The 72,089-nt window shown below is 37.9% G+C and overlaps 1 protein-coding gene and 1 long non-coding RNA gene across 3 annotated transcripts; one reads left to right on the top strand and one right to left on the bottom strand.

The window, feature by feature from the left end:
• Positions 1 to 8,425: 8,425 nt before the first annotated feature.
• LOC141572206 (uncharacterized) lies at positions 8,426 to 13,469 on the bottom strand. Its single transcript, XR_012497447.1, has 2 exons — positions 13,394 to 13,469; positions 8,426 to 8,642 (listed from the first exon to the last, which is right to left on the bottom strand). It is a non-coding gene; the product is annotated as an uncharacterized LOC141572206 (long non-coding RNA).
• Positions 13,470 to 13,496: 27 nt separating this feature from the next.
• CTSC (cathepsin C) lies at positions 13,497 to 48,330 on the top strand. 2 transcript variants are annotated; one of them, XM_019739624.2, is made up of 7 exons: positions 13,539 to 13,803; positions 15,785 to 15,930; positions 32,929 to 33,089; positions 36,023 to 36,178; positions 40,446 to 40,561; positions 46,127 to 46,258; positions 47,484 to 48,330. In XM_019739624.2, exons 1-7 carry the CDS (start codon positions 13,632 to 13,634, stop codon positions 47,981 to 47,983), a joined length of 1,383 nt encoding a protein of 460 aa, XP_019595183.2. In that variant the 5' UTR covers positions 13,539 to 13,631; the 3' UTR covers positions 47,984 to 48,330. The 2 variants fall into 2 exon arrangements, with proteins under 2 accessions (XP_019595184.1, XP_019595183.2); XM_019739625.2 differs by lacking the exons at positions 32,929 to 33,089; positions 36,023 to 36,178; positions 40,446 to 40,561; positions 46,127 to 46,258; positions 47,484 to 48,330 and adding exons at positions 20,581 to 20,665; positions 22,338 to 24,781 and having other exon boundaries at positions 13,497 to 13,803.
• Positions 48,331 to 72,089: the final 23,759 nt, after the last annotated feature.

Here is a 72,089-nt window from a genome sequence, read left to right on the forward strand (position 1 = left end):
AAGACCTGAGAAAAAAATGTAGGGAGCACAGTTGTTTTAGAAGTCAATCAGTAAAACAAAACAAAGCAAAGAATTCCAATATTCATGGGAATTGAATATATTCAAATTTGGTGTTTAAATTTAGAGGGAAAATAAGATGTTTTAAATAAATGGTGCTGGTAGCCTTGCGTAAATGAAAGGACAATTGAACGTCTGTATCATACCATATACAAAAATTGTCCTTATGTGCTTCAGAGACACAAAGTTAAAATTTAAAAAATTATTTAAAACATTTCAATCAATTGTAAACAATCTACAATATTTAAATTTAAAATATTCAAAGCAACTCAGTGAAGAAAGGAGGTCTGTAGGGAGGAGGGACAGCAGGAGTGGGAAAGGACTCTCTTTGACATTGCTGTTAGAAGTGTGATTTGCTAGGTCTGTTCAAGACACTTAATTTTTCTATGTCTACTTGACACAGCTATTAGTGCCTGTCACTTTCCTATAGAAATAAAAGCAGCCGTGGGAAGGGTAGATGTTCAAAAATTCTTACTGCAACATCGTTTGCTGTGGCAAAAAATAATGCTGAAATGCCTGGAAACAAACCAAGACCCATTTAATAATAACAACAGTGAAATAGATGTTTGTCCATACTTTAAGGACTGTGCATCTATTTTCCTCTAAATGAATTCAATTTCTCGATGTGAGGAGATCTCTGTAATTTATTTTTAACAATGAAGAGTTTAGTTAAGAATGAGGAGAATGAAAGAAAGAATGAAAATAAGGTTGAAGAGAAATATATTGAGTATGTTCCCATTTCATAAAATAAACCCTCAAATCCATATGCAGATGCATCAAAATAACAATGATAGCACGTCTGCAATGCTTAGTCTGTGACACTATTATTCTAAGCAGTTCACATATTCATTCATTCATTCTAAACCTCACTACAACCCTATGAGGTAGTTACTATTATTATCCCAGTTTTGCTGACGAGGATACTGAGTGAAAGAAGATAAATAACTAAGGTCATATAGTTATTAAGAGGTGGTGTCAGGATCAAACCATGGCGTATTTGATCTAGAATCTGTTCCCGTAAACATTATGTGCCCTGCTTGTAAATGGTTGGGTAAGTTAAGTAAAAATTTGGAACTGTGCACACCAGGGAGTGAACATAGATTACCTTGCTTGACAGGATGTAGGTGGGAAGGAAAAGGGGAGATAGGAAGTAATAATAATAGTAATAATAATAATAATAATAATAAACAACTATGTAGCACAATGGCAAAACATATTTGGTATGATGCTAAGCAAAATTTATTGAGTTTTATATCTCATCATATAATAAAAATGTAACTAAGTTTCAGTTAGGAGAAAGAAAAACAACAAAGGGAATAGGAACAACTGAAAATGATGGTAAAATTTAGGGTTTTTTTCCCTCAAGGTTGTTACCTTAATTGTACCTGCACTAAAGTTATTTATTTATGCATTTAACTATCTTTATTTATTTATTTTTAAATTCTAAGGGTACTAAGCATTGTTTAAAAAACAAGAGAAATGCATAAATCAGCTTGATCTTGGTAACTTATGTAATAAGTAATAATAAATAATAAGTCAACTTACTTGTAACTTATTAAATGAAATATGTTTAATGTTCCTGTATCATTACCCAGGTAAGTTATCTGATTCTTGGAAAAGGAACACACTTTCTCAATTTAGAGAAACTGATAATCTTGACCTTTAAACCAGTCACTATGGTCTGGTTTTGCTCTCTTCATGCCAAGACTCCCTACAAGTTCTGCTATTTGGAGTTCACCTTGTTTGACATCATGTTTCCCTCTCAGCAATAATCTATATAGAAAGAAGGGAAGACGAATTGAGGCAGGTTAGTTAGTACAAAATCAGGCAGTTAGATTCCTTGGTAGATTGAGCAAAAGCAGAACAAAAACAGAACTTACCCGTACCAGGGCAACCGTAACAGGGCAAAAATATTATCAGTGATGCTCTGGGGCAACTGAGTTGTTTCAATGGTCTCCCCCAAGCTGAGCAGTAGAGTGAGTCTGGGAAACATTGTATCCGTAGGCACCCATATCCCAACATCCCCCTCCCAGGTAGAAATAAAGGTATATAAACACAAGCTTTTTGCTTTAGCTAGTGAGCATCCCAGTTTCGGGTACCCCCTCTCGCTCAGGAGCTGTAACTCTTTGCTTGCTATAATAAATTATTTTCCTGTGCAACACTTTGCCTCTCCTTTGTCCATGTATGCATTCTGTGGCTCCACAAGACTACGAACCCAGCATACACTAACGAACATCCCACTTCAGAATCAAACTACAGAGCTTTGAAAAGCAAATAAGGCGTGGTTTAGCCTTCCTATTGATCGACATGTGTTTATAACTTGACTTCAGGATAGCAAGCCAAACAATATATAAAACAGTCCAGGGTCAACTTCACAACTTTCAAATTAATCCACACAGGTATATTAACTTAAAATTCCAGATGTTGCTGGGGCTCGCAAGCTGGTTCCTGTGCGAGTTGAATATCTCTGAAAAAGAACAGTATGAGGTGAGAAATAGAACACTTACCATGTAATGACACAAATGTTTTCCCAAGGCAAATTTGCTTCCGGTAAACCTGATTCTTAAAAGCTGCAGAGTAAGGAGTTTTAATCAACATTTAACACACATTTATTAGGTACCTACTGTGTCCTGGAGATACAGTGGTGAACAAGATAGACAACACTCAACCTGCATGGAGTTTATGTTCCAGTGGGGCAAATACATAAGAAACAAGAAAATGCAATAATTATAGGAAGTTTAGTAGAAATAAACAGAGTAAGAAAATCGAATCGCTGAAGCAGGCTACTTCAGATAACATGGGTAGAGGAGGCCTTCCTTAGGAGGTAAATGTTTATCAGTGAGAAGGAGCAGTCATGTGAAAAACGGGGTGAATTATTTCAGGTAGAGAAGGTAGCAAACTACAAAGGTAACGAAGAGAGTAGGAATCTAGAGAGTTGGAGGATCAACAGAAGGCAAGAGTTTCTGAGACAGTGAGCAATGAAGGGAGAGGTGGGGCAGATTATGTAGGGTCTTGTAGAATTTAATCAAAGATGCTCAAAAGGTAACCTATTGGGAAGTATTTAGCTTTCTACTACTGGGAGCAACTTGATATGATTTACATTTAAATAAAAAATCACAGTGGAGAGGGTAGACTCAGTATGATATATGGCTGATCAGATTGAAGAAGTCAAGGATGACACTTAGGTTCTTGGCTTGCATTAAATTCAAGAAAAAGTGGATGAAATTAGAAGGTAATTGTGGTCATCCAGCAAGAAATGATGGCATACTGGATCAGAGTGGTACTGGTGGAAAGGGAGCACAGTGGACACATTTATTACATTTGTCTACTCTTTAGGGTTGCTCTTGCTTTGTATGACCTATAGGATAATCCTGGTCTGCCGGTGAAAAATAAAGCTCCTCAAAAATTTCACCTCAAAAACTTGGTGTATTTAACTGAAGGGAGAATGAGATCAAATACTAGAGCCTATCTCAGTAATTGACAGTTCCATAGCTGCCTCAACCTGCATCTGCTGTCCAGTTCACTTGTAGAACCTTTCTTCCTCTTAATTTTATATCTGACTGCATTGATAAGTAGACAAATCTTCACCTTCTTAATTCCATCCTAACATTCTAACTTAAGACATCTTTTGTTGGTTATCAGATCTATAGTTATTAGCAGTGTGACCGTGGAAATGTCACTTCTTTCTGAGCCCCAATTTCCTTATCTGTAAAATAGGAGCAGTGATAACTGGGAGATTACTATGAGATTGACATAATAATGTGAACGGATTGTGCAAATGATAAGCATCTATTCAAAAAGAAAGCATAAATAGTACTTTTGTCTTTATCAGCTTGTATTCCATCAAAATCAAGGGTATCCTCCTCCAATTTTTATATCTCACTGAGCAAACCTAGAATATTCCCACCCCTGATATATAAAAATGACACCAGAGACTCACAATTGCTATGGAATTTGCCTTGAGTGGTTTCTCCATTGCTGGAATTTTGTTTGTGGACATACAACCACACATTCTGCTCATTCCTATTCACCTTGTGACCAAGGACACACATCTTTCAGAGCTGAGAGTGAGAGAATCTTACGGTATAAAATTATTCTAGTGAAGTTCTCAGATTGTGGTCCAAGGACCCGTGGAGATCCATGAGACTCTTTCAGGAGCTCATAGGGTTCTTCCTTTTTCGACTACCTAGCTGTATACTCCTGAGTTTTCTTCATATTCTTCAACCAAAACAACATACTGCAACAGGTAGAATGTGGAAGGAAAGATAGCACCCTTCCAGTAAACCAAGAATTAGAGAGTTTGCAAAACTGTAAAACAATGTTTATTCTAACCTTTCTTTCTCAGAAATATAGCTATATATTTTTAAAGTATGTTACTTTATTGTTATTATTAAATAAGTCAATACTTCAATTTTTTACTTTTAATTTCTAATAGGGTAAATACCGCCAGATATGATCCATATAAACAAAAGCTCTTCGGAGTCTTCATAACCTTTGGAACGCAAAGAGCTTCTGAGGACAAAAAGAAACTTTGGAATACTGAAATTAACCAACCTGGGCAGCATTACTAAGCAGGCCTGTGATTTCAGTCACGGTAAGCTCTACAAATCAACTGGGTGTGCACAGTAAGCTAATTATTTATTCCTTCTGCTTATCTTCCTGCCTTCCTTTCAAAAATTTTATTGAGAGGATCAATGAGTAGATATTGGCCAGGCTCTGTCAAAAAAGTGGTGGTACAAAAATAATACAGTCCTGCTGTCAAGGAGCATGGATCCTGGTGAATAAAGCAGTCAATCAGATAATTACAAGAACATGCGGTCATAGAAGAGAGAGTTTTGACATCTGCCTAGTAGATCAGAAGGATAGAAACAGAGTATATTTCTTGGGACAACCTATGACCTGAATAAACGGTCCAGCACTCCTTTTATGCTTGTGGATCTTTTTGTACAAGTGCAGTTTGCAGACAGCTTCCGTCAATCATGACTTCAGGATCCCCCTCAGCTTTCAAGTCAAGGCCAATGACTTAGGACAACACAAATACTAGGGCCTGGCCATTTCTTCCCAAGTCAAGCTCATCTATGTGTATATTGCACCAGAATTCCCTGCTGGCTGAGACTATCTCAGAGTTACATTCCTGAGTCTCTTTCTACCCAGTCCTTTTTCCTTCCTTCTTCTCACAGGTCTCAGAACTACACCGCAGTATTTAAGGACAGATACTGCAGGCAGCTGACCTTTAAGGGGATTGGTTGGGGCCAGCAGTGACACTGCAAGTTTGTGCAAACAGGATAGAGATTGGTTGGGGCTATGGGGCATTTCCGCATCAGGTAATCTTAGATTCAGTGGGTGGTGAAGGTAGGATGAATGTAATGTTCTTTGTTCCTTTGTAAGCTTGTCAGGCAAGCGTGGCCAGTTCCTGGCTTTTCTAGGAACTCAGCATTTAGAGAGCACTTCCGAACAGATAAAATAGCTGCTAATTTGACATTGTTCTTTTAGGAGCACAAAGTCCCTAATGTAATAAAAGTCCACATTTCCCTCCTTTTAATCAAACCATGCCAAATGTATTGGTGCCGATGAATTCCTTCTTCTTGAGTCCCTTAGTTGTTGCCGAAGTGGCATAGCTCTCTGCTCTGGGTTCATCTGGTCCCTCGGGGAAGGGGAAATGTGTCTAGAATTCAATAAGGGTATGGATTTGGTTCGAATAGATGGTCGTTGATCTTGGCTGGGGCTTAGTTCTGATAAAATCTGTAGATGCTGACTGAGCATAATCTGGGAAGGAGTTTTCTGGAGGCATTTATTAAACCATTGAAGAATGATTCTAAAAAGGAACCACAGGTTGAAACTTAAGTCATAGGATAAACTGTAGTGCTGATCTGAGCCAAGCCTATAAGCCAGAAGATAGCCAGAAAAATAAGTCAACAAAGTTTAAAAAGACAGGTTTAGAGAAAATTAAGAGTGTCCTTTCAGAGAGAGCCAATTCAAGTATCTTGGTCATTTCAAGTTCTCCCTGGTATGTTATGTTAATCCAAGGACCACAGGAGGTGTTAGCAACAGAAAAAACTCCTCCTTGGGCTGTGAGATAATAGTCTAGAGCTGTGCAGTTGCTTGAAACAACTCGGGCCGTGGAATCTAAGGATTTCCTTTGTGCCCGAATGGCTCTGGCAGTGGACATGGCTATTTGACTGATAGTGTGGGTGAGATTTTGTTTCATCATATCAGGTTGGTAAGTAACAAGACCTACAGATGAACAGATGTCCCACAATAGGTAATGCCCTGTGCGTATGTGTCCCGAATACCCTGTGGTTAAATCTCAGCCAGCCCAAGTGCAGCAACTGTTATCTTCACAGGCATCAGGATTTTCATCAGGATAAGGGAAAGGATCCTTTATTCCCTTGAGGATGAGAGGGGATTATTAGCATTTTGAAGGATAAACAAAGAGGTGACCAGTTTCTCTACAGCAGATTCCCTGTGTTCTCTAGGAGTCTACACAGTCAGAGGCACAAGATCATGTGTAGTATGGCAGATGAAAACAACCAGAGGGACACAAGTATGCCGAAGAGATTTTGAAGACTAAGGGGATTATTTGCGGGGAGGTTTTGAGGGATTTGGTCAAGCCAGGGGTCGATGGACGGAAGGGAACAAGGCTGAGTAGTTTGATTCAAATTGCAGGCTGGTAAGACAGAGGGGATCGCAGAAATGTATACTACCTAAGGGGGTTGTTAACAGCAGCTGGGTGGAGGTGATTTTTAATCGAAGGACTTGGTTAGAAGTAAGACGCTGGGGCAGACAGGCATAGAGAAAGCAAGTTAGTGACCTTTTATTGTTTGAGAAGGTCACATTTTTGTGCTCATAAGTGCCTTTTCATTGGCAGTGGTGGTCAGAAAGCATGACTTGGCTGTGAGTGGAGAGTGTTAGGAAGAAACAAGGAATAAGGAATAGTCTTTCGGTAAAATAGGCACATGAGTGTTCCAATTGGTGACCGGGGAGTATGACATAGAGCAGTTAGGAACAGATGGGTAATTGTAAATGCAGACTGCAGTAGGATCAAGGAAGCTATGGAAGGTATGGGGAGGAAGGAGACAGATCTAGTAGTACCATTTTATCACAGGGAATAGGTTGGGATCTGAAGACAGTTATAGGTTGGTTAGTGACCCCCAACCATTTGAACAGTTTTGGAACTCCAGGGAGGGGACATATAAAGGATGTTGCTGTCGAGGACTAACAGTATCCATGAGCAATTACCAAATTATCCCTGATTTAAACATCTAGTTTCCCTAAGTGGTTATCTGTTAAAAGGGGGAAAGTCCCCATTGAATCCCTGGAACATTCCTCATCTTGTTTAGTCACGTTGGGTTAGGTGTTTTACCTGGATTCAATTGGAGCCATCGCAAAACCACAATGAGATATCACCTCACCCCAGTCAGAATGGCTATCCTCAACAAGACAAATAGTAACAAGTGTTGGAGAGGCTGTGGAGAAAAAGGAACCCTCAATACACTGTTGGTGGGAATGCAGATTGGTGCAGCCATTATGGAAGGCAGTGTGGAGGTTCCTCAAAAAATTACGAATAGAATTACCATATGACCCAGCAATCCCTCTCCTGGGTATCTACCCAAAAAATCTGAAAACATTTATTATACATAAAGACATGTGTGCTCCAATGTTCACTGCAGCTTTGTTTACAGTGGCCAAGACATGGAAACAACCAAAATGTCCTTCGATAGATGAATGGATAAAGAAGTTGTGGTATATATACCCAATGGAATACTATTCGGCGGTAAGAAAAGATGATATAGGAACATTTGTGACAACATGGATGGATCTTGAGAGTATAATGCTAAGCGAAATAAGTCAGACAGAAAAAGCAGAGAACAATATGATTTCACTGATATGTGGTATATAAACAAAAAACAACAAAAGAACAAGACAAACAAATGAGAAACAAAAACTCATAGACACAGACAATAGTTTAGTGGTTACCAGAGGGTAAGGGGGGTGGGGGGTGGGAGATGAGGGTAAGGGGGATCAAATATATGGTGATGGAAGGAGAACTGACTCTGGGTGGTGAACTCACAATGGGATTTATAGATGATGTAATACAGAATTGTACACCTGAAATCTATGTAATTTTACTAACAATTGTCACCCCAATAAATTAAAAAACAAAACAAAAAACAAGTCAGTGGGGGAAAGATTCAGTACTCAGTAAAAGTTGTCCATGTAGAAAAAGATAAAATTAAATCCAATGTCATACCATGAAAAAAAAAAAAAAAAATTGGAGCCATCGCTTATACTTGAGGCAATCCCTTTAAAAATGTCTAGGGTTTTTGCAAAACAAGCGGCAGGGTCTTGATCTGGTGTCCAGGGAGAATTGGGGATAAGGGTTTTATTTAATTATTGAAGTTGCCATTAGTTTAGCTGTTTGTTTGCTTTTTCTCTGGAAGTCTAAGGTCCAAGTAATTGGGTTTCTTTGTCTTTTTCTATAGTCTTTGCTACTTGGTTGGCTAGTGAGGCAATTTAATCGGGTCTTTTTGCCATCCAATTGTGGTTATGTTGTTGTAATATGGTATCAAGGGCCTCATGAAGACCTGCAACAAAGATGGAATTGAATAAGTTAGTGGTTTCATCATTAAGGTCTTTGATTCCAGAATTTTATGGGAAAATTTGCTCAAAATGATTGAACTAATCTAGGATGGATTCATCCTTTCCTTGCATGCATGGGTAAACAGCTTTCCGATGTATTTGCCTAGGGAAAATTTGGGGACTGGCTTTTAATAATTGTGCCTGTTTCTGTGAGGCACTTAAGTCTGCGGCACCCAGGAATTTAAAGTCTTACAGAGGGTGGCTGCAGTCTGCAGAGTTTGTTCATGCAATCTCTAGCTAGGACATTGCCAACCAACATGTGGATGAGTTAGTACAGAACAGAAACACCTGGCTGGTAAGAACTGATGATCAGACTAAATGGCGTTCAATTCAGAGGGATTCATTTTTGGGTTTGGAAAATCTTTAACGGTGGCTAAAAGTTTTGCTTTAGTCCCAGGAATCAAAGAGGCAGTTTGACTCCTTAAGAATTATTTAAAACTTTAAAAGGAGCCATGGAGGGAGAAAATTCAGGAACTGGGATTTATGAAGACTAAAGAGGGGGTTCAGATAGAGAGGGAGAGATGGGGGGAACCAAAGGAGGAACTGAGGGACTTTGAGAAGACAGTTTAGGGGATTCTGAAAGTAAGGGAGGTGGAGTGCTTGCTTAAGTCTTTCTTCTAATTTCTGGAGGTGTTTATTAAGTTTTAAAATGATTTTCTTGGCAGGAGGCAACAGGTGCCTCCTGGTTTCATTTGAGGCTTCGAAACAGCAATTAAAGAAAGCCTCCCGTTGTCTTTGGTGGGTTCGAAAATCTCAGCATTGGAGTTGAGATCTCAGATAAGCTAATTGGGAAATTTCAAAGGTGCCCCCTTTTGGCTAAGAAAGTTTTAAGCCATCCCGTGTAATTTTTAACCAGAAATTAAACCAATTGCAACTATCCAGTCCATAAGTTTTAACCAAGAATTGTCTGGCATTAGTAATGGAGGTATTGTGGTTAAATGACCATTTGATATGGTATTTGAGGTATAACTCACTGAAATCATTTCTGTTCTCAGAGAAAAGGTACCTGTCACTTTTATCAAGATTTTACTATTTTACATGGAGACATAAAGAGCAAATATCCTAATGTCTCATTGTGTTTTCCAGCACATTCATACATGAGCATTTTATATGATAGAATGTATGTTTTTGTATGGAGACAGAGTCCCAGAGAGCGGTTTCCAGGCTCTCAGCCTCACGTGGCAAGGTGCTGGCGCGGTTATTAGTTGGCTATCAGCTGTAACCAGTTAGCCATTAGCCACTAATATAACTGCCGTTGGCTAAGCTAGCAAGCGCGGATTGTGGCTAGCAAGTGGGTTTGGTTGGTTGGCAGAGAAGCAGATGGCAGATTGTGGCTCCTGCTTCCTGTGTCTCCAACCCAGCCACCAGCAAGAATATAGTGGTATGACTCTCCTATCTATGCCTCAGTTGATGTTCTTTTTTGGCCTCACCATATCCTGCATTCTTGTGCAGGGAGCAGGAGCTGAGTCCGTGCGTTACACGTTGTATTAGAAATTTATTTGAAATATCTTTTTATTTGTCCTTTATATGACAGTATTTTTTTCTTTTTTATTAAGTGTGTAAGTAGCTTATTATATTTGAATTTCATTTCAGAATAGTAAAAGGTAACTGAAAAGTGTTCTGAGACTCAATTTCCATTGTGGATTGGGGTTCCCGCCAACCACAAGTAATTCTTAGACACCCTATTAGTGTCCGAGAATTTAACTCAATTTTGAAACTATCCAGATATAGTCAAATTCTACAGGTAAAGGGTTCAATCCTATAAAACTGCCCTCCACTTCAGAAGCCGGTCTCAAGCCTAGGTTGTTACTTGTGCTTCTGACTAACTGGCTATAAATCAGAGATTCTCATGATCCCCTCCTTGGGTTTGATTAATTTGCTAGAACAGCTCACAGAACTCAAGAAAACCCATTTACTCACTATATCATAGGTTTATTACAAAGGATATTGAAGAATACAGACTACCAGCCAGATGAACAGATATATACAGCAAAATCCACACAAAGGGTCTTCTGTCCCTGTGGAACTTGGGGCCTGGCATGGTAGCATGTGGAAGCATTCTGGTTCCCTATCCTGGAAGCTCTCCAAACCCCCTCCTTTTGGGTTTTTATGGAGGTTTCATTACATAGGCACGATTGATGAACTCATTGGCCACTGGTGATTGATTCAACCTCTAGCCCCTCTCTCCTCCCTGGAAATCAGGGAATGGGATAAAAGTTTCTATTCACCTTTGGTTCCCCTGGCAACCAGACCACTTACTTAGACACTTTGCAAAGGTCATGTTCATTAACATAAACCCAGTTGTGGTGGAAGGGCTTGTTATGAATAACCCCATTTCACCTTTAATGGCCTGAAGTATTTTCAGGAATTAAGAAGATACCAAATATTGTAACAAATCATGCTCCCATTGTTGTTATTGCTTAGGAAATTCCAAGAGTTTAGGGAGCTGTGAGCCAGGGACTGTGGATGGAAACCAAATATATCTGAGAAATATATTAGCTTATCTGAATATTTTGTGTGTATTATAAATCACAATATTGCAACAGTCTATCACATATTTTATAATTTCCTCCTCTGCTAATGGAGAGAGGGCTAGTGTTTTATTTTGAGGAAAATTACTTTGGGAATTAAAAGATAATTGGAAATAAACTCAGTTGAAAATCACGGTACCTGAAGTTTATTCTTGAATCTCAGTAACTGGCAATGTGACATTCGCCAAGTTACTATCTCTGGATCTCCATTGCCAAACATTAAATTAATCCATTAGACTAAGAGGCTTCCAAGATCTCTTTTATACTTATTCTTTGAATAAAGACTTTTATACTTTCTTCACAGTGAAGTGCTACTTTGATTACACCCATAAAGAAATTTCCAACTTCACTGTTTAACTCTTCAATATGGATGACCTAGTAAAAATTGTAATGTTTCAACAATCAATGACACACTTTCCCAGGCACTCAGGAAGGTGATGCTACTGTCAGTGTATCTCTAAACAGTAAGTATGCTAGCTTAATTATATGATGCCAGCTTTTACTCCTAAGGGCTATAAAACCTACAGGTAGAGAGTGTTGTGTCCCCCTCCCCCTTTCCTTTGCAGTGTGTGCCTACATTAGAAAGCACTTTCACTTCTGAGCTTTCAAGGGTAACTCCTCTTGCCCAATTGAATTTTGGCTTTCAGGCCTAGAAACCAAGATAAGGTTATTAAGTACATTTATTTTAACACCTCACGCTCAAGCCAGAATCTAAGGAGACAAAGGTGAGTAATGCGGACTTGCTCCCTTTGAACACTTATCATCTGATGGAAAGGGTGGACATAAAATAAAATACTTATTTTAACCAGTGTGATGAGGGCAAAATGCATTGCTCTAGAGAGCAGTGACACAGGAAAGTCTGTCTTGTTCATTACTTGTCCTTGATGCTGGCCCAGGGCCTGACACCTAAAAAGTGTCAGGTGTCTGTAAAGGAAAAGAGCGCCAACTTCCAACAACACCCTATAAAGCCGGAGGAGCTCTCACAGAAAAGGGTAATATTTACACTGAACAAGGAAGCACCTGGAAATAATGTGTGGCGGAGGAAGAAAATTTCCTCTGCTCTCAAAGTTCTTTCTGCTGGTTCAATAATCAGACAGACATGACACAGATGAACAAGAGAAAATAACCAAATCTAATTACATTCATATGCATGGGGAACCCCACATAAATGAGTCAGAGACCCCACATGCCTGAAACGTTAAAGGACAGAAAGGTAAAATGTGACATTCTGAACTAAGAATGAGGTGACTTGGGGACTTGAGAGGGTCATCCCAAAATAAGAGCAGATTTTTAGTAATTAGACATTTACCCAGCCCTATAGATGTGTCAAAAGAGGTAATGTCTGATAATCTCTTATGAGCAAGACCCCCAATTCAAATTCTTCTAGGTAGGTAGGGGAGGGGCAGACAGGTCTCCTGAGCCCACAGCTAAAGTTGCCTTTAGCTCAAAACAATCCCCATACCACTGAGGCACATCTGAGGTGGCTCTTTCTGAACCTTCACAAATGCCACCTAATAATTATTGGAGATCAGACTGGTCACTGAAACATTATTCATGAGATCAGCTTTCTCCCACCAGCCCTTCCTCATCTTGGGCAAGTTACTTCCTCTCTCTGGGTTTCAAGCTTTTCCGTGGTAAAAGGGGAGGCGGAGGAGTTGTGCAACAGATTCTGAGGGAGGGAGGGAGGGAGGGCGAAAGAGAGAAAGAGAGAAAACTAAATCCTATACAGGTTGAGGGGGGGAGGGGGGAACAGCTAGTACATAAAACTGTAAGTTTGCACTATAACTGAATTCTCCTGTGGATAACAGGCAAACAACATTAACAGGAAACCAAATGAAAACCAAGCCAAAAAAAAAAAGGTAGTGAAAGTTTTGGAAAACGGAAGAAGAGCAGTTCTGAAAGAGCTGGGGTGTCTGGGGGTAGCAAGTAAAATTTTCGGAGGAAAAAAAAAAGAGATGGTAAGGACAAAGCGAAGAAAAGCAAATAAAAGAAAACTCCGCTTACTAATCAGATCTTTCCCTCTCCGGGCCTTTTTCTCACCTCGGTCTCCCCTGGCAGCCTCCCCCACCTCCCTTCACTCTGTCTCTCTTTGACCTTTGTCCTCCCACCCCATTCTTTCTCTCTCCCGTCCTCTCTCACTTTGAGTCGTCCCCTGGCGATAGTACCTGTCCCTGGGCTCTCCCCGGGATCAAGGTCCTGGTGAGCAGCGGTGCGCGCTCCCGAGACCCACGCTGAGCGCTCAGCACCCCCTCCCCCTTCCCGCCTCCCAGAGCCCGAGACCCCGCCCCCGCCAGGCTGCGGGTTTCCGGCCCTCTGGTTATTTTAAGACGCGCGGTCGGGGTTGCTTGCCACTGTACCGTCTCCCTCCGCGTCTCCCCGAGCTGTCCTTTGATCCCCAGCAGCATGGGTCCCTGGTCCCGCTCCGTGCTCGCTGCCCTGCTGCTGCTCCTCTGCACAGTCGGCACCTCGCACTGCGATACACCTGCCAACTGCACCTACCCTGAACTCCTGGGCACTTGGGTCTTCCAGGTGGGCCCCGGAGGTTCCCGGCAGGACGTCAACTGCTCGGTGATGGGTAAGCAGCCTGCGTCCCAGGACTTCCTTTCCTGTGCCAGCCCGGGATTCCTTCCTTACTGTCCCTGAAGTCCTTTCCCCACAGCGCGACCACACGGAGTGCCCCTGCACGGAGTGCCCCTGCACGAGGCCACGATATCTTGGCTGGACTTGGGGCCCCTTGGGATGCCTTCTCATGCTCCAGGACCTCCAAGTTCACAGTTTCTTGATCATTCCTGGGGCCTCAACACTTTTTTTCCCCCTTAATTTTTGTTTTCTGGTTTTTCTCATGTGTTTGGTTTGGAAGAGAGTTCAGATTGTGCTATCTGTTATCTCCCTGTCCAATCTGCAGGGTTTTTTGGTTGTTGTTTGTTGTATATTTATTTGTTTGTTTTTCTTGTGCTGGGAAACTAGTCTCAAAGACTCAAGAATATAGCTAGAAAATGTTTCTCCTTTTGTTAGACTGTGGGAAAGATCCCTTATGCCCAGCGATTTTGATTTGAAGGTGTGTTGATGCTAATAGCTAGAGAAAATTTACAGGACCACTCTGAACCGTTTATGAATTGCAGGGAGGTATATAAAAGTTTGATTTTTTGTTCTTTTAATAATTCTTTAGCCAGTAATTATATTTGAAAATATACAATGCCTGGCTTATGGAGGGCTTTAATAAATACCATATTTCCCCGAAAATAAGACCTAACCAGACAAACAGCTCTAATGTGTCTTTTGGAACAAAAATTAATATAAGACCCGGTATTATATATATATTTGCATTATATCCTATCCTATCATATTATATTATATTATACCCGGTCTTGCAGTAAAATAAGACTGAGTCTTATATTAATTTTTGCTCCAAAAGACGCATTAGAGATGATTGTCTGGCTAGGTTTATTTTCCGGGAAACACGGTATCTACTGTTTGAACACACTGGGATATTCCACATACCCTCGGATACGAAAAACAAAAAATTTAGTAATGGGAGTAGGAAAAACACGCAGTCTCAGTCAGAAGAGGCACTTTTGTTCTGCCCAAACCCTTACCACCCTGTGGCTTGTGCAGAATGAGTGAAGCTCTCAGCTGCAATTTCCTTGTCATCAAAAGAAAGATTGCCAGGTCATTTGTTACTTAAACAGACCAATTTACCTGTCCAACTCCAGATGACTGTATAGCATTGCATAATCCTGGGCATTATAACTATCTGTTTTAAAAGTTGAAGTTATAGTTCTGGAGCAGAAGGGAGATCACGATTTACACTCCTCTGTCACATGCAGTCTCCTAGTTCAGAACATTAATCTGAAACATGGAAAAACTGCCAAAGTGTGCAAACCTCCAGATGGACACAGCAGAATCTTTTTCAGGCAGCCTCTGCCTATACACTATAACTTTGACCTTAATATAATAGTTAAAGACACAGATCTGAGCCCCCATCTTCTCAAGGTTAAAAATGTAGTTCCTATGAGCACAAATTAGCTTTATAGGACAGAAACCTGAGTACTTTGGAAGGATTCAGATTCTGAAGTTCTGAACTGTAGTGCCATTATAGAGAAAGGTAGCCCATTTCTTCTCTGAAGCGATCATGTCATTTGTCCTTCTGATCTGATAGCAAGTTATTTTATATTTTTATATTTTCCACTTTTTGACTACCATTTTGTATTCTCCCCATTTCTGCCTGTCATTTTCAACATCCCCCATTTCTCCTTTTCTTCAGTGGAAAAAATGTCTTCAGTCTGGGACAGTAGTGGCTGTACTTTTTGGAGTCTCTCTCTGCCTGCTGGCATATCTCTATCTTTTGAGCCCTCAATTCACAGGCTGGCCTGAAACTCCTCTGGGACTATACAGAGGAGGCAACAAGATGGAATCTGATATCTTCAAGCCAAACTGGCCCAAATTGGGTAGCATGACAAGAAAGCAGCTTAAAAGTAATGGAAATTATAGAGGAAATTTTTCCTCCTGTTGAAGTCAAAATAATTTTCCATTGTTGTGTATTTTCTTTTCTTTAGGAACACCAGAAAAAAAAGTAGTGGTACACCTTAAGAAGTTGGATACAGCGTATGATGACTTTGGCAATTCTGGCCATTTCACCATCATTTACAATCAAGGCTTTGAAATTGTGTTGAATGACTACAAGTGGTTTGCCTTTTTTAAGGTTAGTTTTGTTGGAAAATGCATTCATATTTTCATTGATATCTGAAGCCTCTTCTAATCAGGAGACCCTCAGAATTTTAAAATAAAAATAAAAATTGACACTGCTCTTCCCAAGAGAAATTAGATGGTATAATTTTAACAAAAATTATGATTTCAGTAGATTAAAATACTGATCTATATTTAAATATGTACGTTCCACCTCTATATAAATTTACATTGTGGTATGACTAAATTCTTAGTTTATTTTCTTTATTACTATAACTTTGTTTCTAAATATTGCCTTAGTCACTTGGCTTTGTACCGAATCTATAGGAAAGACATGGATGTCCTAAAATAGTTTTGGAGTTATTATGCTATTATGCTCTCCTTCTTATCATTGCTTGTTGGTTCTGAGAAATTGACCTATGTGGACCATTGAAGTAATATGATGTACTAAATATATTAATGTGACTAACATAACTAAACTAAGACAAAGAGAACATAGGAGTAACTCCTTGGACTAATTAAAGTAACAGGTAGTCCAGCCAAGCCAGCGTGTTTTCTTCTTTCACTAGGAAAGAACTATTAACCATTCTTATATGCTAACACATTGCCTCCAATTGCAGGCATACTCTACGATGAAATAGTTTAGCACAGATTGTACCCTATTCCAGATATCCTTCTGAAGTTGGATTTTTTTTCTGTTGGCAGCGTATTAAATAGTTTAAGTAAATTGAATCCACAAGACTGAGACAACTGTTTCTTATTATAAATCGAGTATAAATAAAGACAGACTTTTTCATGGGATAGCGTTTACAGCCTTTTGAACATCAAGAGTTGGTCAATTCTAGGGGCTCATGGGAAAGTAGGGAAATGACTGTTACAGATGATGAAAGAGAAAGCGCCAACAAAACACTAACTTATAAATTTATTATGATTTCTCTCATGGGTTGTGATTTAGTCACTAGGATATGGTGTTACATCTGAGCCAACCTTATTTCTTACATAATAATTCCCAGTACTTTTTTGTTTTGAGGACCTCTCTTTAATATGAAAAAGAAAACAGAGACAGAGAAGAAAAAGTTGTCTCCCGTTACCTGGATTGGCTGGTCTGCTACTCAGCCACTAGGAACAGTCTATCCAGGCTTTCTGTTGAACGTTAGCAGTCCATTTTATTAGCTGAAGCCCATGCTTGACCACTTATTAAATGTTTTTAATATCACCCCTGGATATTATGCATTTTTAAAAATCACAACAGTATCTATATGAATGTTTAAAAGTAGTGCAAATGTGGTAAATGTAATTCAATCTCCTTATAATTCTTGGTTTGCATATTGATGAGCCTAGGGCTTTGGAGACCTCTTATAGTTACTGTTACAGCCCTTCAGTATTTTTGCCTTCAGGTTGAGAATTCCTGTGGAATTGATGCACAGGGAAAGAGATATTCAAGACAGCTGTTACTATATGTCCCCTCCTGTCCTTACTCTCTTCCCTTTCACCTTCCTCCCTTTTTACTCCCCTCTGCCTTCCCCTCACACTTCTATCCTTTCTTGCTTTACTCATCATAGGCACCTAGTCCATATGTGTTTAAAAAACTGAAAATGAATTGATGAAGTGGAATTCAGTTGAGAAATAGGAGGTTAAATAAATTATATACGTGCAAGGTGAGGAATAGTATATAAATAGATGAGTAAATAGTTTTACTCATTTGACTTAGAAAACTTTTCATTCTTTCCTTCTGTAGAATTGGAGAAACTGGTGGGGGAACTTCTAAAGTTGCCATTTAATTACTCGAGTCATAATCAGAAACAGACAAGGGCAATTTCCCTTCATTAGTATTTTTCAGTCCGTTTGCGCTCAGCTTAAATAGGAGTCGAGCTGGTGGGGACAGAGGGAACAGCTGGTGACTGAAGGATGAGTCAGTACCCTTTGTGTTTCTTTTTACATCACAGTTTAAGCAGATTTGCTATTTTTCCATAGCCTCAGAACATTAGTAGCAGGTCAGTAAGAAACTACTTTTTAACATCAAATAAGGTATAAGGGTCTCAAGCATAAGTGGGAAATGTCAGTATATATGTTGTTGTATGACAGACCCTACTTAATCATCTGCTTCTGGACGGTATTCTCTCATTAGGAATAAAAATAGGAAGAGTATTCTGCCGATGTCAATATACTTTTTTAAAGTGTGCATTTGACCTGCTGAAAAATCAACCACTCTGACTGGTCAGTAGTTAGGCCTTGTGATAAAGATCGTAATTTCAATAAGTAGAGTAGAATATACATAAGACACTTGGTTTTAAGATTTCTCTTAACGTAATCAACTAGTTCCAGATAAACATAGCTTACAGAGTGATAAAATCCATGTCGTTTTAACAAATCCAACTGAAAAATAGGAGCAGAGTTTTTAAAAATTTAAGAAAAATGGTAGAGTGGAGTTCACTTTAGAAAACAGGAAAATCAAGCACTTTTGGTGACACTTATTACCACACAAAGCTTGCTGGATTTTACCCTAAGCATCAGGGTATTTCCTACAATGGTGCCGGGGAAACTATGCTGGATATGGTTTCAAGAAAAACAAACCTATTTAATTGAGTGAAGCACATGAGACCTTTCCCTTCAGACGTAGAAAGTATATTTTAAATGAAAATTGATTTATTTTTTTAAATGAAGAATTATTAAAACAGTATTTGTCGTTCAGGGTTGTGCTCTATGTAAATTATGGCCTAGTCCACTCTACCTACTTCCATTACAGAAATAACTGGCAAATAAGTGCTATGTAAATGTGCTATCAATATTCTCTGCATTGTCATTCTACAAGTCAGTTGGACGTCCAGATCTCTCCATTGACTCATACCAGACCCTACCACTTGTTTCCGTTTGCTCTCTTCAGATGTGCTTTCATCAGATTGTTTCTTATTGTTGTTGCTGCTAGACTTTGCTGAGCAGGTGATACTCTCAGGTTATCCTACTAGGCCCCTGCTGCACATTCTGCTCCCCCGGAGCGAGCTCAATGGAGCAGACAGCTTCCACATCCTTCTCCCTGCATTCCAGCTCTGAAGCAATTGTGATACCACTTCTATTGATAGGAACTTCTTGTATTAAGTTCTCTTTATTTAGGCCTCATTTGGAAGATGAACGTTTTTCATGACTTGAGGTTTCTCTGCTTTTTTTCCCCCCTTAGTTTTTTTCTGCTTTCGAATTTGGAAGTGGAGTGGGGATAATCTGTCTTTTTATTGCATATGACTTTAAGCTCCATAAAAGCTTGGAAGGAAGTGAATCTTGACACTGAAAGTTTTTGCATAGTTTGTATTGGGCAGGAAGCAGTAGGTGAATGTTCTTAAAATATTTTTTTCCTTCTCAACTCCCTGCAAACATTCAGTTATCTGTATACTTTACGGGGTGATAAATTAAAATGCATTTAGGGCCCACCCAGGTAGGTATCTAAACTTTTGAAACAACCTTATGTAAAACAATAAAGAGTCATTACACCAATGGCAAAATAGAAACTTTCCTAGAGGCCTTCATTTCATTTTTCTTTTAAAACAATATGTTCCCCAAAATAAACTACAATACTGTCTGCAGGCCAGTTTCTAATACTATCAAATTTTAATAGCATTTGCCATTTGGTTATAGTTGGCACACTGTAATAAATTTGTACCCTGAAAAGTACCTGCAGATTAAAAGCAGCCAGCTTCTTACAAAGCACACAATGTAACAAAACAAAACAACATAAAGAACACTTAGTTATGGCTGACTTTATGTGATGGGTGGATAATTGATCGTTTTTTCTTCTTTATGCTTTTATTTACTTTGTTCATTTTTTTATGATGAGTATGTGTATATATAAAGATTCTCTGTATGCCATCCTGTATACCAAATTGCCCAAAGGAAGGAAGTCATATGAAACAAACTAAGCTCCAAAGAATACCCTCAAGCTGAATAGGCTTTCTAACCTTTTAATGTTTCTCATGTCACTTTCTCTAAGGCTGTAAAAGGGGACAGTAGAGAAGGAACTCAGATTTTATTTTGAAGGTTAAGCCACTCAAGGACTGAAGAACATGTGTGGAAGGGATACTAGACTCATGGTGGCTGAACACTTTATTTGGTGATAGTCAAGCAAACTTCATTGATTTCTAATTGAGATTTTTGTTTGGGGCCCAACCATCTTAGTAGAACTGTAAGCTAAAAAATACTACCATAGTGTTTCTAAAACGGGTTGCTACTCAAAACAGGAAAATTTGGGCATCTTGGGATGTTTGGTAAATGGTTGTAAAATCCATACCAGAGGACTTATTTGCCCAATTTTTGTGCCTGTGAAGTTTCAAGTTTGCCACAACAGCCAGAAATTACAATTGTGTGTTTCTACAGTAAGGGATTTGGAAAACTTGTACAATGTTTTCACTGTGTCTTCTGGATTCATTTTTAAGATGTAAGAATTCAGCTTTTAAAATACTTGTTACTGGAATAAATTTACTTGTTTTAACGTATGTTCAGTACACCAAGATTAGGGTTTTTCTTTAAACACCTCCAGGTTTACTTTTAAGAGTGTTTCAATTGAGGGAAAGAATTAGAAGTTTACCACTTAATGCATGCGTAACTATGGCTTTTGTTTTCTTTCATAATGTTTAATCTCAGCATAATGACTTAGTTTACCATTGTAAACTCTTCATAGGATGTCACTGATTTTATCAGTCAGTTGTTCATGCAACTGGGAACTGTGGGAATGTATGATTTGCCACATCACAGGAACAAACTGGGTGAGCGCCATTAAAATATTTTTAACTTTCTTATTAAAACCAAGCTTTTCTCCTCCTGGTGTTTATTTATTCAATAACGAAATGGAGACCAGATTGGAGAGATTATGATTTTCTTGGAGATTTCTTGCTTGAGCCTGCTTATTTGCTACCTCTTACATGCTTGCACTATTTTGTGTGATTGTTTTACTTTAGCATGTTTTGTATGAACACATCAGATTAACTCTCTCAGGTATAATTTTCACAATATAAATATACATGACCCCAGAAAGGTAAAGACCCAGTTAAGAAAAGGTTGGCCCAAATTCAATTTGCATCCTTGATGTAGCTATGCTGCCTCATGTTATTATTTATTTTTTTTCCTAAAAAGACTTGTGAGGGAACCACTGAGGTCACAGTATTTTAAGTCTGTCTTCTAGTAGAGAAGGTGGCTCTCCAGAGAAATTGACATACCTGTCACCCATTCCTGTGAGATATTACCCATCTTTGTTTTTTTTTCTCTTTTTTTTTTAAATGACTCCTCAGCACATAAAATATTGACTGGAAGCAGAAGTTTTTTGGTTTTTTTTTTACTCTTTACATGTGCCTCATTGCTTTCAGAATAGATCTTTAAATTATTGCTCTCATTGGATCCATAAATTTAGATGTCCAGAATTTTGATGGAAAAATGGGTGGTTAGAGAGTAAAGTTGATAGGGATTTAACCTTCCTTGCATTTTAACACAGCATTTTCCCCCCTTTGCTCTTTTACTTAGCTCTTACGTAAGAATGAGATATGAAAAATGGAACTGGCTATATAGCCTTTTCCTATATCAGCATTTGCCAGCTGTTTAATGGGTCAACAGTGGTCCACACATCTGCCTGGTAGGATTGCTCACCAGGTATACCATTTCATCTTGTTAAGTTTTAAAGATCGTTCCAGGCAGCCACTAGTAAAACGTCAAAGTGAAAATTAGAGCTGAAATTAATAAGCTGTTTTTTCTGAATTCTTTGCTGGTATTTGAGTAAGTGTAGATTGCGTTGAATAATTTTGTTTACTTCAGAACCTCTCAGAATCTTTAATATATTATATGGTGATAGCTTAGGAGGAAGGTATAATAGGAAACTTTCCCAAAATAAAGTTACCATTTTTTCATTACAAAAAAATAAGATATTCTCAGAATGCAGGTTATGCAATTCTGGCTTAAAGCTCTCTCTCTTCCTCCTAATTATGGAGACACCTCCCCCAGTAGAAAAGATAGTCCCTAATATTTGCTCTTAAATGGGACAAAATAGCTTCGTACCTAGAAATGGGATCCAAGCAGCACTAAGCCTGCAGTTAGAATTTGTAAGATACACATGTTAAGGTATCTAGGTTGCTAGATTAGCCTGTTTCTTAAATACGTTTCATAATTCGATTAGGTTTATATAGTGGCAGTTAATTTCAAATGCATCTGCATGTGCTTCTCAAACTTGTTGGCTGCATGCGCGATACATGTTGCTTAAGCATTTTACTATTGAGAATGGTGGCTTTTTGTGAATGTCTTAAATCGCATTACAAAAAAGAAATACCAGCATCTCAACTACTGGTACTGATATTTTTATTTTTACTTACAAGACATTAATATGATTAAACATTTTTAAGAGACAGTATGATCCTTGTTGGCTTATTAACTCCAGTTTTTATTGTCTTGTAGTTATTAAATAGAGCATCTGTTGAAGGGCTCTTTTAAAACCACAGCCCAAAACAGGCTTTGGGGCTAAGAGGCAGAGCAGCGTGCAGCCCTGGATCTACCTACCTCTAACAGCTAGCAGGCTCGTAGCAGCTTCAGGCCCTTCTGGAGTCTGTATGTGCATATAAAATGCAGAGGCATCCTGGTGACCTACCTCCAAGGCAGCTGCCCTCCTGAACATTTCCATGGAAAGCAGCCACCACCATTTTGGAATGTGAACAACCAGAGGCTACGCAGGAGAAAGAAAAAATAACCTGGACGGTTTAGGTGGCTTCACCATTCAGCCTTTGAATGAAAGGAACAACACGCAACACAAGTTTTGTTTTTTTTTTTTGTTTTTGTTTTTTTTCTCTTTTGAATACTCGTCTATTGAAATAATTTTTCCAGTCTCGCTAGGATTGGAATTTTGTGTTTCATTTTATTGATGGTGCAAATTTTGTTCACAGTTAAATTATCTTCCTGAATGCCTTCTCTTTCTAATGACCTTGAGGAACCCCAGCACCTATCATAAGGAGGAAATAAGGCTTCAGGATATCCTGAGATGCACAGATATGTTATTGGTGGAAAGATGGACCTGTGGAGGACATGTTGGGGGTGAAGAGGTTTTCTGTGATTGGCCAAACTGCTGAAGGATATCTTTTTGTAGATTATAGGCCTGCAGTATCCCTGGCCAGAAAGAGGGTATGATGAATACATTTGTTTTTTTGTTTGTTTTAGATTAGATGCCAGCCTTCTGCTAAGAACTTGAGGTACTTTACCGTACAAAACCCCTATAAAGTAAATATCACTAGCTTCATTTTAGACATACGGATAATTAGTCTCATACAATGCTTAAGCTCATACAGCTTGTTCAATGAGAAGGGCTAATCTTTCAAGCTTACGGATTTCCTTGTGGCTAAAGAATGAAAGAAAAGCCATTGCACAAAGCAGTACAGGTAGTTGGAGTCGCATTTGGGTAGATTTTTTGCAGAATCCCAGGCTGTAAGCATCACAAATGTTAGTTTTATGGAATAGAATATGTACTGCATTGGCTTCTGTGGAAAATGAGAAGAATCATCTTGAAGCCTAGGCTTCCTTATGAAATGAGGCAACTCATTTTATTTCCTCAGCCAGGGGCCTGTCATTCAAGACAAAAAAATTACCTCCTCCTTCCCTTTGTAGTCCCCAAGATTGGAAACAGAGCTTTGTAAACTTCAAATGAAGTACAACTTAAATACCTTTGCCAAGTTCATGTCTCTTAATAACACCATTGTTCACACTGATTACTATCATTTAGCTCTTTCCTGCTACACAATGGACTAGTTTCCTCCTCAGTTTTTCCGAGCTGATTGATATCAGCCTTGGTAAACTGAAAATGTGGGACTACACCTAATTCATACTGTCCAAGAGGACTCCCCTCCTGCATCCCCGCTTCAATGGAGGAATCTTTCTCTAACCAGCAGGCTGCCATCTTGACTTGCTTGGTTCAGATAACTTTTTATACCACCTGAAAGGTACTGGTCTGCGATTCTGGGAAGGCTCTATCCTATAAAGATGAAGTAACAGTACAGCTGACTACTTCTGCCTGGATACTTTGTCCTTCCTACCTCTGGACCTGGTAATTCTTCATCACTCAGGACCTTGATGTCACCTTCTCCAAGTCCATTAGTAGGAGTAACGCCGTAATTTTGCTTCCCATTATGCTTTGCAGACACCTCTGCTGTGGTAGTACTAACTTCCTGTAATGGACTGATTTCATAGCATGTCTTCATTTTCTTCCAGACTGAAAATGTTTGTTTACCTATATATCTTTAGCACCTAATGAACATGGAACTTGACAGGTGCTTGGAAAATTAACCACGTTCTCTTGTCTTTTGAAAGAGTTTCTACAAGTAATATCAGCTTACAAATAATTAATTCATAGGGTTCTAGAAGCACAAATCAGGACTGGTGCTATGTTTATATTTTTGCTTTCACTCTAAAATATGGCAGGTTACCTGCCTCCAGAGTTCTAAGAGAGTTGTATATTTTCATACTGATTTTCAGGATGTAAATACTGACAAAGTACCCAGTATGTATAAAAATGTATTATGAAATTTTAAATCACTTCTACTAAACTGATTTTGTTGTTGTTTCTCTGAGTAACTTTGCATCTAAGTGTTTATTTTGATTATGGAAGAAGAGAAGACTGGTGGGTACAAATTGCAGATACATGTGTTAGAAGTCCTCACAATGCAATACTGCTTAGCATTCTCTGTTGTAATTGCCTATTCGTCCTCTCCTCTGGTCTTCAGACTCCGTGAGCAAGGATCGACTCTGTGTTACTGACCATTTTATTCCCTATGTATATCATAGTATGATAAATAGAGCACAATGTGAAAAATAATAGGGTTTCAATAAATATTTGTAAAAGAAAGAAAATTTAATAATATATTATTGTATTGTCCTATTTTATTGACATGTTTCTGGAAGTATTGTTACCTTTGTGAGCCTATGGTAGACCCTCAGGCCATATTTATAGAATAATTTTATAGAAAACAGAGGACGCTTTTAAATTTTATTCTGTTTATTTGTGTTCTAATTTTTGTGTGAGGCTGTAGTGGCCAAGATAGGGCTCAAAATTAAAAAGAGTCAACTTTCTGAATTACTGAAAACTAAGTGAGCTGTCAGGCAATGGTGAGCTTCATGATTACAGTGGTTCCCCAAAGCCTGGAGCATCAACAAGCCTGGAATGCTGTAGGTTATGCCCCATTCCTATTAACTACAGCGAGAAACACCAGCCAACAGATAGATGAGATGAACTCTGAGATTTCTTCCAACCTCACAGTTTTAACAGTTGATGAGCCAGGGATGTAAAGCACATCATAGGGAATACAGTCAGTATTGTATTAACTACATGGTGTCAGATGGGTACTAAACTTCTTGAGATGGTCATTTGGTAAGTTCTAGAAATGTCTAATCACTAAGTTGTACACCTAAAAGTAATGTAATATTGTACGTCAACCCTAATTGAAAATTAAGTTAAAAAGTTTGTGAGGGAGTAAGTGATGAATGAGCCAAGGGACTTGGGCTACTTTGCTGAGTAGTAAATGGCTATATTCTTAACTAGTTCTGCAACATATATTTTAGTTCGAACTGTCCTTTCAACACTGGAAATAAATAAATTTATTACCTTCCATTATTACATTTAAATCTAGCTGCCAATTTCTTCAGTAAAATGCTGGAAGTTATTTGGTTGCAACCACTGTGACAGTTTCCTGGTAGTTTCACAATTCATTAAAATTCAACTTTTAAAATAAATGCTTAAGTCTAGTTAGTAGGCAGAAAAACTAGGCAAAATCCTTGAAACTGACGTAGGGAAGTTTGTTTCTTCCTGAAGAAAGATGTGATGCTCTTGGATGGGTTTGGCAAAATACCAACTTGGTAAAATGTGCCTTGTTCTCTTTTGTTGCCATCTAATGGCTTTACTCACACTCCAGACCTGACTGTAATATAGATATAGTAAACCAAGGCCATCGTTCCTGCCACTTTCTGAAGCAGTTCTGGAAGTCCCCTTTCCTTAGTGTCTTTACTTCATCCTCCATCATGACAACGCTCTGTGTCACACATTGCTTCTGGTATGACAATTTCTGTCAAACAAAAACATTACAGTGTGTCCTTACCCACCTTAGTCATCGGATCTGGCACCATGCAACTTCTGGCTTTTGCCCAAAGTTGAAATGATCATGAAAGAAAAACGTTTTGAATTGATTTAGAACATTGAGGCAGCCACAACAGCACAACTGAAGACATTTATGAAAGACGACTTCCAGAACTGCTTCAGAAAGTGGCAAGAACGATGGGATAAGTGGGTTTGGAGCGAAGGGGAGTATTTTGAGGGGGATTAATGGCAATGTGTCTTCTACTGTAATAAATTTTTTATTTAAATATTCACTGTATTTTGTGATCATACCATGTATATTAAAAATGAAACTAGAAATTATGATATTTGCTTCTCAATATTCCAGTGAGTTATTTTTTCATTTCATTTTGGAAGTCACCTTTTGACAGCATAGGACCCACATCAACTGCTCAGTTGACAGTTTGGGTTAGAGTATGAATTCTTTGATGACATGGATAAAGTTTTGTATCCCGCATGGTAACAGATGGTAGTGTTTATATTGGTACTTGTTTAGTGTTTTATAAAATTTTAAACTCTTTAAACTTGAATGTTATTTTTAACCTTCATGATAAATCCAGTGAAGTAACTATCATTGCCATTATCTGATGAAGAAATTGAGGCTCCTTAGTTGTGACTTGCTCAAGGTTACATGGTTAAGTGGCAGAACAAAGATTTTTTAAAGATTTTATTGGGGAAGGGGAACAGGACTTTATTGGGGAACAGTGTGTATTTCCAGGGCTTTTTCCAAGTCAAGTTGTTGTCCTTTCAATCTTAGTTGTGTTGGGCACAGCTCAGCTCCAGGTCCAGTTGCCGTTGCTAGTTGCAGGGGGCACAGCCCACCATCCCTTGCAGGAGTCAAAACCGGCAACCTTGTGGTTAAGAGGACGCCATCCAACGAACTGAGCCATCCGGGAGCTCAGCGGTAGCTCAGCTCAAGGTGCTGTGTTCAATTTTAGTTGCAGGGGGCACTGCCTACCATCCCTTGCGGGAGTCGAGGAATTGAACTGGCAACCTTGTGGTTGAGAGCACATGGGCCCTTGTGGGAATCAAACCGGCAGCCTTTAGCATTAGGAGCACGGAGCTCCAACTGCCTGAGCCACCGGGCCGGCCCCAGAACAAAGACTTAAAGGGCAAAGTCCTTTTTTACTAAACTGCATTTGTCTCATAGCCAGTATATTACATAAAGTAAGTAATCTTCCAAATTTTTGTAAGTATATTATTAATCAAGGAAACAGTCAAATAAAGTTTGAGTGATTTTTCTCCCCTCTCTGTGTCAAAAAGCAGTTGAAAAAGAGATCTGTGATAACTTAAGTTCTAAAATATCCCAACCTGTTCTTTTTCGATTGGTTAATTACTAGGTAGAGCTAATTAAATAGTTGATAACATGAGTGGGAAATTGCAGAAGGGCAGTTTTGTGAGTGATTGGCAACCCAATAGTAATTTTGAAGAAGCAATTGGATAGTTACTGAAGCCTAGTAGTTTTCTAAACGTAAGTGCTATGGTTTGGAGGTTCTTCAGATTTTTTTCAAATTGTTTGCTGCAGTAGAAATTGGCATAAATGATAGAAACTTAAATTACCCCATTGGTGCAAGGAAGTATTCAGAAACTGATGTTTATATAAAAGAAAACCCTTGGAGCACGGCGGGGGGGCGGGGGGGATTGGCAACATTTCAAGCTGGATAGTGTAGCCAAGACTTCAACTTCTTAATTGGTAATAATGTCAAAAATCACATAAGGAATATTTCACAAAAGCAGGAAAAATGACATACCCTGAGAACATTCAAATCAAGAAGATAACGGGCACAGTGTGTGGTCCTCTCAAGTTAAGGTACTGAGTACTTGGCTTCTGGAGTGGCAGATGCCTCTTTTTGCCTAAGTTGAAGCTGTCCTGCCCAGTGGTGTTACAGCCCTGTCCTTCCTTTTATAAGGTAATTTCAGGTTCTACTAAAGACCGAATTACTTTTGATCGGGAAAACTACAGAATGATATAAAACAAAAATTTTAAACAGAAAATAATTCTATCAATTTACTATATCAGAAATGGTACCCAAATGGATAACTTCTTTTGTACCTTTGCTTGAGTTAAAACAACAGAAGCAGTTGTAATGTTTTAGGATTATTTACGATGACTTAGGTATATAAGTACTCTAAATATATAAAATAAGGAGTGTGTCTAAATTAAGAATTATTTACCTGGCTTTATAAATATTGAATAGAAAATCCGCAGATGTAAGCACTGCAGTTAGGAAACTTGAAGGGATATTTTGGAACTTCTATGTCAACATTAATTTACTGAGAGAGAACCTGAGGTTTGGAGAGGAAAATTGACATTTCTAAAGTAACACTGTAACTCAGAATTTGGTCTCTGACATCGTGACAGCACCACACTACCGTGAATTTTAAATTTTGTATCTCTTCTGAGTTTCTGTGTTATTGTTGAAATAAGACTTGACATTTGTTGTTCTTTTCTATTACTCATTATCCATTCACTCATTCAATAACTAACTGCTTCCTAATGCCGCATAGTTTCCTAGTTACTGAATAAACAAAAATCCTGTTCCCACAGTGCTTATTCTTTGGTGTGGAAAAATTAACCCCATAGGCTGCTGTGAAAATTAAATGGGTTAGTATATATAAAACAGACCCTGTAAGGTGGAGTCTGTTATCATCATTCTGATTTTATAGATGAGGAAACAGAAAGTACAAAGAGGATAAGTAACTTGCTGGGGATCACACGGCCAGGAAGTGGCAAAGCTGGATCTAGTCTAGGCAGTCAAGCCTGAAGACGATGTCCTTTATCTCTGCATCAAAAACCTTTGGCAAAAATGGCAAAAAGACTGAACTTGCCAAGGCAACATGGATACCTGAACAGTGGGAAGTGACCAGTGTACTGCTAGAGAATTTAGGCTGCTGTTAACGGGCCTTGGCAACAATTTGGACCTCACTTACAAGAGTCAATTCGTTAATCTTGTCCAACTTTTTTTGGGGGGGAAAGAATGATAAAGCAGTGATCCTGGTCACCTATGAATCCATATTTGAATTCTTCTCTGTTTAACTTTGCAAAGCCACTTTCTTTTTTTCCCCCCTGAGAAGAAGAATGCCTATTGCCCCAAGGAATCATTGTGAGGCCCAAATGATATACATGGAAACCCTTTGCAAACTGAGTTTTAAGCCATTGCTGCATGGATTCTAGGTATCTGCTGTCAGTGTTTTTGGCAGTTAACCTATATATTTACTTCTCTAGCTCTTGACAAAATGAAGAAGTGGTGCACAGTATTGGGAAGAATGCTTGGTTCTAAGAGTCCTTGATTTTAAATCCTAGGCCACCTCCTTTAGGTATCTTCTGTGTTGTACCTTGAGACAGTATTATCTTTATTCTCTTGATCCTCTAAGATTTATAAGTAATCTGTGATTTGTTTATAAAGTATGAACCGATAGGTAAATGTCAAGGGCCGATAATGCTGTAGTACTGATGAAGTGGAGTGCAGAGTCCTTGAGCAAATATGAATGATAAGGGACTGCAGCAAAATCAGTCATGCTGCAGTTATTTCCCCGCCCTCCCCCCCTCTAAAAATAACAAGCCAGCCTTCCCCTCACAGGGGAATTCATTGGGTGCAAGCCATCGTGCTTATCATTATGACTCGGTTGTGCCAATTAGCAAAACCACACTGATGAGAAACATGGGGCCCCGTCTATTTTACTTTGAATGCCCCTAACTCTTGAAATGTTGGGAAAGTCATTTCATCTGTGATCTAAATTTCTGCTTAGATGGGGAAGTTTCCCGGGCTTCTCCAAGCATGGTTAGCTTGCTGAACCACACGATGCTGTAATGAATTATTTCCATGTTTGTTTACTTCATTGAATTCTGAATTTCTTATGGGCTGGGGCCACGTCAATACTTGTGTATGTGCATAAGAGCACTTTGCAAGATGCCTGGGAAATAATATATGATTAATGAATATTTGATAAATGAATGGAAGAGCTTAGCGAAATACAAAATATGTTATATAAATGATTTTCTTTAGGAGGCGTAATCATAATACCCGACAGAGCAAAGGTCGGCTCTAGTAACATCTGGATCATCCCTCATGGATGTCCTCTTCCAGGACTTTGTAGGCTATGAGCCTCATTCTTAGGAGAGAAGAGTATTTTCAAAAGTGATTAATTTCACAAAATTTATATAACGATCTTCATTTGGTAAATAACCAAGAAGATCCCACCCAAAGACCCATTTCACCTTTCAATTCCATTTTTAAAAAAACATGTTTTATTAAAAAAAAAAAAATTACATGTTTGCTTTCAACTTAAATACTATCCTGTATTTTTTTCCTCCTGATACATATATCATGGGTGTTCTCTTTTTATTTTTGTATAGCGGGGTTAGCAATCTTTTTGTTAGAGGGCCAGATAGTAAACATTTTAGACTTTGTGGGCCTGAATGGTTTTTGTGGCAGCTACTCAGTTCTGTTGCTATAGCAGAAGCAGCCACAAATCAAATATAAAGAAGTGGTCTAGCTGTGTTCTAATAAAACTAAAAGCAGGCAGCCTTCCCCTGCCTTCGTGTGCTCACCTCTCTCCTATAGAGTTCATATTATTTAAAATGTTATATAATATTCCTTTGAATTTTAATGTACTTAATCATTTTTAGAGATGAAAATTTGGGCCATTCTTTTATTCTTACTCTTGTTTTTAACTTTTCTGTTATACTGCGATATGTGTCTTCTGTGTTCAGCCTTTTTTTTTTTCATTTATTTGTATTTGACGATTTCTATAAGGTGGATCTCGAGAGCTTTTTTTTTTTCTTTTTTGGCTTTTGGTAAATATTTTTTATTTTTTTCAAGAGCTCTTGAAGCCTTGTCAGACTGCTTTCTAAAACAGCAGTGGTGGGTGGGGCACTGGCTTAACCACACCTGGCCTGTCTGACTGGCATGTGACAAGAACCCGTGCCGAAGAGCAACACCAAACAGAACTCTGAGGGGTATAGGTTGCATCATATGAGGTTACCAACATACACCTTCTTTTGATCTCTAAAAATCTCAGTTTCATGTAGTTCAGCATAATAAGTAGAAATTTTATCGACCTTTGCTCACAACATACCCTTGACCTTCGCAGCCCGATTATATCCTAGGCCTTTTTCATTTCAGTGTTTCCAGTCCTGAGTTGGGGCTTTAGCAGGAACATGAGGAGTGGTGAGCTGAACTCATGCTAGGGAAGATATTCTTAGTCAGAGATCGATAGATGGGCCTCACAGTATCATGAACACCCAAGAGAGAAGCAAAACGTTCCTAAGAGTAGCCTATACACAGGGTGCCAAAAAATTGTGTACACATTTTAAGAAAGGAAAAAACTGTATTGTTGTAATACAATAAATGATGCTAGCATTCATTTGATTAACGCCATCTTTTCAGCGAATGTCATACTACACATTGCCACGGTAATTCAATTCAACTTTGAAAAGTAATACATAGATCACATCTCTTAAAATGTGTTCATTTTTTTGGGCATCCCTGGTAGTAACTTACCCTGTGATGTACAGCTTAATGGTTCCTGAACCCATGATTTAAATCCAGCTCTTGGATTCTAAGGCCATACATTTTTAATTCTACCACTAAATATGAGTGGAATTCAGAGATAGGCAGATGCAAAAAGGTAATTTTATCTTTAAGTGTACTTTAGCCCTTTCATTCCTCTAAACTTGGGGTTTGCAAACTTTTGGCTTGTTTTTGTAAATAGAGTTTTGTCGGAACACAGTTTAGTTCATTCCTTTATGTATTCCCTATGTACCTTTTACATCACGGGGCAGAGTTGAATAGTTGTGGCAGAGGCATATAGCCTGCAAACCTTAACATGTTTATTGCTTGGCCCCTAAAATGAAATACGCCAGCCCCCACATGGAGGTAAAGTAGTATTCATTATATGAGGTTAGGAGTCCGCAAACTACAGCCTGTGGGACAGAGCCAACCTACTGCATACTTTTGTCAAGAAAAGAGACACAGCTGACTGTAGAGCTGATTTCACTGCTTTTGTGCTTTATATGAAGTCAATGCCTGAAATTGTGCCCAAGTCCTTCCTCATAGAAACTTAATATGCATTTTTCTGCCTCTCACAATCTACTCTCTCATTCTGGATTATGTGTCCCTCCTCCAAGAAGAGATGTCATAAGGGTTTTTAGACTCTGGAGCCAAAGCCTCTGAGTTCAAATCCTGGATTTATCACTTCAGAGTCAACACTGAAATAAGACAAAGGATCATATTAGTGAAATAAAGTAGAGAGAATATTAATCAGGTTACTTTAGCTCATCAGAATAGCCTGATAAATTGGAAGATTACAGAAGAAAGGATTATGTTTAGTCCTATGGGAAATTTTCATCACTTGTTCTTGTGTTTTGCTGGTGTGGATCTTCTCTGAGTGGAAAAATGTAGTCTGACAGACTCATCAGAATTGTGTTTCTGTCACGTAACAGCTCTGTTACCTTAATTAAGTAGGAGCTACGTATCCTCTCTGAGCTGAGCTTCCACTTTCTCGCTGGCAAAATGGAGTTCATGGTACCTGCCTCCTCATAGGCTTATTGTGAGGATTAAATGAGGTAACTTTTGTAAAATTCCTGGACTGTGGCAGATACTCTAAAAATGTTAGTTTCTTGCCTTACGTCTCATAGCCTGAAGTGTTTTGTTATGTAAATTTTGGTTGGTGACTAACAATGCTAATCATAGAAACATTTATTTCTCTTCCTTTTCTAGAGCATTTTCTCAGAATGTAATCGCTAAAGTGAAGTTTTGGTTTTGGTTGGCAGGGGCTGATCCCTAAGGTGAAACAAAAAAAGGGGGTGTCTTTACTGTGAATAGTAGCCAGGGAAATGGACCTGAGAGTTGACCACAGATTCACTTGACCTTTTCTTCCATTATTTGATTGCAGTATAAAGAAGAGGGTGGCGAGGTGACCAGTTACTGCCATGAAACGATGATTGGGTGGGTGCATGATGTGCTGGGTCGGAACTGGGCTTGTTTCACTGGACAGAAGATGGAAACTACCTTTGAGAATGTGAACACAGCACATTTTGAGAGTCTCCAGGGAAAGTAAGTTGTCACAAATGAAAGACGTATTTAGTTTTGTTTTATAGTATGTATGTGTGTATGTTAATTGTTGGAAAATTTTATTTTGATTATATAAAATATATTTGGCTTGGAAACATAAGCCATGTTATGTAAAACTTTACTGGAAAAGTATTTTGACTGATGTAATTGAAAAAAGAAGTATTTTATTCCAAAGCACTCCAAAAATAACGTACCAATGATTGTTTTAAGGAAAATTTTATATAAAGGACTATAGAGCTGCAATGACTAATAAAGAAAAAAAATTTTATTATTTCCATATAAAAACATGTTGCATAATACTTGTAGATACATGTGTTTATGTTGCAACAAGTGTAGGAGATACTAATTGAACATAAATTTTAAATAAGGCAATAAATAACTGAAATTAAAATTCTTAGTGTTTATGTAGTGTGTGTTGTTTGCTAGGGCTACCATAACCAATTACCACACACTGAATGGCTTAAACAACAGAAATTTATTTTCTCACAGTTCCAGAAGTTAGAAGTCCAGGATCAAGGTGTTAGCAGGTTTGGTTTCTTCTGAGGTCTCTCTCTTTGGCTTGCCCATGGCCACCCTCTCTCTGTGACATCATATGGTTATCCTTCTGTCTGTGTCCTCATTTCTTCTTATAAGAACTGCAGTCATATTGGGTTAAGACCCACCCATGTGACCTCTTTTTCCCTTAATTTCTTTTTAAAAGGCTCTATCTCCAAAGCTTGTCACGTGCTGAGGTGCTGGCGGTTAGGACTCAACATACGAATTTTGAGAGATCACAATTCAGCCTATACCATGCAGTTAATGTTTTTGTTAAGTTAGGTGCACTTTAGGTAACTGAACCGTTCAAACAAGAGATTTCGCACGTTTAGTAGTATGGGAAGGAAAAGAAAAACAAGTATGAGTAGTAACCTTTTCTGTTTTATTTAGTTGTGAAATCCACTGAAAGCATACATGAACAAATCATCTAAAGCCAGGTCACACTGGCAGGGAACGACTGTAGCAGAGAGGCGGGGCATGAGTTCAAAGAGGATGAACTGCATTTGTCTGGGAAAGGGCTGACATAGAGTTGGACTAAATTCATCCCCCCCTCTGCCATTTTGAATTTAGCTTTTAAATTGCTTTTGATTGTTAAGCAACACATTTCCTAATAAGGTGTTTACTTTTCACCCTACTAATTAGGATATACTATGTACTATTGTGCTTTTTTTGGCATTTCAAACATTGCCTCATTTAGTGAAGAAGCTGCTAAAAGGAATACTCAGCACCTGTGTTGCCTCACCTGTAGAACCAGCATTTAGGAGGAAATTACTCTCAAGGTCTCTTTCATCTCTTAATGACCTGCTAACCCATAATAATGTATATTATTTGTAATCTCCTTGTATCTTAAACATTAAAAATAATAGTGTTTAAGACCTACTTTGTCATTATTGTAATGCACATAGCATATGATGTGTTGCTACACATTACGATAAAGTGAGGGAATTAGGGCTAATTACTGCTTCTCAAATACTTAAAGTCAATGAAATAGTGATCTCATCAGTGGAAAATATTTTAAGACATACATTTACAATTTAAAATTTACTCTTGTGTCTAAGAAACAAGTCACCATAACTTGTTTTTTGTTGAAAAATATATGATAGAGGCAGTTTTATAATCTCTTTAAAAGAGGTACCTCTCTTGTTTCACACTTTGCAACAAGTGGGGTAGAACTTTGATTAAAATATTATCAATGTGGTTGCACTTTGTTCTTATTATTTTCAGTGCTACCAGGTTCTTGGACTACATCAAAGTGCTCTCTATGAACATCTAAATGAAAAGAGAAAGAAAAGTTTACAATATGCATAAGATATTACTTAGGTTAGGTATCTGTATAAACTTCTTTGATATTCTGCTTTTTAATTTAATATAATGTGAACCCTCTTCCATATCAGTAAATAATGTTCTAGACATTTTAACTGAATAAACTATATAGTAAATTAAGCACCGTTATTTATTTAATCAATCCCTTATCTTAGAACATTTGTTTAGGTTATTTATAATCTACCACTAGTATAAAAGCGTGTCATTGAACATCCTTATACATACATCTTAGTTAACTCGAATTTTTGTTTTCATAAGAGATATCCCAATTCCAAGCTATTAACATACATACATACATACTCCTTAGGCAAAAGTAGAGGGTGCCTTTTGGACAGAGTTTCTTTATATGTGAACCAAACCCAACTATGCTTTGGTGCCAGAAAAACAGCTTTGTTTGAGCAAAAGATATCAACACAAACTGTACTGTAAACAAAAGTTTGCTTAAAGTATGAGGGGTGAGGAAGAGGAGGTATTTCAAAAGCCTGATGACGTTAGAGCTAAATTAAGGGGATTTTTTTTCAGAGTAAACATTGGTTACCATTTGTTGTAAGGGTATCTGATGCCATCACACATGGTTCCCAAGGATTCCAGAGCTGGATTGATGGGGACATGTTCTGCATGCCTCACACAAAGTCACTGAGTCCAGTGACATCTCCTTAGGGTTAAAGATAGTTCAGGGATCCTTAATATTTTTATTTTTGTTTTCTGAAATTGGATTTCAATTTATCTTATAATTTCACTTTATTTAAATTTTGTGTTCTGTATATATGATGTTTGACTGTCCCATCACCTGGAAATTCAGTGTTCTATGTCTCTCTCTATACTGTGATACTCTTACCTTGCAAAAGTTTTATACTAAAAATGCCGAATAAAGACAATTTTGAAGATCCGAATATAGTGCTGAAGTTAGACTACAAAAAAAAAAAAAAAAAAAAAAATGCCTTCCTGAAAGGTGATACCACTTTCCATTTAGGCCAGCATATAAGATTGCCTATTTTAATGATGTCTATTTACATCAGTGAAGAGTATATCTGAAGCTATCTTAATTTTGTTTTCAGGTATTCTAATAGGCTCTACAAATACAATCATGACTTTGTGAAAGCTATTAATGCCGTACAGAAGTCTTGGACTGCAACCACTTACATGGAATATGAGACTCTTACCCTGGCGGAGATGATGAGGAGAAGTGGCGGCCGCGGCCGGAGAATCCCCAGGTAATAAAGCACATCTCTACCACTAATGAAGATATTTGTGTTGAATGTCATCCTCCCTTCCAGCCAGCTCTCCCTGGGTCGCCCACCATTTTATTGGTCAACTTAAACTTTCTCTGTTATCTTTTTTTCCCCGACCATTTCCCTCTCCTATTCATACATACTCTCAATGCTCTCCAAGTCCTATTTATGGGTTTTGCTTTCACAGCATCTGCCGCTTCCGTGATTTCCTTTCCATTTTCTACATGCTGGCTTAGGGCTTTGTCATCTCTTTCCTGAATTATGGATCGCCTCCTGCCTCCTGTCTCTTTGGTTCTGTCTCTTTCCTTTTCTGTCCCCATTCTTAGCCATTCTGTAAAATACCGCCCGTTTCATCTTTCTATACTCGGCGATTATTGTGTTACTACCTATTTTCTAATGAATAAATTTAACTTGGTAACTAAAACCATCTGAATTTGACCATAACTGTATTTAGCACTGTGACCTGCTTTTAAACAATGACACACAATTGCTAAAAACTTTCCTTTCATATAACCTCCATTTATGCCACTCCCTTTACTTCAAATACCACTCAACTTGCTTATAATAACTGTCAAATTTGCCACCTGTAACTATCTCAGAATTTTCTCTGTGTTTCAAGGTACAGCAAAGAGTTTCCTTATTATCAATATATCTCTATTAGCTTCACCCAGAAGTGACATTTCCCATCTTTAGTTGACATGGTGTAGTCTCACTTTGGGAAATTAGGTCATCATACTTTGAATTTATATAGTAAGTAACTTGGTAGATTTTTTTTTTTTCTTTCAGAACTACAGCTCGATCTATCAGTATATATACACACAAATATATATATATATATATATATATATACACACACACACACACACACACACACACATATATATGCATATATATCTGTATATACATATATATGTGTGTATATATATATATATATATATATATATGTATATGTATTCCCTTAACATTTGTTAAATAACCAAGGATATTACTTATTACTGTGATGCTATACCTTGTTCTAGGAGAAATTGATATCATTGAATGTCAGGGAACTAGAAACCAATAAGGAGCTAATGGGAGTCAATAAATTGTGTAGGTAGGTCATTTTTCCCTTAGTACTTCTGAACATTTCCCAAATTTCAGAAGTATAATGATTATTTCATTAATACATATAGAATTCTTGGTTCAAATTTTAATGTTTGGACAGGCCACTGTTCAAACAGATTTTAATGTTTGAAAAGGCCACAATCGGTTAATTGTTAACTAACTAAAATGTATCTCTAACTTTTCACCTGTAGACTAATAATCCTAATGCTCTGGCATTTTTCAACTATGAGGCTGTATGGAGATTTTTCCTCTCCCTCTGAGAGCATTGTCTCATAATTCTGCCCCTTTCTCAAAAGACTCTTATGCAGTATTTCTCAAGGTGTAGTCTAAGGAATCCCCTAGTCTATAAGATGCTCTGATTAATCAAAATTGGGAAATGGAGCACGTCATACATACCCCTTCTCAGATTCACTATAGTGAAGGAGATATCCTGTATGTGTGTGGGACAGGAAGTTGAAACCTGTTTAATACAAATCTAGAGGAGCATCAGAGGAGAGGTTGTCAGCATTTGAGCCTAGGGAAACTGGGGCTTCTGAAAAAATATGAGCCTCAGACACAACTGCTGTGCCACGTGTCATGTGCCATGTATCTGAGAAACTCTTTTGTTCTGGACTCTTCTCTCCCTCCACCCAACCGCTTTTGTGTTGGAGAATGGCTAGCTTTATGAAGTCCTGCTTTGACAGCTAAGGCTCCGTAGAAGGGTTAAGGTAAGAAGATGGAATTGAGTGAAGTGGGAAATACTGAAGCACACTTTGTGGCCTAGCTGCCTGGTTTTCAGTAGCATTTTGTATACAAATTAGTTCTGTTATAAGATTCTAATGATGTAACAGAAACTCTAAGAGACTCTTAACTTGAGGTTTAGGGAATTTGTGAAACTACTGAAATTATAGAAAAACGTATAGTTTGGGGGCATCTCTCTGAGTCCAGAGCTTTCACTAGATTCTTAAAGAATCTGGACCCAAATGATTAAGAGCCAATAATGTACAATGTCTCCAAATTCCTCTTTCACTCTCTTCATTTTCACGTCATTGAGCTTTAGCTGTCATATTGTTTTTGCTTTGTGGTTTTGATGGGCATACATTCTGCCTTACAGGATGGTGAGAAAAAGGAAGTTTGAATGCCTCTGGTGTGCCAGATAGTCACTTAAGTATATCAGTATCATATTTAGTCCTCTTATGACATGGATGATGATGGTGATGTCAGTTGTCATCCTAATAGCTTAATAACTTATTAAGGACTTACCAAGGAAGGCACTGTTCTAAGTACTATTTTCATAATAATCCATTGAGGTGGGTATGCTTATACCCGTTTTAACAGAAGTTGATTGTAGTTTTTTTATGTTAAATTCTTTGATGTCACACAGCTGGTAAGCGGTGACCATTTCTAGGAGGTTGGTATGACTCTGAGATACCTGCCCTGAAATTATATTGTGTTGCCAAAGTTCAATTCCTTTTTCATCTTTCATATTAGTGTATTCTTACTTATATGAGTATGCAGGATAATCAGTTAATATCTATTGATTGATTGAATCTTTTAGCCTCTCAATGTGAAATCACAGAAACTGTTTATTTCCTTCCAAAATTTGTTTGTACCCTATTTTTAATTCATAAATCTCAGAACCAATAGCCAAGGTTTATTTCTGCTTTATTTTTTTCCCTGACCTACATGTAAAATTTCCATGGTGCATAGCTTTTTATGTACCTTGGTTATTCCATTGGCATTATCCAAGTCGAATGTTTTATAGATTTACTATAACTTCTTTGTGTTTGTCATGGTAATTTCTCTATGTTTCATGTCTCTTCATGCTGTCTTTCGTATGGTCAAAGACCACCTCATGTTCATCTTCTAACAATGTCCCTGGTTTAGTTAATATTTTAGTGAAAAAAATGATTGACGTTTCTGTATGGAGTGTGCTGTCTGTTCCTTACAATTCTCAAGGTTATAATTGCTAGTCATGACTGATTTTTTTTCCTCTATTTCATCTCACTTCTATTTTGTCCTAGCATTAACTTTTATCATCTCTGAGAGAAGTTTGTGAGAGAGGGAAGTGATTGAGAATAGTTGCAGAGGATATGAAGAAGTCCAGAAATAATTTTTGCCAGTGACTAAATTGGACCCTGGTAAAAACCAACTGGGTAACCACTGAAAAATTAGAACTGTGTGGTATGATAATGCCAAGTTGAATAAGAAATTCAAGTAGTTTACAATAATAGAAAAATAAATGTTACCGCACTGTCATAGTATTGCTCAAACAAAAGAGTTGAGGGAGCATAGAAGGAAGTGAGTTTTTGTGGGGGTTGGTGGGTAGGATTAGAAGTCAGGGAAAAACTCTAAGGGGATTTCTTCTCGGCGGTGGGCAACAGGCATTGTAGATAAAGTGCAAAGACATAGAACACTGAGATCATTCGGCAGACTTGGGGAAACTTCAAGAAGTTGAGTATGGTTAGAGCCAGAATGTTCTATTTGTTTTAAATCTCTAATACAGAGAAGCCTGTAGAACAAGTTTCTCATTTCCAAAAAATGTCTCTTCATCATTCATCGTCCCAGGCAACTCTCCTTTTTGTTTTAAATCTTAGTCTTAGTTTCAAAGCACATCATATAAGGTGTCGTCCTGTAATGGTGAAGCAGTTTTGTCTATTGTTTATGGAGCTAATCTGCCTACTTTATACTTAGACCTTTTATGTCTGTGCCTACCTCATTTCTTTTACAACCACCTCACTGTCACTACCACCCATCTCCAGAGTCAAACGTAAGTAATTCCTCTATTTTCTCTGTATACTTTGTAGGCCATCTTTAACTTCCCATATCGACTTTCTTGGTCAAAATCTGTTAAAAGTAGGAGAATGCAACTATGGAAGCTTACTAAAAATAGCATTACAGTGATATATAAAACCAGTGTCCTTTCACAGGGGAAAATTACGAGATCATTCATGAAAAAGAAAGATAATGAAAGCCATTTGCACAACTTAGTTGTGAAATTGACACATTGTATAATAGACACATTGTGTAATAGATACATTCAAACACTGATGGGACCCATCTAGACCTAGCCAGCCAGGTGCTTAAAGTCATGGGATTACAGGCTAGGAAATCATCCTTAAAGGAAAAACTATATATTGATATTAAGTGTGTATTTCCATCCTAGGCCGAAACCTGCACCACTAACTGCTGAAATACATGAAAAGGTTTCACATTTGCCAACATCGTGGGACTGGAGAAATGTTCGTGGTACCAATTTTGTTTCCCCTGTTCGAAACCAAGGTAAAAAAAAAAAAAAAAAGAAGTCTAATTTTTCATTAATTCATTCTGAAACATTTATTGAACATTTATTATGTGCCAGGCTCTGGGTGGATTCTGAGAATACACAGATGAAATGGGCATGATCCACTTTAGCAATGGAATGGAAACGATATGACCAAGAATACTCACTTCCTTTTGTATCTGTGACAGATTTTGGTACTAAATGATCTCTCCAACTGAGCTCAGCATTTTTAAATTATTCTCAGTATATGTTCCAGGTAGCTAATGAAATTAATCAGAGTGATAGGTAAGCCAAACTCTTCTGCCCTCCTAGTAGGAAAGACTCATGTAGAAACGAACAGTGTACAACTGAAATTGTTCTTCCTTCTACAAGTAGTTTGCTGGAATCCTCTTAGCTACCTGTCCTCCCGTTCCCTGCCCTGACCTCAGCAGTTAGTCTTTAGTCACTACAGAAGCTCAGAAAATGAATCCTTATTTTTTTTCTGGTTGGTTTTTTGAGCTGTGTACATCAGCGTAGACATACAATGGTTAATATTAACCCGGTTTCCTGAATGGTGGCCTGGGACCAGAGCCCAGGCTTACCAAAAGTATCACTGTAGTTGCATTTTACCAGGTATTTTCTAAATTGGATACAGTATGAGTAGGCTGAATAACTCTTCCTGTAACAGCACTTGATAGTAAATTATCTTGTTATCCTAAATTTTAGCCAACAGTGACTTGGAGAATCATTTCTGTAATACTCAGGTTTATTACTTCTAAGCTCATTTTGAAGATAATTACAGTATACACGACTGATTTGTTACTATAAAATAGGAGTAATATTTGCTGTCTGGAAACATTCTGATCGTTACCTCCTGAGAGGATTATAAACTCATAACACCCAAAGATAAACTGTTCTTCCCCTTTCCTGAAAATTCAGTGATTATCAGCCTCTCCCACTTGTCAGCATTTACCACTGGCCCTTCAATTCCGTCCTCACTGAATTCTTGTGAAGTGTTCGAAGTGTACAGAGCAGGTCTTACAGCAGCAGCCAGTTAGCAAGGTTCCGGTCCTTCATCTGTAACCGGAGGTCTCATCCCTTTGTCATTTCTTTGTACCAGTTATTTTGGGACTCTTCGGCTCTAAAGAAAGTGTAGATCCTGAAATCCCTCTCTTTTTCAGGGAGGTCTTCTTTAGAAATGAAAGAAATCTGACGGTAATTGAGAAATGAATGGAAGGTGAAATGAAAGGGTTAATGTTAAAAGAGGATTAAAATTTTCTCTATCATCAGACAGATTTCCTATACTTATATGAAAGGATTCAGTAAATACTGCATGTCAGTGTTGATTATGGGAACATGGTTGCTTCTGCTGTGTTGCAGTATTTATAGAACATCTAAAGTGTTAGGATTTTTTTTTTAATATTATAAAAGCTAATATTATAAATATTTCATATTGTGAAAACTAACATGACATGGTCCTTTTCTTAGAGACTTATAGTTTAGCAAGACCTGCAAGCAAAACATTAAAATACAATATGACAAGTGATTTGATAAGGTGTTTTTAAAATTCATTGGGAAAAATAGGAAAAAGCAGAAAAAACAGTTTAATTCCACTCACTTCCCAAAAGATATGATTGACTAGTGATGACACAATAATTCAAGGGAAGAAAATTAGACTTTCTAAAGCTAAATTCTTTGATAATTGGTTTTCTTGTAGCTTGGTAGAAGCTTAAAAGCTAATATTGTCTCTAATGTTCCATGTTCTTTGACTATTATACATACAAATTGTACATACATGGGCAATTTAAAAACAGAGGGATTTATGGATTAATTGCTTTTGAATTGATCCCTTATCCGCAGTATCTTGTTAGGTATTATACTTGAGAAAGTAATGTATTTAAGATGTTCCTCTTTTGACTTTCTTTTGGTTTTCTGCACGTTAGTTTGGGAAAAAACTATTTTCTCTTCCTGCTAGTTGGGCTACTTGGAAATTTCCACTAACTTTAAGAACACCAGTGTTCTATATAACCCAGAATTCAAAATTAGCCACAGTTAAGGGATTTTACAACTTTTCTCCATTCAGAGAACAAAACATGATTAATGGAAAAAAAAAAAAAAAGTAGTGGGAAAACAAATGAGGTTTTACCTTTACACTTGAAAACAGTTTTTAAACACTAGCATTATACAGCTAGATTTACTTTGAGGTGTGAGAGGGGAGAGAGCTAGGAAAATGGAAGATGCAGACTTTCTTTGTTCTTCTCCCAGCTATGCTGTCTTTATTTAGTGTATCTTCAAGAGAGAAGGAGCGTGTCTCTTAGGTCACATTAATTACTAGAAAATATAGAGTATTTTTCTCATGTTTAAAGTCTAGTTCATTTCAGTCTTATTCTGTTTATACTATTAGAGCTGAAAGGCAGCTTAAACTCTCTGTTCCACCTTTTTGATTTAACGCACAATATAAAAAATGCCCAAACGGTTAAGTGACTTGCCCAGAGTCACACAGCTAAGTGACAAAGCAAGGTGGGTTGGGGGGGGGGGGTCGGGGGGAGGCAGGAATCCTGACTCCTCACTCCTACTCAGTGTGTTCTCCACTGTTGGAAGGCGCAGCTGAACATAGAAACCTGTGTGAAAATCACATTATCTATTTGAGATTGTGGAAATGTGATTACTGCAGAGTTCTGTCTGAGCCAGATCCCCTTGTTATTTATTCTTTACTGCATTGTAATCTTCTTAAGGAATAATGATCCTTTTAGAATCTAGACTCTGGCCTTGACTTTTTAAGAGGCGTTAATTACCTTGGGAGCTGACACATTCTTCTGGGAACTACAGGGGCTTGAGGGAGGTTGTCTTAGTCCTGTGATTTCTCTGTTAACAGAGCGCATTCTGAGCTTCTGAATGTACGTGCAGCTTGTCCCTCACACAGTGCTGGATGATCCGATGATGAGGGCTTAATTTTGAATAACAAGAGAGGTTATTTCAGTGGCTGCCATGGGCCAACAATTCTGTGGGGCTGTTTCCAGACTTTAGTGGGGTGTTCTTTATCCTAAGACCGTGGTGTCTCATGAAAGGATAACTGGCTTCGGCTATTTACTGTCACTCATGAAGTTCTTTGACATTCTATCATTTGAAAAGGGGGGTCCTAAGGATAGTGTTATTTGGGTGGTTTAGAAAACAAAATATATACGTTAATTTTGGTGGTAACTAGATGACAGAAAGAAAATTTGAAAATTCTTTAAAGTCGATACAAGCCTATAAACTGAAAAAGACCTTAGACCTGCAGTAGGAGACACTTAGGCACTAACACCTGCCATCTGTTAGCTTTGTGACTTTGGACAGGTCATTATTGCTTCTTCCTGAGTTTTGGTGTATGACATTATCAAGTGAGTAGGTTGTACAGCTAGATGAATTCCAAGGCCTCCTTCCAAGTGTTTCGCTTCTAATCTTCATAATTCAGGTAATCCCTCAGCAGCAGAAGTAGCATGTGATTTGGATAAGTCTGAGATGTTTGTGGGGAAAATTTGGGGGAACATCAGAAATGGTAGCAGTGAAGGGGTGGTCAGGCTCTAATAGACTGTAGGTCCTGGACCTGTGGTATTGTTGAATTACTCAGAGAGGGCTCCCATTAGGGTCTAGAGCTCTGTGTCCCTTATAGCTTAGAAACAAGTAAACATTGACTGTTTCTACGGAAGTCATTTTTCTCTCCTGGATGTAAATATATATCTATTGATCATAACTTGACTCTTCTTTCTACAAATCTGCATCGAGTTCTTTCATTGCATCAGGCGCCTAGATGAAGAAACATTTCCTGTGAACACTCAAGGAAATTCACAGTTTAGTTGGAGGAAAACAATATAAGCAATTCAAGTCGAGTTTAGGATGTTGGTGGCTAAGAATAGAGTATCCTGGACTTCCTTTGCACTCAGGGAGGGACATGAATCAACACTTATGTGGAAAAGGGAAAAACAATGTCCCGATAATATTTTGACTGCATCATGTTCTTTTGAATACTTTTCTCTATAAGGAAGGCAGATACTAAATTACTAAATTCGGATTTATTAAAGAGAACAAAGGCAGTGTTCTCTTAATGTAGAATGAGTTTTTTGAATTGTAATATTGTGTGTTCACTAATCTTATTTTATGTGCATAAGGGAGTGCTCACCTTTCAGATATTTTGTTAACTAATATTAATAAAGTGAATAATATACCAACTGTGTATAACTGCATTTAATACCAATGTCTTGGATTTGGTACAAGTATATTTCCATGTAGAATCCATATCAATGGCAGAGGGAACGAAGCTATAATAGAGATATTAAAATTATGTTCATTTCTTTCCGGAATTGTAACAAGAAGTTCCAGTTTTGTTACATGTATGCCACATTTTATTATGTGTATTTATTTCTTTGACCACACATGTTGAAGAAACATATGGAAAAATAATATTGTTCATATAAATTACCTCATAATACAACATTTTTCCTTCTTTTGAAATAACAACTATATTAGTCCTAGCATGTGCTTCTTAAATAAATTTATTTTTTCTTTGCCAGAGCATCCAGGTATTAAATAAAGCTATTTTCTTTTCCCTTCTCCCCTACCCCCATCCAGCTTCTTTTCTTGTTCCTCTCTCCTCTCGGTAATACTTTTCAGGGAAACATGGCTTTACTTCTGTTACCCTTTGCCCCTTAGAACAAGTCATTTTAAAATTTTTTTTTAAATTGGAGAATATTGGGGAACACCGTGTTTTTCCAGGACCCATCAGCACCAAGTCAAGTCGTTGTTTTCAGTCTAGTAGAGAGAGCAACTCAGCTCCAAGTCGAGCCTTTGTTTTCAATCTAGTTGTGGAGGGCACAGCTCACTGGCCCATGTGGGAATTGAACCGGCGACCTTGGTGTTATGAGTACTGTGCTCTAATCAACTGAGCCAATCAGAATGAGTCTATTTTTAATTTGACGACCTCTATCTGCCTTATATCTTTACTTCCTCATTGGCCCCCTTAAATGCCGTTTCTATCATTATAATTACTCTCTAAACTTTTGGGTGTTGTTGTATTTTGCCTCCTTGACCCTGGTTAAATCTAACTCTCTACAGTACACCACACCTGAGCCATTCTCAGTGTTAATACCATGCAACAAATTGCTTAAGAAAATGCTGCTCTAGAGATATTTAAAAGCTCAGCCTACATGTATCCTTCCAATCCCTCCACAGCTTTCTCTCAATCGGGTGGCTCAGAATGTTGCAGACATACATCAATTTTTCATTATCAAAATACTGTCAAATGCTTTGCAGAAGTTAGGAGTTTTTGTTCTTTTTCTTTCCTTCTCTTAAAATATTATCAAGGAAAGCCCCATATATATATAGTAACATTTGCCTTTTGATGAGAAAGTTGCAATCTTAACATTTGCCTGTAATGTCAACAGTGTTTGTTGATTGACTCATCTTTGTTGCCCTCGTCCTGATGAACAACAACAGCAACATTCAATATGAATATATTAATGTATCTCAGCCACTTAGCTTGTTCTGTGTTTCTTCATGAGTGCTTCCAAGGTCTCTTGGATTATATGTCTTTTTTTCTCCATCACCAGCATCTTGTGGAAGCTGCTATTCATTTGCTTCTATGGGTATGATGGAAGCAAGAATCCGTATACTAACTAACAACACTCAGACCCCAATCCTGAGTCCTCAGGAGGTGGTGTCTTGCAGTCAGTATGCTCAAGGTAAGTGTTGTATTTCTAGCACTATTTACCTGTGTGTAGCTGGCCATTGGTGGCAGAGGTTAAAGGACGGTGTAGTAGAGAGTGCACAATGTAGTCAGAAAACACTGGTGCAAGTTCTGGCCCTATTTCTCGTTAATGAGTGGTGCTTTCTCATGGAATTAATTGCACTATCCACAAAGTGTCAGTAGTTACTATACTGTAAACGCACGGTGGAAAGTGTGTGAACATAATTATCCGACCTCGTATATCAAATGAGCACTGGCTCTTAGGAGCCTCTTATAGATACACCCAACTGCTTAAAACCTTGAAAGAGTAGATATTCTCTCTAATTTATAGACAGGGAACATTCAATGCAGTTGTTCTATAATATTTTGAAGTTGTTCTATAATATTTTGAAGGCCACACACAATGAAGTTGTTCTATAATATTTTGAAGGCCACACAGCTTCCAAGCATTAGAGTTTCATTTCAAACTAAAGTCTCACACCAAAACCTAAATCTTATTAAAACCGTGCTAATACTGGTTTCTCTTTAGGAGAATTTTTAAATTTTTGTACATAGGTTTCCAGTACAGGGCATATGTAATGTATGTAGAAAGCCCAGGTGTCTCTGACTCAGGGAGAAACCTTTCCATTTTGAAGTTTTCTGCTGTCAACCCCAGTTTGGCCACTGGAAAGTTTCTCAGTTTACCAGTGAAAGTGCTGGTGAATGATTATTTGTCAGTGAACCTTTCATTCTTTCTGAAATACTTATTAAACACTGACATTGTGACTTCTAGGCCCTGAGGACTGGGATATATCATGAAAAGCCACAGAGTGGCGTATGGGGGTTTAACAATGACAATAATAGCAAACTTTTATTGCTCGTACATGAAGTCACTAATTGAATCCTCCAAGGAAGTTACTCTTGCTAGCTACATTTTACAGATAAGTAAACAGAGGTACAGAGAAATTCTTCACACCGTTTTGGATTTCAACCTGCATCATCAGGCTTCAGAGCCTCCCATTTAATGCCTCTGCTGAATAATATCTGTTCAATAGCCAGGAATGAGAGGAGAGTTAGCTGAATGGCTGATGGATGGGTGAATGAAATGACATTTCAGCCAAGAACAACTTCCAGGGTAACAAACAATTAATGGAGTAGAAAAGAAACAATAGGAAATGGGACCATTTCTACTGTGCACCTTTGTAATGAAGGGGTAATACCTCTGTGTGATTCGTCCTCAGGCTGTGAAGGTGGCTTCCCATATCTCATCGCAGGAAAATACGCCCAAGATTTCGGGCTGGTGGAAGAGGAGTGCTTCCCCTACACAGGCACTGATTCTCCATGCAAACTGACGGACTGCTTTCGTTATTACTCCTCTGAATACCACTATGTGGGAGGTTTCTATGGGGGCTGCAATGAAGCTCTGATGAAGCTTGAACTAGTCCATCATGGACCCATGGCAGTTGCTTTTGAAGTCTATGATGACTTCCTCCATTACCGCACGGGTATCTACCATCACACTGGTCTGAAAGACCCTTTCAACCCCTTTGAGCTGACTAATCACGCTGTTCTGCTGGTGGGCTATGGCACTGATCCAGCCTCTGGGCTGGATTACTGGATTATTAAGAACAGCTGGGGCACCAGCTGGGGAGAGGATGGTTACTTCCGGATCCGCAGAGGAACTGACGAGTGTGCAGTGGAAAGCATAGCAATGGCGGCCACACCAATTCCTAAATTGTAAGATGTACTTCCCAGCACTTCATACTGACCACCATCAGTCATGAAAGGGGATGATTTGTTCACTGACTGGAGACTTCTACAGCAGCAATTTCAGAATATTACAAGTAGATTCCTATGAAGATTTTTGCTTTAAAATTAAAACCACCCTTCATTTTAGTATACCTTCCCATCAACCACTGGCCTACTTTTTTCTAAGTACTCACATAAATGAAATTTTTACAGATGATGGTGAGCTATGCAGTAATGGATTTTGCTAATAATTTCTAATTCAAACATGCTATATTTTTTGAAAATCTGTATGAAAATCCCAAGAAAATATGACAATGATTATTAAATTTTTAAAGTTTTTTTTGTAAATCAAGTGATATTTATTGTAGAATTTATGTGTGTGCATTAGAGAATTTTTACCATTTAACTAATTCTTCTTTTAGCTTCCTTCAGATTCACTTTTGTCACTTACATAAATACTTTCAGAAGGAAAAGCATTTGAAGGTATTTCAATTAAAAACAAACAAAAGGTGATGAAACTTTATGGTAGGGGATGTGTTCGAATAATGACTAGTGAATGCTAAAATCATCTCTTGGATATTTGATGATCCAAAGGCCATAGAGAAAAGAAATAAGAGTTTTGATAAAAATCTGGATATTGGTTAAACTTTTTTATGGCGTGTCTTGCATTTGAAGTATTAGTTAGCCTTCATTAGTTGAGAAGTAATAGCTTAATTAATAGAGTATTTGCAGTTTAGATTTGGACAGATTTTGGGGTCTCCAAGAGATTTTTCACAGTGATATGAAACCTGTATGCTGAGTCAACAGATAGCATCTATTAAAAATGATAGGTTAGGCAAAATTAAGCAGCCAGAGCTCAAAAACATAAACAAGAACCACAAGTCTTTTGGAGCTGGAAGTGACCATAGAGATCATGCTATCTAACCTCTTTGCACAGAAAAAGAGACTAAGGCTTAGAAAGAGGGCTAGTAATTCATCCAAGGTCACACAGGTGGTAAGTAATAGAGTCACAATTAGAACCTAGATCTGGTTAGCCCTGTTCTTGAGCTCCTTAGACACTGAATCTCAGCACTTTCCACTGGAGTATGCAGAATCACCAGTGATACTAAGTGTGTGCAAAGTTGGAAGTTTCACCTTGACATTCTCAGAGTTCTGTCTTAAACCTCATGTACTTTTTGCATTGCAGTTCACTTCAATGACATTTTTACTCTCCTTGAACTGAAGAGGCATTCAGGAGTGTGTTCCATATTTAAAGTGTGGCTTCTTGGGCCTCCTGGCACGCTGAGACATACCTTTGAGCTTTTTTTTTTTTTTCCCTGTGGTAACACAGAAGCAGACACTCTAAATGGCAGGCACAGTCAGGAGGGCCCTGATCATCTGGAAGTCCTTGAAGGAGGTTTATTTTCCTTTTTACTGTTACTGATTGAATATAATTTTAGTCCATTATGCCTACCTAACCTTGTTGCTATAAAAGTGTAAAAAGACTTTAAAATCAAGCATGAATTTGTTTTTCACTAAAATACATAAAGGTACTACCTGTCAGCCTAACAGATAAGATTTGATTTAATATGTGCACATGAGTTTATCCTGGGTTTTCTATTGGTCAGCAGTCAGTGGATGCATATGAGAACAAGTCCTGAAAAATCAGAACCCCCTTGCTTTTGCACAATTTTCTGAGGGCCCTGGCTGAGTTCTTTAGGAAAATTATTGCTGGTATCATTCATTAACTATTTTAGAAAATATAAAAAAGCTAAATATAGGTGTGAACCAAACTGGCAATGGGATGCAGCTCTCACAAGCGTGGTTACTTGGGGACAAGCAGTGGTTAGAAGAGGCCCTAAGTCTTCAGAGATTGAAAGAAGGGTTGCCCAGAAAGGGAGCTGAAGTTACTCTGCATGTCAACCTGCCTTCATCTGCTGTGGGAATCTGCTTTTCCTCTTTCTATACTATAGAAAGATCACTTATCTCATCCATGGTGGAGGAATTAAAGACAATAACTAAATGGAACATCACATTCCTCAAGCCATGTGATACTGTTAAGCTGCACAAACGGCAGCAAGTTTTATTATTTAAAACTTGATTATGTTGGTGTTGATAGAACGTATGATCAAAGTCTGTTGACAAATTGAACTCTGGAAAAAACAGGAAGGGAGCTCTGGTTAACCTCCCCAAAGACATTCTCAGAAAAACTACATTGAAAATATGCATGGATGACACCACTGGCCATACAGAGAAACTAAGTTTAGTCGGGCAATCTAACATAAGCCATGGTACTGACTTTGATACCTTAGTGCCCGGGCCAGATCTCTGGCTCTGCCATGTACTGACAATGAAACCTTGGACAGTTTCCTTAAACTACCTGTGCTTCAGCTTCCTCATCTATAAAATGGAGATAATGAAATAGATAGCTCTCATTGAAGTCTCCCTCCCTAAACTCTTGCTATTGCAGCAAAGGAACCAAATGGCTTTGCACTTTTAAATGACATTATTTGCTTTATCTAAGGTCAGACCTTTCACCATTTCAAGCGGGTGAACTAAACTAAATTCAGATAATGAAGTTTGCTGAGCCATCTAAACTTGCTTAGTGAACTCTGTCTCACCTCTCACCACTGAAATTAGGAACTGAATAGATTTGGATAGGAAGGGATCTGAGTACCTACTTCTCAGAGTTCTCTGAGGAAAGCCTGTTTTTCCTTTCTATAACTATTGCTATGCTGTCATGAATGCCTTGAGATATGCAAAATATGTAGAAGAGTGCTTGGAACATAATTAGTCACCTTTTTTTGAACTCAAATTGTAAAATAATCTGCTACTGAGAAACAGATAAGATGTGGTTTATTAATAAACAAGGTCTACCCTACTACAAAAGGGTAGGAGAGAGGCTTAGAAGATTTCTTTTTTTGGGGCTGGCCCGGTGGCTCAGGCGGTTAGAGCTCCATGCTCCTAACTCCGAAGGCTGCCGGTTCGATTCCCACATGGGCCAGTGGGCTCTCAACCACAAGGTTGCTAGTTCAATTCTTTGATTCCCGCAAGGGATGGTGGGCTGCACCCCCTGCAACTAGAAAACGGCAACTGGACCTGGAGCTAAGCTGCGCCCTCCACAACTAAGACTGAAAGGACAACTTACTTGGAAAAAAGTCCTGGAAGTATACACTGTTCCCCAATAAAGTCCTGTTCCCCTTCCCTAATTAAAAAAAAAAAAAAATCTTAAAAAAAAAAAGATTTATTTTTTTTAAAGGGAGAAAAGAATCAACAGAGGAACACTGAGACAAAGAGTCCCATAGAGAAGAACTATCAAAAACTTTATGAATTAATGGGATGATTTTGATTTTTTGGTATAGAGGTTATACATTTCCCACCATCCCACTGTCTGCTGCTGCCTGTGTAGAGACCAATTGTGAGAAATGATCAAGTTTAGATGGCTACAGCAAAGGTGAAAATCAGGCCCCCACTGAGAGAAAATGTAGCTTTGAAGTGAAAAAGACTAAGGTTAATCTAAGGTTGTAACAACTGGATTTTCCTACAGAGAATTTGCCCATTAGGATAAAGTAAGCCTAACAGTCACACAACAATAGTGCTGGAAGGTCATCTAGTCTACCTCTGTCATTAAAATAAAAAACGGGATTAGCAGGAGAAATTAACATGCCTGGGGTTCCAGCTAATAAAGATAAATCTAGACCCCAGTGAGTCCAGAACTATCGCTACTGCTTCCTCATTAAGAAAAATGGGGAAAGAAATCTACATGTTGTGAGACAAATGATTTTAACCTCACCTTGCTCTGTTAAAATCATTTCTTAAGATCCTTTCCAGCTCTCAGAAATCCTATTCTGGTCTCTTGGGGGCAAGTGCTCTAAGCTCCAATTCATGTGTGGTGGTTTGGAAGATTTAATTTAACAGTCTTTCTCTAAATATAGTGGTGTTAATATTTATATTTCTTAATTATAGTAAAGATTTACTTTTGGTCTAAAGTTAATTAGAAACTTCCTGACCAAGTTTGGAGAGCTTTAGAGATACCACATTCTTCTCCTCTGATGGGAAACGTGTGGACTTGACATTGTATATTGGTGGTGTGTCAGCTAACCATTGGGCCTTAGTCATTGGCTGTAAAATATTGACCTCATTGAACTATAGTTCTGATGGAAAGTGTGAATTTGCCTGAAATTGCCTGGACTATAAAATAATTGAAGCCTCAGCATACCTGGCCACGCTACACAATGTTTTCATGGTGATAGCAAACAAAATTGCAGGAGATGAACTAGACCTTGGGCAGAAAATGCAGCACATTCCTTTGTTGGCATCTTCCCTTTTCCTTTCAGAAGTCCATTTATTAAGATCCCTTTCCTTCAAATGCTTTTTAAGAGGTAGCAGAAGTGAGAAATTTAACCCTTCCTTTTCCAATTTTGAGGACATGATGCCAATGCAATACTTCGATTTTGAACTTTCCTAAAGGGCAGTTTGGTTTTCAAGATTCAATTCTATCAGTAGTTAAATGAAGACAGAGTGATAAATTCCAAACTCCAATTGAGAAAAGGAAAAGCCAACTTGTTCCTTCCTCTAATGCAAAAGGTCTAAAGAGATTAAAATGCTAGCAATCAATTGAAAATAAAATAAGTTGGAGAAATAGTCTTCCCCTGAGGAAATGAGAGAGAGGCCATGAAGCTAAGATTGTGCATTGAAGTAATCATTGAAGTGGCTATTTTTATTTCCTGTAATGTATTTTCTTAGCCTTCAAAAATATTAAATATTTCAGAATAGTGTAAGATAAATGATAGAAAATGAATGCTTTTAGTATCAGATTTTTATACTGACATTCTATGTTGTGGGGTTTCTGGAGCGCTAAAAGAAAACCCTGTTTTTCTTTTATATAACTATTCCTGTGCTGTCACAAGAAATGCACAGTATTCCGCAGAGATAGCAGATAGTCCCAATTCATCAGGCTAAGGTTCAGCTGAGTAACAAGGATGAGTCTATGGAGAGAAAATAAACAAAATGGCATTGTGCGTGAAAATATCATGGACTTGGAATCAGATGGTCCTAATTCTGAGTCTTTGCTCTTCTAATGTTTGTTATTTAGACCTTCGTCCAGTTATTGAACAATGATTTCTAGTCTTCAATGTCTTTGCCTGTTAAAGGTAATGCTAATATTTACTTTCAAGGCTGTGACAAGGTTTAAACAAAGAAATGGGTGTTAATATACTATCCATCTTGTTTTTTTTTTAAATAGGTGTAAATTGCTTTACAAAGGTAAAGTTACAGAACAAAATAAGTGAACTGAAGTAAAGGAAGATAAAGGTAGAAAAGTAGGCTATGACCTTCAATAAAATCTGTACAGATCTATGTACCTGATATATGGGGAATTACACTTCAACAGTGCTTCTCAACTAGAGGTGATTTTGTCTCGGGATATTTGGCAATGTGTGTAGACATTTGAGTTCTCACACTGGGGGAGAAGACGTACTCCACAATGAAGAATTTGTCTGAAGAGATTAAAATGCTAGCAAATAATGGTTCTGAGATTGAGAAAGTCTGTTCTGCAACTTTACCCTTTTTTTCTTTCTGACACTAAATGAATGTTATATACTTTGGAGGAGGGGGAGAACTCTGAGGACTAAAGTTATCCCAGAAGCTTCCAGAGAGTATACAGACCTTGAACTGAGCTGTGAAGAATAAAGAGGAGGAAAAGACACTGAGGCCCAAAGAATGGGGAAAGGCTTAAATACTGAGAAAAGATGAAGGCACTTCCCCTCATTTCAAGATGACAGATTGAGCCCATTCTGAGTAGCCCTTGCCCAGTAGGAACCCACTGATATGATTTTTAACAGGTATCAAACTTATTAAATACATAACTACAATTTATCATAAGAATGGTGCTCATTAGTGGACCTGACATTGGATGAATCCTTATTTTAGAAAAAGAAGGAGGGGAGCAAATGAGAAGATAGATTGATCACTGCAGGCCCATGTTTGTGAGAAAATTCTGCCATAGAAGACGATCACACCATCTCAACTCACCAAACATTTGATCAAGATAAGAATAAGAAGAAAAGATAGATTGCGGTATTCTTGCTTGAAAAGAGCATTTGTTTAAAGTGTTGATCCTTTGTTCTTGCTAGGTAATGGACCATGGACTCTTGAGATTAATAAAAACTATGGATCCTTTCCCCAGATCATTGCACATACTCATGCTAAGTTCCACATAAAATTTCAGCATACTCTTGGAGACTTACAAACACCAGCACAGTAAAGTAGTTTTGTGTGTGTGTCTCTTTTTGCTCCCAGCAAGTCCCTATTCCAAAGCACAGATTTTTTTTTTTTACTCCCCCCCCCCCCCCCCCCAGCTATAGGCTGGGAAGAACCTTTGAAAAGTCTTGGCAGGAGGGATTCTGGAGCCTGTACAAGGTAGATAACAGCTTCCAGTCGTAATCCTGCTCTTAGTGAGACCCTGTTTGGGGATGGAGTCCCAGAGAGCAGTTTCCAGGCTCTCAACCTCATGTGGAAAGGTGCTGGCTTGGGTAGTAGATGGCCATCAGCTGTGATCAGATGGCCATCCGCTGTAACTAGTTGGCCGTCAGCTGTAACCAGTGAGCCATTAACCACTTATATAACTGCTGTGGCTACGCTAGGGGCTGTAGTTGCTGTCAGTAAGTGCAGTTAGCAAGTGGGTTGTAGATTGCAGATCGTGTTGATCCTACTTCCTGTGTCTCGCCCAACCGCCAGTGAGATGCGTGCAGGAAGAACCCTTGTTGGAGTACTGGTGGATGTTTGCTTTTGTGTGTCTACCAGCCGCCAGCGAGAATATAGTGGTATGACTCCCCTATCTATGGCTCTGTTGGTGTTCCTTTTTGGCCTCACCATATTCTGTGTTCTTGGGAGCGGGAGCTGTGTCCCTGCATTACACCCTGTTTGGAAACTGAACTCCCCATTTGTTCCCTGAGTCTTACAGGCTCTCTGGGTTCTCAGCCTCGTCTTCGTTTCTTAGGTTGGGACCTAGTCTCCTGCTACCAGCATCTCTAGAGCAGGACTCTGACCAGTGAAATAACACCTGGTAACTATGGCCCTTCCATCAATGATAGACTTCTGGGGCCCACTGCCTGCCTTCAGGAATTCTTCATCTTGGGAGCCCCTGGGTTCCCCATAACTGTGCTCCTGCCATCCACAGGAGCAACACCATTACGTCCCTCCTCTCCTTGAACCTGCTGCTGTTCCTTACCCTGACTGCCCATTGCAGCAGCTGCCGGCAGTGGGTACCCTCTAACTGCCAAATTGTACTTAAGTTTTGCACCTAGTTAATTCTGTTTTTATTGGTAATTATAATAGCCACCATTTTATCAAGGTCTTACTTTGTGCCCGGTGGTATGGTAAACACTTTACATATAATGTCTCATTCAATTCCTTGTAAAGATCCTTCTACAAAATAAGGAATATTTTTACACGTAAGGAATCAGAGCAGTTAAGTAACTTGCCCCAAATCTCAGAGCTCATCCATTTACTTGAAATTTGAACCCAGGTGTCTTCGTTCTCTAGAACCGCAGCTCTTAACTACTCTGTATTTCCTCAAGATGTCCTTCCTGTGTCTTTCCCAGTGGGGTGTAGATTTTTCAGGTTCTGGTCTCTTTTGTTCTTCCTGTCTTTTCTTAGGTGACTATCATACTTACACAATCCCTGAGAGATAAGAAGATGACTTCATTATTTTAACTAGGAAAAATTAAAGAAGGGTGGTCTCAGAGATAGAGTAAGTCAGGAGGGGAGCGATGAGCAAGGAGTGGCATACTGTTTTTTAAACATGTTGAATTTCAGCTGACTTCTGCAAACATAGGTAATGCTTTTCTTTTCAACAAGTGTGACAGCAATTCTTAAGAAGGATTTGGCAGACCTAATGTTTAGCAGATTTGCAACAATTGCTCTAAGCTCAAGTGGAAGATATTTTCTGGCAAGGCGTTCAGCCCTCCAAGGGAGAGTAATTTATTTTACTTGGAGTGCAATGGCAAGGGAGATATTAAGGATAGCAACCTTCCCTCCAATATGAAAAAAAAAATAAGGGAAGAAAGATGATTGAGGCCCTCTCTGCTGTATTTCGTGTTCCTCAGAATGTTGGTAGAAAGACATGAACCTAGGATGTGTTCACAAAACCCATTTGGGTTCACAGAAAGTTTAAAGTCAGTCTGGGCACTCAGTGATCGCTTTCTGTATATTTGAACTGCCCACCTGTTGGGCTTTTAGAGTTTGAAGTTTGGAATACTAAAAGGAAAAACACCCTTTCAGTTTTTGCATGAATTTTTATGGAATCCACCTCAGAGTCCATTAGCCTGAATAGTGCTGGCTTTGGCAAGCATCCAAAGAACATCTTTTAGGGAGAGCCTCTCTGTTTTTGTTTTGGAGCAAATTTGTGCAATTAATCACAGCGTTATTTACTTTTAAAAAGTTGGAAACAACCTAGAAGTCCAACAAATAGGAAATAGATTATTTATAGTACACCAGCTTGACAATGTATTATACAATATTAAAAATAACAAGGCTGCCAAAATAACAACATTAAGAAATATTTATGTTATGTAGAATAATGATGTTATGTTTTCTTATGTAAAATGCAAGTGGGCATGAAAGCGCCTTCAAAAGGGCAGGAGGATTATGAATGGCTAAACAAGTTAGTGCCTATGTTGTTTCTGTTATAACCGCTATTTTATACATAACAGAAAATGTAATCAAAATTTACATGAGCAAGAAGCCCTCATCACATAAATATGTTCAAGTCTCTCTCGTAAAAAAGACACCAACATTTTTATCCTACTGCAAAGATCACATTATTCTTTCCTTCTCTTAACCGCTAAGCTTCTTCAAAGAAATGTTTTGCCTTGCTTTGTGTTTTTCTCTCCAATCTATTGAAATCTGCCTTTGCCAGATCACTTCTTTGAAATGCTGACATCAAGGTAAGCAAAAATCACCTTGTTGTTAAAAGCAGTCTTCAGGCTTTATCTCAGCATTTGATAGTTGGTCATGCCTTCCTTAACTTTGAATTCAGCTTTCAGATCTCTGTTTCTTTCAGTTCCCTTTTCAGGCTCCTGGTCCTCCACCCATTACTTAATTTTACTGTGCCTTCAGCTTCTACACCAATCCCCCTTCCTCATCACTACACATTATCTCTTGTTGAACTTTTCCATGGTCAGTATATACTACTGTGTATGTGCTGGTGAATCCCAAATGCAGCCTTCATCCCCAGAGCTCATATATTAGTTATCTATTGTGGCATAACAAATTACCCCAAAACTTAGTGGTTTAAACCGACACACATTTAGTATTATCTTACAATCACTGTGGGTCAGGAATCTGGGCACAATTTCACTGGATTCTTTGTTTCATGACCTCTCACAAGGCTGCAATCAAGGTGCCCGCCCTGCTCCACAATCTCATCTGAAGGCTCAACTGGGAAAGTCACTCAGAAATTATAGGCAGTATTCTGCTCCTTGCAAGTTCTTGGGTTACAGTTCTTTGCTGACTGTTGTCCAGAGGCCACCCTCACTGCCGTGCCATATGGGCCACACCAGTATGAGACAGCTTGCTTCATCTAAGTGTGCACGCTGTGAAAGCATAGAGAGTATGCTAGCAAGATAAGATTCACAACCACTGTAACCTAACCATGGAAGAGATCTCCTCAACGGTCCCGTGTTCTATTGGTCAGGAGCAAATTAGTCAAGGAGGAAGTGTTACAGAAAGCCTAGATATCAGGAGATGGGGATCACTGGGGCCATCATGAAGATGCCTATCGTAACTCTAAACCAGATATCTCATTTCCCGCTTGTACATAGATGTACAAGTCCCATTAGCAAGTGCAAAATGCACTAAGATAAATACATCATCTTTTTCCCATCCCCAAAGCAAGCTCATTTTCATCTTTTTAGTTAATGATACTAACATACACCAAGATCCAAAATCCAAAATCTAGGTATTATCATTGATTTATTATTCCTCAGCCACGACATTCAATTAGTTATGACCTCCTACCAATTTTAATTTCTAAATATTAATATCTTTTAAATCTCTATTTCCACACATATCTGTGCTAACTTATCATGGTCTGTAAGTTGTGTCACTGCTATAGCCTCCTAACATACCTTCCTACTTCCACCTTACCCTGCACCTATCCTCACCATAGCAATGGTGACAATGTCACACCCCTGCCTGAAATCTATAATGGCTTCCCATAGCTCAGAACATTTCAAAGTAGACAGGCTAGTAATGTGAAAATGCCCACTCAATAAACCTGTCATTTTCATAATGCCGGCTATAGCAATTTCAACTCAGCAAAATCTTCTTGGTGGGTAAAGATACATGCAAGCTGAGTGACAAATATTATAAAGAGAATCTTCCTGTGTGAACAATAATTAAACTCCTTAATAGCACGTAAGGGCTTCAGTGTGGTGTCTCAAATATGGGGACCTAAAGTTGAAAGGGACGTATTTGTAACTGCTATCAAGTGTTTTTTAAAACATTATTTTTTGGAAGCCTGAATCCCTTGAAGGTAGTTCAGTCCTAATGTATAACTTTCAAGGCCTTTTCATTTGTTAAAAGTTTCTTACCAGTTCTAAGAAACTCAGACGTATGTATCGTAACCTTTCAATCTCTCAGAGCCTCTGCTAGCCGACAGGATGATGGACAGGAAAGTACTCCCGTGTAGGTCTTGGCAGAGACAGGAAACTGCGTATTTCAGACCAGAACTCATACACGCCCCCACTCCATTTTCGGTTTTAGCTGCTTAAAATTTAGACACGTTGTGCTCTGCTCTTAACAGACCTCCTCTTTTTTCTACTCTGGTCATGGAGTGGGGATGACGAAGAGTGAAAATGGCATTTCCTAAGCAGCTGTAACATGATTGGTTATTAAGTATTTCTCCAGCTGTTGTCTCCAGAAGGTGTGGATGCCAATTCTAGAAAGTTTATCTGGGAGCTGTCTAGGCAGAAGTGTGCCAACTGTGTGTGCCAACTGTACGCTAGAGGCCAGACACCTGTGCTTATATCAATCTGCGCTGCCCCTGCCTTCAAGACACAAATCACTAGATTCCCTAAAATACTCCTCCTCCTTAAATTCACTTTAACCGGATCGATTTCCCAGAACTGGAAAACAGTTATTACTTGTAATGCTGGCAGTCCCATTCAAACATGAGCTATGATAAAATACTGTTTCCATAGGGACACATGGGAAAGAAGTATAAAAGCCTTTGAAGACTTGGTTTGGCGGAAACATTTTCCCACTCAAAAATGAGTACTGTTTCTGGCACTTGCTGTAGTACTTTGTAGCTGGCAGCTGAATTATCTTGGTCTCTGCCAAATACGCTGGCCTCAAAAGCTGACCTCCAAATCTCCTGTGTTAAAGAAGGATTTAGAACACTTAACGACTATTTTACCTGTGAGAAATAAGACATTATCTTACCCTGATTATGAGACTCTATGCCTGTGCAAGTGGCCACAATAAACAGAATAACTACCTTTGAGTGGTAGTGTATTGTTTATTCTTCAAAATAACCTATGAGAAAAAAAAAAATATATGAGATAGGACAGATTTTAACAGCTCATTTTATAGATATAAAATCAGAGGTTCGGTGAGACCAAAATTGCCTGGCTCAGGGTATTTGGAAGAACCAATACTTGAACCCACAGCTTTAGACCTAAGCCTATTTTCATTTTGCCACATTGTTTTCAATGTTTATTTTCTGAAATGCAGTATAGTAAGCATTGAGTTAGTAATTCTTCCTTTAACTATACATGAAGGAAATTATACACCACTTTTAGCCAATAATGACTTGGAGAACTATTTATGCCATCCTTAGCATTACTACTTTAACACTGCTTTTGAAGGTAATTATCCTACCCATGACTGATCTATGAGGTCGGACAATTAAGTCTGCAAACTCATGCTGGAAAAACTGCTACATACCTCATTGCTGAATATCACTATGGTCACCTTCCAAGTACTCCCCTTGGGAAGCTATGCACCTATGCCAGCACCTAGTCCACCCTTTAAAGCAATTTTGGAACTCTTTTTCTGGAATGGTCATCAGAGCTGTTGTGGTATTACCCTTGATGTCCTGAATGTTATCAAAATGTCTTCCTTTCCATGTTTCCTTTATCTTCGGGTAAAGAAAGAAATCACTGGGGGCCAGATAAGGTGAGTAGGGAGGGTGTTCCAGTACAGTTATTTGTTTACTGGCTAAAAACTCCCTCACAGACAGTGTTGTGTGAGCTGGTGCATTGTCGTGATGCAAGAGCCATGAATTGTTTGAGAAAAGTTCAGGTCATCTAACTTTTTCACGCAGCCTTTTCAACACTTCCAAGTAGTAAAGTTGGTTAACTGTTTGTCCAGTTGGTACAAATTCATAATGAATAATCCCTCTGATATCAATAAAGGTTAACAACATCTTTGCAACAAGTTCACAAACTTAATTATCAGACCTCGTATTATTATTATAGAATGGGTGTCTACCAACATGCTCATAAGCAAATATGTCCAGGTGCCATAAATTAGGATCATCCATGTTTCTTGTTTTTAGAAAATCTCTTTTAACCAGGATTCCTGCCTCTGTAAATTCGCCATCCTCTAACTTATATCCTCATATCATTCAATGCTTTGGGATCTCCACGTGGGGTCTTTGTTATAAGACGGGGACATAGCCTGTCTTCTCTATGTGGAAAGCCAATACCATTAACTCACTATCTTTAAATTTGATAAGTCTTGCTCATTTTAATCCTGTCCGTATTGCTTCCTATCATCCTTTGTTCTTTTTCTTAGAGAAGGGAGATTGGAAGTTGCTGAGGGAAGAGTCAAATGGAGTAGTGTTATAATCCTATGCTTGTGAAGCAATTCAGGACCCCAGAGGAGGGTTGGTGTGGAATAAAGGGAAGCAACACTTCAATATATGGATTCCAGTGGAACCTGGTGATACGATCTAGGCAGCATTCCTATGTAAGAGGACGTATTCTACAGTGGATGGAATATGGGAGCAGGAGCCTCCTGGCTACAAATGGTGGTATAACATGGTTCTAAAGTTTGGCAAAAGATTCCCAGTTAGGTAGTGCTTGGATGAAGTAAGTAAGCATAGTGTCAGGAACCAATAATGTAATAGGTAAGCATGATATCTGGACACTGGAAAATGGGCAGGGCTTGGAGTTGAGGGAAGTTGGGGGACCAGAGTACAATCTAGGAAAGTGTTCAAGGTTCTGTGGATGAAGACACACTCTAGCGTTGGGCCTGGATTTCACTCCACATACATTGAATTTTAACAGGTTGGTGAGGGTGGGGTCAATGGGGAGAAGAATTTTGTGCAGGGACATAACATAATCAGACCTTGACTTTCATAATGTTTTTATCTGTTCTTCAGGAAAGTTTGAGAGGAAAGGAAGACTGGAAACAGTGAGATCAATTGTAATGCTGTCGATACCTCCAAAGCATTGTCTGTCTCACCTTTATCCTTGTCAGATTTCTTTTTCCAAATATCTGTGGGGTGGACCTCCTTTACCAAATCTTTTTTTATTTTTATTTTTATTTTTAATTTATTAATTTTTAAATTAAATATATTGGGGTGACTGGTTGATAAAAATATGTAGGTTTCAAGTTAAAACTTTTAAATACTTATTTTCTGTTTCTATATCATGCTTCCCTAGTGAGATTGTACACTGTGATGAATTTGATGAATTTAATTGTTTCATAGCAGATTCATAATAAACAATCAGAAAAATACATGAGTGCTGTTCAGTGAAAATTTGAAAGTGCAGCAAATAAAGCACAGCATGAGCAGACAAATGGAGGTATAAGATGTTTTATTCAGGGTATAGCTATGTCAAAAAGGGAAAGGTTGATTGATTCCTGTAGCAAAGAATTAAAAGTGGGCAACTTTTTGAAGCACAAGTTACACTCTCTTTCTTAGGTTTAAGGTTTGAAAACACTTAATGAATGATAATATCTTTATCATTCAACTTGTTTGTGTTTTTATGTATTACTTGTTAACAATATATAGTTGGGTCATTTTTTTAAACCAGTCTGACCATCCTTGTATTTTGTTAGTATGTTGAATCCATTTCACTTAATATAGTTGAGATGGTTAGATTTCAGTCTGCCACCTTGTGTTTAGTTTCTATTTGTCCCATCTGCTCTAGATTCCCCTGTTCCTTCTCTCCTGCCTGCTTTGGTTCATCTGAGCCTTTTTATTGTTTTAGTTATATTCTGTGCACTATAATATTCAGATTCCCCAGTGGTAGAGTGATGCTCCCTCATAATTAGCATTAGGCTGGGAGCGCTGGAGAGTTTCTTGCCATTGTCCTATAGACATAGGTAGGCCCTGTGCACCTATCTCTTGGGAGGGCTGATCTCTTGTAACACTCCCGCCTTTCTCCAGTGATAGAATGCACTCTCCCGGATTTCAGTGTCTGGGATACAGACGCCTTCTCTTAGGTATCTTCCTTCACCATCAGACATAGGCCATGCATACTTGCGCCATAGAGAGAGTATCTCTTTTATTTCCTATTCTCTGTCCCCAATCTTTCTTGTGAGCTCTCAGTGAAGGCCCAAGGAAAGAGTTGGGTGGGTGACGTGGAGATCTTTGTTTCTCAGCATTTATAAATTAAAATTCCATCTACATTCTTCTTACTGACATTTATAGCAGTTTCCTCTTCCTCTCACTGCTCTGCCAAAGGTAAGCCCTGTCTCTCATCAGAGAGGCTTGTCACCTTTTGCGTTTCAGTCCTTTAGGTTACCTCAGTTCTCTAATAGACTAAAAACTATCATGGTTTTGTATGTGATCCACCTTATTCTCATTATTAGAGTGGAAGCAAGCGGCACCCGGCTAGCTCAGTCGGTAGAACATGAGACTCTTGTAGAGTGGAAGCAACATTCTCCCTTGATTTTCTATATCCTAAGAAAATATAGAACTCAGATGATATGTTTTCCATACTTCACTGCTGGAACATAATTGGTGCTCAAAAAATATTTATTAGTTGAATAACATAAATAGCTTCCTCTATTAATTATATACCTATAAATTATTGTTTGATTTCATCTGTACTTAAATTCAGATATTGTTTTGGAGAGAAGCAGTAAAATAAACTCTAACAAAATTGCTCCATCGCGTTACATACTTAAATGGTTAGATGAAGAGGAAAACAAGAATTCTTCTGTCGTGCTGAATATTAATAACTAAGGGCAAAGAAGGAGCGCACCTTCTACAAGGCAGGACTTCATGATAACAAAAGATACTATGGGATAACCTAATCTAAATATGACTCCCAACTCTCATGAAGAGAAAAATGCTAGTATCTCCATATTTTTTATCATGGGTAATAAACCTCTCTGCCTTTGCCAAGAGATCTTTGCCTCATGCACACACGTGAAGATCTGTACTTAGTCATGCTGTATTTCTGGGTCTTGGTAGTGAATCTGTGGGGGAATGATTGCTACGTAAACCTCATATCAATATTTGATAACCACACAGGCATTCTGAAGTGTGAAGGCTGGGGAGATAGTTAGAGGTCAGCCAGCAGTGGGGTAATATTTCATATAATGACATCTGAAAGTATAGTCACAGGAAGTGACTAGATCACTCTGTAGTGGATCTGGGTCAGCAGCCTCACCTCTGAAAAACAGGCTGAGTGACAAAGAAGAAAAAGATGGACTTCTTTCTTCTTGTGACAAAACAGCAAGACTGTCATGTCCTACAAAAGCACAGATGGACTAAAATATCATGAAACAGACCTGGGTTACTAGAAATATAAAAGCTATTCTGTTTGCCCTGAATTTATTACTTATAGAGATGGACCCTGAGACTTTGAAGGAATCCAGAACATAAAAATAAATTACATCAAAATTAAAATGCCAAAAGTTAAAGACAAAGAGAGAATCTTAAAAGCAGCAAGACAAAAGCAGTTATCTACAAGGGAGCTCTCATAAGATTGAATGAAGCTCCCATCAGGTGATTTCTCAACAGAAACTTTGCAGGCCAGAAGGGATTGGCACAAAATATTCAATGAAAAGCAACAACCTACAGCCAAGATTTCTCTACCCAGCAAAGCTATCATTTAAAATCAAAGGACAAATAAAGAGCTTCCCATACAGGAAAAAGCTAACAGAGTTCATCGCCACCAAACCAAAATTGCAAGGAATGTTAGAGGGATTTCTTTAAGATGAAAAAAAAAAAGTCAAAAATATGAATAATAAAATGGCAGTAACTACATATCTATCAACAATTACTTTCAATGTAAATGGATTAAATGCTCCAATCAAAAGACATAGTTTGGCTAAATGGATAAGATAACAAGATCCATACATATGCTGCCTGCAAGAGACTCAGTTCAGGTCAAAAGTCACACACTGACTGAAAGTAGAGGGATGGAAAAAGGTATTTCATGAAAATGGAAAAAAAAATCTGTGGTAACAATATTTAGACAAAATAGACTTTAAAACAAAGGTCATAATGACAGACAAAGAAGGCCCTACTAACCCCACTTCTGGGGATTTATCTGAAGAAACCCAAAATGCTACTTAGTGTTCATCCAGATGTTCAGTGCAGCACTATTTACAGTAGACAAGATATGAAGGCAACCTGGGTGTCCCTGAATGGGTGAATGGATAAAGAAGAGGTGGTACATATACAATGGAATATTACTCGGCCATAAAAAAGAATGAAATCTTGCCATCTGTACCAACATGGATGGACCTAAAGGGCATTGTGCTGAGTGTAGTAAGTCAGACAGAGAAAGACAAATGTCATATGATTTCACTTATAAAAGGAACTAAAAAACGAAATAAACTAATGAAACAGAGACAAACTTATAGATACAGAGAACAGATATATTGATGGTTGCCAGATGGAAGTGGTTTGGGATGGGTGAAAAAGGGGAAGAAATTAAGAAGCACAAATTGGTTGTTACAAAGTAGTCATGGGATGTAGGGTATAGCTTAAGGAATATATTGTAAAACTACGTATGGTATCAGATGAGTACTAGATTTATCAGGTGATAGATGAGAGGGAGGTTGAGGAGAGGGTGCAAAAGGTAAAGGGATTAACAAATACAAATTGATAGTTACAAAATCATCATGGGGACATAACTTAGAGCATAGGAACATAGTCAATAATATGGCAATAACTATATATAGAGCCAGCTGGGTACTAGACTAGTCAGGGGGATCACTTCTTAAATAAAAAATATAAGTAACAAATAAATTACTGAAAAAAAAAAAAATACAAGGAACCAAAGAAAATCCTGAGTTATGTGAAAGGAAACAAAAGAATATTTATTTTGTCAGGAACTGAATTTGTTTAAACACAATATATCAAAGGAAAATTAATCACTAATGTATGCAGGCATATGTATGTTTATGGATTTATGTTTATGTATGTATATGTATATATGTACTCATGTGTACATATATATGTATATATACTTGTGTGTGTGTCTGAGAGTGAGAGAGAGAGCGAGAGAGAGAGAGAGAGAAGATAAATTGAAAAGTGAAGGCCAATTACTAATAGAAATGTGAACTTTTTATCATCACCTTACAAACAAAAACTGGTGCTGTGCTTGGAATGAAGATGAAGCATTTTGAGTTGATTAGGCTTTCCTTCAGTTGCAATTGTTAGCGTGTAGAATTTGCAGCACAGAGATACTTCCTTTGTGAACCTCTGCTTCAGAAATACAGAGGGTACCAAAAAAAACTGTATATACATTTTAAGAAAGGAAAAACCTGTATTAAAATTGTAATAAACATACGCTGATAACAAAAGAGGAACACAAGGCACATGTATACTTTTTTGGCACCCCCGCTATTTAAACTCAGGAGCTCCCTCTGGAGCTCCCTCTCAGTCTGATCCTGGAAATGCTGACTACCTGACTCATCTCTTCATAAATCTGAGGCTATTTTATCCCAAGGCTTGTCATGCTGTCCAGTAACTCAAAAGTCCTTAGTCCTGTCATGAAGCTAGATTTTGCCTCACAAGAGAAAAGGGGGAGAACTATGCTTTCTGAAAAACCAGCATGTTGAGTAACCTTGCTCTGAACCCTTTAAAATTATCAAATGGATTCAGGGCTGTGATATATTCACCTGGGTTATTTTGAGTCATATATATTTCCAATTTCTTTGCACATAACTATTTTTATTCTTAAGTTTACTAGCAATACTGAGAGCTAACCTTTGTATCTTGAAAAATTCTCTATTTTATCATCTGAGTGATCTTTATAAAAACCAAATCTGTCTCAAATTGTTTCTGAAACTGCACTGGTTAAAAATTTTACAAGATTGCCAGTGTCTTTGGGTTAAATTTCAACCTGACAATTAGTGTAACATACAGGTTAAGAGCACAAATCCTTGAGTCAGACTAGCAAGCTTCAATTCCAGGGTCTACGGCATACTTACTCACCCACCTGTATTTCAGTTTTCTCATGTGGAAAATGAGGATAATGATAGCACCTACTTCCTACAGTTGTTAAGAGTGTTCAAGAAGATAATTTACCTAAAACCTTAAATTAAAAAAATGCCTGGCACAAAGTAAGTGTTTAATGAATACTAACTAATATCACTATTGACAAAGAATGCAAGGCCCTTTGAGGTGAACCTCACTTGAGTTTAAATTTACTATGGGTCAGGGGCTTTGATGGATTTCTCCATACATTATTTTGTACAAAATTTACACCAATCCTGTTGGATAGATATTTCCCTTGTTTTCAGGCATAGAAAGTAGGTACTTCATCACCATCACCATCATCATCACCATCACCATATTTTCCTTCATCATGTATTATTCCAATTTTACAGAGAAAGTAATCCCTTCCTATGGGCTTGAATAAGTTAAATAGAGGACATCAGTCTGGGAAGACAAAGAGAAACCTGTTCTGGGAGCAGAGATAAGAAACAAGGCAGTCAGTTCTCTCCTGGCTCCAATATCTTCCTGAGACACAGCAGCACTGAAATTTTTCTGAATTTGCCTTGTATCATTATAATGTAGTTTCTATTTTGGCTAAAGCGACTTTTTCCTTGTAAATTAAAAAGTCATGGACTTTTTAGCCTTTTGAGCCACACTTTTGCTCAGGCACACTCCTACCGCTTTGGAGTGTATTTTCTCTTCTAATCATGGGCCCTCGAGCTGCTTTTCTTTGTGTTTGGGCCCAGTCCTAACTCTCTGGAGTGTACTTCTGCTTCTAATAAACTTCTCTTTCACCACTTTAAAAACAAACAAAAAAGTTGTGACTGCTATTGTGTGGCGGAATACAGAGAATTAAAGTCTCAGAGATGGTGTGATGGGTGATCTTTGAATAAGGAATTGGATTTGTTGTAAGGATAAGAGACTGAGACGCCAATTCTGTATAACAAAGGGTAAAGGGACAGCCTATTTTAAACCTCGAGATCCTATTCATCTTTCCCTCAATTCAATAGCTGTCTGATCACTTCATATTTACACATCTAAAAGTTGCTACTGAAAGGACTCTATATCAATATTGAAAATTTACTCAAAGCAGACCTGTAGCCTCCCCTTCTAGACATGAATTTTCATTTCTGTCTCTCTGGACATTTTGCTTCGTGACTAAATCACATGCCAAATAGGTGGGCAGTATGCTGCTGATGAGATAAATGCTGAGATGAATACATAGGATTGATAAAGTCTCAAAGAATCATAATGCTAGAACAAGCCCGGGATACCCCAGGCTCTGAGGTTGTTTTCAAGGTTGGCAGAGATAAAGAAAATGGTAACTACGAGGTCAGACACTTAAGTTCGCGAATTCATCCTAGAAAAAGTGCTACATACCTCAGTGCTGATATCACCACGGTCACCTTCCAAGTACTCCCCTTGGGAAGCTATGCACCCATACCAGCACCTAGTCCACTCTTCAAAGCAATTTTGGAACTGTTTTTCTGGAATGGCCATCAGAGCTGTCGTTGTATTACCCTTGATGTCCTGAATGTCATCAAAATGTCTTTCTTTCAACATTTCCTTTATCTGCAGGTAAAGAAAGAAGTCATTGGGGGCCAGATCAGGTGAGTAGGAAGGGTGTTCCAATATAGTTATTCGTTTACTGGCTAAAAACTCCCTCACAGACAGTGCCATGTGAGCTGGTGAATTGTCATGATGCAAGAGCCATGAATTGTTGGTGAAAAGTCATCTAACTTTTTCATGCAGCCTTTTCAGCACTTCCAAATATTAATAGTAAACTTGGTTAACTGTTTGTCCAGTTGGCACAGATTCATAATGAATAACCCCTTTGATATAGAAAAAAAGGTTAGCAACATTGTTGCAACAAGTTTGTGAACTTAATTGTCAGACCACGTGTAAATGAGTTTTGTCAGTAGCACCAAACTTATTCCTCATCCATGAATTCCCATCACAAACCCTTTGTTCTGCTTGGTCCCATAAAAAGTGTTCTCAAATTTTATGTCAAGAAAAGAGTTTAGATAAAAATTTCTGTATAGAAAGTCATATTCTAAACTGGATACTAGTTTCTTAAATAATTGTTTGTGGCTCAAAACTAAACCATGTTCTTTTGTCCCTTCCCTTTCTCTCATGTCTCCTGTTTTATTTTATTTAATCACTTCCGTTATTGTAGCTTCCATATATATGTTTAGAATATATCTATATATATCTCCAAATGAGCAAAATTGATTCAATATAATTGTTCAATACTGAATGTGAAAAATCTTAGACTTAAACTCTGTGATACTGAAAAAGATGGGGCTATTGAATGATATAAATACAAATAGGCTAACAGAGTCAGTTAAGAAAACCTTTCATGTAAACTTCTTATTTTTTAATGCAAGCCACATGTTTGTATTAAAAAATACATAGATAAAAAGTGTGGCACAACAACTTTATCCCCAGCTATATTTCCTTCAAGCATAAGACTATATGCATAGATGTTTTCAAGCATCCCAGATCTCAGGAAATATAATATCTATGAGTTATTCTTATAAAAAAAATCTAGTTGATAATGAGATCTAGAGAATCAACGGATGTAGTTTAAATAAAAAGCTTGGAAATGAATAAAATGGAATAAAATGCTAGCACTGAATTATTTAAATGTAGAACTAAATTTAACTATCTGTAGGAGCTATTATAGGACAGAATTTATGTTTAAATATAAAACATTTTAGACATGATGATAGAAATATCAAAAGAATGAGGTAAAAGAAAGGAAGAAGGAATAACATATAATTGTACTAATTTCTCACCTATTGTGGATGGCGCTTAATAGAAATTCTGAAATTAAAAGAAAGAAAACTTTTAAAAAATGACTGACACCTCAACTTTAAATGCACATGAAATAATTAGAAATATATTTTAGGAAATACCTCTTGTGATATAAAAAGTTTTTAAATACAATAAGTCCCTTGGAGTATTTCATTTTAAAAAATAACCTTTTTCCTTTCAGATAATTTTAGATTTACTGAAAATAGTGAGGATTGTATAGAGAGTTCGCCATCTACCCCTGCATCCAGTTTCTCCTGCCATTAACAACTTACATTAATTTGGTACATTTGTTAATATTGGTACATTCTTATTAACTAAAGTTCATACTTCAATTTCTTAATTGAAGTTTCTTAATTTTTACCTCATATCTTTTTCTATTTCAGGAGCCATCCATGATCTCACGTTACATTTAGTGAAATGTCTCCTTCGGCTCCCCTTGGCCATGCCAGTTTCTTAGACTTCCCTTGATTTTGATGACTTTGACAGTTTTGATGAATATAGGTTAGGCATTTCATAGAATGTCTCCCAACTGGGATTTATTTAGTATAGTTTCATGGTTAGACTGGGGTTATGTGTTTTGAGGAGGAAGATCACAGAAGTAAAGTGCCGTTTTCTTCACATTGTATCAAAGGTACATACTGTCAACATGATTTATCACTGTTAACTTTAACCACCTGGCTGAGGTAGTGGTTTTTCAGGTTCTCCACTTCATTCTTTTCCCCACTTTTCTACTTTGCTCTTCAGAGGGAAGTCTCTAAACCCAGCCCACACTTAAGGCATCAGGAGTTATGCTTCACATTTTTGAAGGTGAAGTTTCTATATCAATTATTTGAAATTCTTCTGCAGAGGAATTAGTCTATTCTGTTCTTTATCTGTATGTTTGTTTATTATCAGCATGGTTGATGGATATTTATTTTATAATTTGTGTTATAATTCAATACTGCTTTCCTTATTTTGTTGCTCAAATCGTTTCAGGTTTTGTTATTGCCATTCTTTCAGTTGGCTCCCGTATCCCTTTGATATAGCCCCATTGTGTTTTCATTTTATTATTTTGCTTGTTTGTTTCTTTGTTTTTTAGTACTTCCTTACCTTCTGGCACTACAAAATGCCCCAGATCATCTTGTATATTTGCTGTCCCAGACCTGGAATCAGCCATTTCTCTAAGGACCCCTGGTTTCTTTCATTAGAGAATGGTATTAGAAAACAAGATCTGGGTCGAGGTGTGCTTGTTGCGGTTGGAATGTCCTTGCTTTTAGGCCTCCTCAGCTGACAGAGCAAGAAAATATCTGTGTGTATACTGAGCCATTTTTTGTATTTCATTTTTATTTGTTAAAGTAAAAATCCATTTAATACATTAAATTAAGAAAAAATATGCATAAATCAACCCACACATCTTAACATTTTCTGTCTTTCTATCTAGCTGTCTATCATCTATCAATTGATCGCTCTATCCATCTATCTATCTATCTCTATCATCTATATACAAGCATACCTCATTTTATGCTTTGCTTTATTGTACTTCACAGATGTTGCATTTGTTTTACAAACTGAAGGTGAGACCCTCCACCAGCAAGAATCATTATGACTCACTTTATTGTGATACCCCCTTTTTGCTGTGGTCTGGAACCAAACCTACAATATCTCCAAGGTATGCCTATGTGTATCTATCCCTTTATCTGTACATATGTATATAGATAATTCTGGAATGATATACTCATATTACTGATCATTTTTGGGTGATGAGATACTATGTTTTATTTTACTTTTTTGTTATTTTATCTGTGAATTGGATTTTTAACCATGTAAGATATTAAAAATAAAGTCACTTATTTAAAAGAGGAAGAAGGAAGGAAGGAAGAAGAGTGGGAGGCAAGGAAAGAGGAAAGAAATAGAAAGGAAGAAAGGCAAGAAAATAGAAAAGGAAGTTTAGAAAGAATTCTGGTCTGAAGTCTCAGTTCTTCATACACGTGACCTGATCAAATCAATCTTTCCTAGCTTTGACCATTTCACTACTTGCCCTGAGAAAGCTGAGAAATTTACTATTTTTTATTTATTGACCTATGTGTGACAGGAAAGTGCCAACTTTTGTAATAACTGTTTTTTAATATTGCCTCCTAGTATAATATTATTGAAGGCACATTTGATAAAAATTAGGGTTCCAAAATTTAAAGTTGAAGTTTATCCCTGGTATAGTGCAAGTAACTAAACTTAAAAGGTGAGTGTCAGATGAAAAGGTGTCTCTCTACACACACACACACACACACACACACACACACACACACACAGCTAAATTTGTATACTTGTAGGCAGTGGTAGCTCTGTTACAATTTAGGCTAGCCCCCTTTGACTTTGGTTTTCAGAATCATCTCGATTTCAGAAACATTAAAATGTGGAACAGAAATAAAGTGCATCTTGAATTAAGACACCATGGTATTCACTGTTTTTAGCAAAACATAGGGCTAGCTCATGAATTAGGGATGGCCATTTAGATTGAAGTCTTCTACCTATGTAGCAAAAAATACCTTATATTGAGGGTTCTCCATAGCCAATACTTTCTATTAATTAGCTGTTCATTCCCTGTATCTAGAATTTATTGATAATTTCAATTCTTCATAGTGAATTAAAAGCTACCTTGCAATACATATCATCAAAGAATAGAAAACCCACAAGATATATCATGAAAAAATAATGTATTAATTTCTTAATATATCCCTTTGTATTCTAATTACTTAAAATTGGCTGTTTATATGAACCATATTTGGGAAAAATCACCTTAACTAAAAAGTATAATTGAAGAAATTGAACCAGGAAAGGCTTGAAATCAAACAAGTTAAAGCTATCCCTAAATATCATACTTCCATTTCTAAAGATGAAGCAACTAGGC

The sequence above is a fragment of the Rhinolophus sinicus genome, linkage group LG06, assembly GCF_036562045.2.
Source record: "Rhinolophus sinicus isolate RSC01 linkage group LG06, ASM3656204v1, whole genome shotgun sequence".
Lineage (NCBI taxonomy): Eukaryota > Metazoa > Chordata > Mammalia > Chiroptera > Rhinolophidae > Rhinolophus > Rhinolophus sinicus.

Excerpts from the sequence above, each read along its gene's own strand:
- CTSC (XM_019739624.2), top strand. The coding sequence starts at position 13,632 with ATGGGTCCCTGGTCCCGCTCCGTGCTCGCTGCCCTGCTGCTGCTCCTC. Across the intron at positions 33,090-36,022 it reads TTTGAGAGTCTCCAGGGAAA|GTATTCTAATAGGCTCTACA; the intron begins GTAAGTTGTCAC and ends TTTTGTTTTCAG. Across the intron at positions 36,179-40,445 it reads CGCGGCCGGAGAATCCCCAG|GCCGAAACCTGCACCACTAA; the intron begins GTAATAAAGCAC and ends TTTCCATCCTAG.